The following is a 60,948-nucleotide window of genomic DNA, read 5'->3' as shown; positions in this document are numbered from 1 at the left end:
AACCTTCCTCAATTTGTCTGATTAAAGATGTGGAATCAGGTCAAAGAACCAAAGGGGGAATAAGCAAACTTACGGTTTACTGTCTGAAGTGAATGAAATGATGAGAAATGTCCCTCGCCCACTGAAATTAAACTATTGCCCCAATAGTGGCGATAGTTTCAGTCTCTTGATAATAATTATTGGCCTTTGGGGTCAACATCTGCCCTCAATTACAAGTGGACCCCACTGATTTTAAGGAGCAGAGTTACACTTGGTTTCTCCTTTATGTACTCGTTACATAGGAAATCTTGGTGTTATGAAAAGGATTTATTCATTCCACTAAACAGATTAACCACATACCCTTAGAAATAAACTCTTTTAAATATAAGTATACAAAAAAATCTGTCATCAAATATTTGTTTCCTCTACATAGTTTTTTCTCTGCTAGCAATGACATTAAATGACAGTGCAGATTTGGAAGAGATTAATTAAAAATAGAGTTGCTTTGCTTTCCATTTAATAAATGAAGTTGTGAAAAAACAAAACTGCTGAATGCATATTCCTGACCTGAATTTCAAACGCATATTTTACTATATAATCAAGGTATTTAAAGGCTCCAGGCATTTACCATTATTTTATTCTGTACCTGAAGCCCATTCATCTGCTTTTTTTGCACATGGAATAGAAATTTAAAACACAATTTTAGTGACAATAGTAGCCAAGTTGATAGAGGAAGGCACAGGTGCTTATGAGGCAAGGACAGGCACTATGTGAAGAAAGAATCCAGAGCACAGTCTAAGAGAAAAGAGGGTCATAGTCTACAGCTATAAAGCCAGAGACTGTGCTAGGGGTTGGGTAAAACCCTGTTCTTTCCCAACAGCACTCTCTAGCATGGTGGCTACCTTGCTAACTCATCATGACCCAATCTGCAGGGAAAAGAAGCCAGGCCAGGTGGGCCACGGTGAGGAGGCCAGGTTTGAATGAAGACAAGAAAAGACAAGTCAGGCCAAAGCAATCTCTGTTCCTACCCCCACCTCCACCCACTACTACTATTTCAGGGGTTTTGCTGGTCCCTGCTTTTATAGTCCTTTATCTTCTCTGTCCCTATCCTAGGAATGATCATTCAAATAGTTAAAGCAAGCAATAGGGAGGAAGAAAAAAATGAAGGACTGTATTGGATTTTTTTATACAGATAGAATTTATAAGCACAAAATTAAGGTACTTATTTCAATTTGTCATCTACTTTTTCTGGCTTGTTGATTTTATATTCTCTACATAGGATAAGTACTCAGCAATAACCAATGCTTCATCTTCTAGAGTTGAGTCAAGATAATCTTCTTCGTGTTCTGGAATATCACCCAAGATTTCATTGACTGCCTCTGTTTCCATATCTTCATCTGTTGAGGCACTAGACGTACCTAAAATATTAAAAGGAGACAAAAGGAAGGAAAAAAATAATGTCTTCTGCTAGTCGTATATTCTACCAAGTAATCAATTATTATGCAAAACCAACCAGCCTCCCCACCTACGGTTTCTATTTCTTTTTCTGCAAATACCAAAGTCATGTTCCATTCTGTCATCTTCCTTTCTCAATAAGAACATTTCCCCCTAATTAGTTGCTAAGCCACAATCTTACCAGCAGAATCTGAAGGAGATTTTGTTGATGAAGTTGAAGAAGAATCTTCAGATGGTATTTGTAAGTCAGAGGGAAGAGTTCCTCCATTATGAGCAAGTGTCTGAGCAGCCAGTTGAACATTTCCTCTAAATACTCTGAGAGCTGTCTTGGCTGTCTCAGCTTCAAAGCCCATATATACCAACTAAAGCAAAAAAAAGGAAAATTCCAGATGTTGATGCCAATATTTCAGGTAGTGCAACTTCTATTTGGTAGTGCTCTAGCATTTGCATCATCCAATGAGACAATTAATTCCTCGGCTTTTTTTTTAAAAGGTAACTTATTGACCTTTTTGTGCTTATACCAGTAATTTCCTGATTTATCCCTAAACCCCCTCACTGAACACTCTGCAGAGATTTTAAAAAGATCACATCATGCACATCACTTTTTCCCCAAATCACTGTTCTGAATTCTAAGAGTCTGACTCCAAGCAACTCAAGTAATGAGTATATTTGACTCAAGCATCTTCATTTCCTTCAGAAATAAGGGAGTAGTTTCATCAGTATCTTTGGTTTTGATTTATTCATAGAACACCTTAAGCCCTCTGTAGAAAAGGTATATACAAATATAGCAACCCTTGTATTTAAATAAGTATTTCAAATATACTGGCTGCTTGGTTTAGTTTTGTTTTTTTTTCCTGCCAGGAATACACCCTCCACAGTTTCCTTGGCTGCTCCCAAGACAAGGAGTCAGAACAGCTGAATCACTCTCTTGGTCTTAGCCTCCAACTCTGCAACTCCAAAGATGCTTGTGATGCTCTGAGAGACAAAAAGGCATTAGCACTCACCTTATCAACATTTTCTTGAGAAACATGCTCCTGGTTGTTGCTAGTCTCAGGATCTGCATCATTTAGCCACCACATCTGAGGATTACTCAGAAGAATCTAAAAACACAAGAACAAGTGCTACTAATCCATAATGATATACACGTGTCATTCCCCTCCACAGGCTCTAAAGCAGAAATCAAAATCTAGAACAAGCCACCTTTATACTAAGCCATTGGCAATTTAGGCTTATTCACTCTAATCTATTTTTTCATGAACTTTATCCACATCTTCTTTTAAAATGTCAAGCACTGAGACTGACTACATTTCACTATTCTCTGCAATAAATGAAGAGTTCCTAACAGATCCCAATAGCTTATAGAGTTCTGGTTTGGGGAAACAAATTTCTGATGTAGAAAGTTCACACACACACACACACACACACACACACACACACACACGAACCTTTAAAAATATCATTTGTCTTATAAATGTACAGCTTACTAATGTTAGGAGATTCCTAACTTATTTATACCTGACCAGAAGCAAGGAACATAAAGAGCCAAATCAGTGATTCTCTGACAAGTAAAGCAGAATTAAGGAAAGTGAGTTTATTGATTGAGTATAAGACTAAAGAAGAGAGAGAAATAGGTATTTTAGAAAGAGATTTAGGCTTTTTTTTTTTGTAAAGTCTATTTGCTTCCAAACACTAAAAGAAACACCAAATGAGAGACAAAGTTCATAGAAAATTGTAAAACCTCCAGAGATTTTTCATTTGAGTTAGTAGAACCCAGGCCTGCATCTGCCAGGGGTGATGGGCATCTGTCAGTACAGCACATAACATTTTAAGAATGAGGCCTATGACAGCCACATGGAATGGGATGGAGAGATCTTTCCATTTACCTTAAGTGCTTCATCCAGGTTTCCTCTAGCCTGATGGAGAGCTTCTTTTGCAGCATGAGCTGAGTAGCCCATTCCTTTCAGAGAATTTATGTTATCCAGTCGTCTTTTTCTCTTTTCTTTTTCTTCTTTCTTTATTTGGGCAATTTCCTTTAGGAGATAAGTCAAGCAGAATTAAGTTACACTGATTGATAAGTGCTCAGTAATGCATATGTCTAGTATGCTGGCACTGAGCTCGACTGCATTCCTATATCTGAGTCCTCTCTGATTACTGTTCTTGGCACATATCTGCAAGAAAAAAAATATGACTTTCCTATATATCCTTTTCCTTACTAAATATTCTAGAAATTATCATGAGTACCTTTACATGAATATACATTACAAAAAATTTTAAACCTCCTTTGTGTAGGAGGGAGGGGAGAAGGAAGAAGTAAGAGAAGGGAATATAAAATACAGCCAGTTAGAGAGAATGGATGTTTCAAAAACATGTCACAAAAAGCCAACAGTGTAAATTCAAATAGCTGAAATTATCCTTATCTTTTTCTATCACAAGAGCAGACTGAATAACTGGGATCTGAGGAGATTTCCTATGAAGTTTTCTAAATCCATGCTCCATAATATAAATCCACAATTTAGGTAACCTCTAAGATACTTGACAATATAAAATAAGTCAAAAAAGCAGAGGAATATAAAGCCCTCTTTACCTAATCTCAATCCAGCCATGTTACCTGAAATATAGATGAAGTAATAGAATTAGTCTGTATTACTCCAGAGCAGAACCAGGACTGGTTACTAGGATAAATACAATTGTGAATATGTAACTTCCAAAATCAAGTGAATCAATTCTAAAATGTATATTTATCATATCCTACTCCAACAATACACTGTACTTGATATTATAAAAGTACAATAATTTTTCCCTATTCTAAAGTCAGAAACCTTATAGTCAAATGGGATAAACACTCTTCTTTAACACTAATAGGCAGTACACCATTGGTTTGGTTGGCTTGATCTTAAGTCTCACTAGCTATTCAAGGAACAGAGCATAGATCTTTTTTTTTTTAAAAACTCTTACCTTCCATCTTGGAATCAATACTGTGTATTGGTTCTAAGGCAGAAAAGCAGTAAGAGCTAGGCAATGGGGGACTTGCCCAGGATCACACAGCTAGCAAGTATCTGAGATCAGATTCAAACCCAGGACCTTCCATCTCTGGGCCTGGCTCACAATCCACTGAGTCACCTAGCTGCCCCCAGTGCACTGATCTTTGACAAACATATGAGTGGAGAGTGTTAAAGTACCTCTCTTCGGTTGGTAATATGGGTGGCAGCATGATCCACATTCCCATCACAAGCCCTTAGGCCAAGCCGGGCTTCCTGAGCAGTAAATCCCAATTGTAACAAACTGTGAACTTTGCCAGGATCTATAGACAGTTCTTCATAGAGTTGCTGCGCCTATCAACAGGGAAAAAAAACAACAAAGAAATCAGATGAGTATAAGAATGTTGATGCTTAACACAAATTTAAATCCTAAAAGAAATGACCAAAGAGCCAAAATCAACTGCACTATGTACACAAAGGAACTGGAAATAGGACTAGTCAGTGGTACATTCTGAACACCTACTATATACAGAGTTATATTACAACAGAAATTTAAGATGTTCTTCCCCTTAGAAGATTATGACAGAAGAAAAAGATATTTGTGTCTTTCATATATATGTAACTTTGAAGTAACAAATACAGTCATAAATGATCAGTTTCTAACATCTTCCCAGCCTGCACTTATAGACAACCTCATTGACAAATCTTTTCTTCTCTCAACTTCCAAATTTATAGCAAATGATTTAGCTTCCAACTTCAAGAACACTTCCAGGGGTGGGGCCAAGATGGCAGAGTTGAAGCAGGGAAAGCTTGAACAATGACTATGAGAATCTTCTTCAATCAACTTTAAAATAACCCCTCAAAACAAATACTAGAGTTAAAGAACCAGTTTCACCAAGAACAATGAAGCCACTTGATGAGTTTCTTCACCTCTCAACCTACAATTTCTTAAACCTTTTCAGCATCATCTCCCAATATCCCAACCATTTCTCAAATCACAGAAGAGGAGAAATCCTCACAGAAAAAGGCGAATCCTTTTATTTGAACCCCTGCTCCCAATTCCTTCCCATTTCCACTAGACTAGCTCTAATTGTCATTCTTTCACTCATACATCTTCAATATCTTCTTTACTTAAATGATAATTTCCACTGGTGTACAAACATGCTTAAGTTACTGTAATCCTTAAAAAAAAAAAAGCCTTCTCTTGAAGTCCATTTATTTGCCATCCCATCTCTCTGTTCCTCCTCAATGCTAGCCTTCTAGAAAATAACTCAAATTTACATACTACCTGAAGATTGGCAAAACACTTTCCTTATAACAAGTAGGTAGAGTGCTATTATTTCCCACTTTATAAATAAGAAAATGGAAGTTCTAAGAGACCAAGTGATTTTTTTGGTGTTCATACAACCAGGGTGATTGAGGCAGTATCTGAACTTAGGTCTTCTGACTAAGTCCAGCACTTTTTCACCTATACCTCAAGTGCCTAAACTTGCCTGCACCTTATGTCTATATTTCCTCACTACCCACTTTTTCCTCAACCTCTTGTAATCAGGCTTGCCTCCTACCTGCTTAACTCTACTGACAACAAGACTGCTGATAAAGCTTCTTCTTTACAGATATTTCCACCTCCACTATCTATTCAACATACTACTGCCAGAAAAATCGTGTAGATCTGGCCATGTCACTCCCCTGCTCAAAAATCTTTAATGATTCCTCCCAAGTTTGCCTTTGTCTACAATCAAGGCTCTCCCAACACAGTACAACTCTCTCTTTTCAGTCTTATCTCATGATTATCTACATGCAATCTGCCTTAGTCAGCCCCTTTCCCTACCCCCCAAATCCCCACACCTTGTTCACCATCTTACTCCCTCTATGCTTTTGTTCAAACTCTTTCCTCTTCCTGAAATTCCTTCCCTTCCAATATTCTAAATCCAGTTTCACTTTTTCTAGGAAGTTTTCCAACATCCCCCAGACCTTTCCCTTCAGACCTAAATAAAATTTTGTTTTGTAACTCTGTAATGCACTTAGCACTTTACCATTATGTCTATCTACACAATTGTCTTTTTACCCTACTAGTCTTTAAGCTACCTTAACATGTTCTATCATTTAATGGCAAAACAAATAGTTGCTGAGAAACTAAAATGTGTTTCTCATCTTACCTTATTGAGATATTCAGAAGCCTCCTCCCCATTACCACTATGATAGTTTCTTATTCCTTGAAGCAAATAAAGTCTTAAAAATAGTACCTTCTCTCTCCCATAATTTCCCTAAGGAAGGAGGGGAAAAATCAAAAATTAAAACAATTTCTACCTTATTTCTACTACTAGATATGTAACACTTCTATAACAGCAAGAAACAACATCTTAATTTTAAAATAGTAAACTCTGCTATCTAGTATTATATTCATCAGATCCTAATAGGATAGAAAGAACATAGGACTGGCAATCAAAAGACAAAAGGTTCCTACTCCAGGTCTGCCATTTGGTTAGCTATGTTATCTTGGAGAAATCACAATCTTCTGGTATCTCAATTTCTTCGTAAGATGTAATACAAAGGAGGCCAGAGAAACTGTAGCTGAACAAATTAGTTTTGCATTAAAGAGACAGTTAAAAAAGTTTAGAAGTCAAATGAACTTTTTAGCTTGTAAAGGAGAAAAGGAAGGTAGAGTGGAGAAAAGAAGCTATACATTATTGGTGGGGCACTGTGGCTCAACTAGAAGATGAACACTAGAGTTACAGAAGACAGCTGAAAAGTCTGGAAGAATCTTCTAGAAAAAAGCTAAAAAAGCTTTAACATTCAAATTGAGTACTTCCTAGGCTACAAACCTGCCTCAAAAGCAGAGTCCTTTGGCTCCAACTCCCACCTACCTCTCCTCTTCTATCCTTGTACTTGGAGAACAAAAGATACATAAGGCAAAGATTTGGAAGCACACAAAGACATTATATGAATCTCTATTTGTGTAATATTCTAGGGTTGTGAACTTCAAGTTATCTAAGTAAAAGAGTCATAACAATGAATAGGACGTTTATAGTTTTTCACATATGATGCTAAGAAACTAGTTTCCCTAAAATAGTAGGTATCATGATGAAGCCACCTGAAATCATGGCAACAAAGTACCTAAGATTTGTCAAACCCTGAATTCATGAACTCTTAAGGTCTCTAATGGTAAAGGCAAGACTAGAACCCAATTCTAATTTCTAGGTCATGGGGATATACTAACTTCAAAGTATTATTGGAACTTTTTTAAAGTATTCGAGAAAGAGAAAATTATGTTTAAAATACTTTCCGTGTTGTTATTGTATTGCATTTTACTAATTCTTTGAAAATGATCATGTGCACATTGCAGATATAGCCATTATCACTTTTGTTTTTAGTTGTTCAGTCGTATCTGACCCCATCACCTATTCATGGAGTTTTCTTGGCAAGGTTACTGGAGTGATTTGCCATTTCCTTCTCCAGTAGATCATTACCATCACTCAACACAATTATTTTTATTTTATTTATTAATATTAATTGTTTTAAATATCAATAACTATGTTGAATGGGTAAGTTTAATGCATTTCATTTTTTGAAACAAGTTTTAGTCTTGGTTTAAGAATAGACTGACAGGAAAATGAAGAATTCCATTAAATTCCAATGAAGAAATGTTGATCTTCAGAGTAGTAAAGTAAGCAGGATCACCTTTCAATCTCATTTTCCCTAAATGATTCCTAGTAGTAAATTCATCTAAAATAAACTCTTTCTAATCAAATGACTGCACTAGATCCTGTGGGGTTGCTTTTTACTAGCAGTGTCAATATCAGCACTGTACTATCCTTGAAATTTCTCTTCAAAGCCTTAAATGCAGTGATAAGTCATTAAGTGCACTATAATACGATAGATAATTGAGATAATTGCTAAGTTGAGGAGAGGAGAGAAGGGAAAAAACAACAAACCTGCACCTACTTAAAATTTAGAATTCATCTAAAATGGTCAGCATATATCTATGCTCTAATCCTCAGACTTCTGTTCTTCATCTTCATTTGCAGTACAAATAGATAGTAACAGCATCTAACTCCCAGGATTGTGGTAAGAATCAAATGAGAGATTTCTAAAGTGCTTATAGCACATGCATAGTCCATCAGAAGCACTTAATAAATGCTTGTTTCTCTTTCTAAGGATTTAAAACTGGCAGGGACTTTAGAAATCATTTAGCCAATTCTTCATTCCATCTCCTCACCCCCAACAGAGAAATGAGACACACAAGTTAAATGTCTTGCTCTAGATACCACAGGCGGTAAATAGCAGAGCTGGAATACAAACCCAGATGTTCTGATCCAGAGCCAGTGTTCTTTCCACTACACTACGGAGTCTCTCAAGCTGCTAAGGTGCCAAGGCTCCATTTTGTAGGATCACTGCTATTTTTACAAGACAAAAAGATTTCCAGAGATATGACTGCAGTCTCTGGATATCTGAAAGACTGCCATGTAGAAAAGGAATGCAGTGTTATACAGCTTCAGAGGAAAAAACTAAGACTAACAGGTATTCAGTACACAGCACCAGATTTGTATTAACAAGTTAAAGATACCTAAAAATGTGACAGGGTGCCTTCTTAGGTACCAAGTTCTTTTGCAGAAGCCATTTAAGAAAAAGCAGCTAGTGAGTCAATTCGTTGGAAACACCATAAAAAGGATTCATGTACTGGGCAAGTTTGGCCTAGATGACCACTAAGATTACTTTCAACTTTGAAATTCTATAACTTAAGTAAAGCCAGCAAGATATAATGGAAAGAGTAAAGAGACCTGCGTTTGATTTCCTGTTCAGATGCTTACTAGCTATGTGTCTACAGGCAAATCACTTAACTTAACTTTAAAAAGGGGAGCCTAGTTCCTGGTCAGTAACTGAGTTCCATAGGTCTAATAGTTCTCCACAGGAAATAAGGATTAAACCCCCAAACCTCTACATGTGCAATATATTGTTAAACTTTAACAAATTATTTTCTACTGTAGTCTGCTGATCTGTAAAATAGGGATAATTAATAATCCTTCCACTACCTACCTCACAGTTATGAGGAAAGCACTTTATAAAAGTGTAAAATGCTATATAAATGTGAGCTATTATATAAATGTGAGTAATTAAAATAATATTAAGTGAAGAAGTAGTAAAACTGGTAACAGAAACCAAATATTGTCTCTTTACAAGTCTGCAGGAAAATAGGGGAAAGAACCAAAACTTAGGAATTAATGAATGGGATTTCAAAATCCTAAATACTCTCCTAGAAACTAAATGAACTTGGCTTAGGGAAAGTTAAGCAATAATTTACATGGTTAGTTTAAGACAATAAGACCTAGTCAAGAGTTCTTGAGGCATAGGTGACTGTATAAGATATAAAGAAGTCACATGTTTCTTTTGATTAGTAGTGTTTGCAAAAGCTGTCCCAGAGTCACATCACTGTGAATAACACTGGCCTGAGTTCTACATAGACAAAAATAATGAAACCCGAAGACCTCACACATGCAAGGTATTTTAAAGCCTTTAAAAATCATTTTCAGGGGGCAGCTGGGTGGCTTTGAGAGCCAGGCCTACAGATGGGAGGTCCTAGGTTTAAATCTGGCCTCAGAGACTTCCCAGCTCTGTGACCCTGGGCAAGTCACTTAACCCCCATTGCCTAGCCCTTACCACTCTTCTCTTCTGTCTTGGAACCAATACCCAGTATTGCTTACAAGACGGAAGGTAAGGGTTAAAAAAATCATTTTCAAATGTAGTCTGAGATTTGCAAGACTGAAAATTACTATGAAGCACTTTAGAGCTGGCATAGATGTGGTCTGAATTACACATACATTCAACCTTGTACTCAAACAAATTCTGGGTCCAAATTCTATACCCAGACCCAACAAAATGAAAAACAATCCCAAACAAAACATAGTTCAAATCAACATACTTTTATATGGACTAGTCTTTGGTGGTTTTCCCCATAGCAGTTTTTAAAGCATTTTTGGGCCATATTTAGCTTTCTTTCTGCATCATCAAGGCATTCCAGTTGTCCCAGACGGAAGTAACACCACACTATATCCAGCTGAAGCACTGCATAATTATCTACTGTATCCAACAGTTCTCTGCAACATTCACTGTAAAAGAGAAAGCAAATCTGACTAATCATATACTTTTATTATGTCAAATTTTACTGACCTTCCCCCCCCCCCCCAAATTAAAGCAGAAAGCAACTGCAAAAGAGCAAGTTATAGATCTTAATTGTGTTTGTGAAGACTGAATGTTTTATAGTGAAGCTCTCAGCTATCATAGGGTGAATTCTGTTCTCCTAATCCAAAGCATCCAGATCTACTGGGGATGTGCAGACAGAGGGAAGAAAGAGCTGGGCTGGTAAAGGGTTGTCAATAGTCTCTTAAATAAAAGTTTCTGGTCATGCTTCCTTCTTGCACCTTGTCTACCTCACTGGGCTCCACAATGACTCCTTTGGGATCGTTAAAGACTTTCTACTATTGCACTATTATAAAGACAGAAGTTAGGGACTATGGATTAGAAGTATAGATGAGTAAATCGGGAGATGTAAGGTCAAGGATAATTAGAAGCTTAAGATATAGAAATGACCTTATAAAAAATGTATAGTCCAATCCCTTCATCCTATAGATCAGGATACTTAAATATAATTAAGAGATGATACAGGTAGTAGAAATAGACCTGGAATTAGAACTAGAAATCTGGGCTCTTTCCACTAAACCATGTTTGCCTTTATTAATTCTAGTTCTGACAGAAAATATTATGATCTAAAAATTACTTTGTTTCCAATTTAACAAAAGAATCATAATTCATGAATATCTCAAAGGACTAAGCTACATCAAGTGACAATTAATTTTTTTAAATTCATAAGACAAAAAATAGATAGGAAGAAAATTTGTATTTCAAAGTAAAATTATAATATTTGTACATCAACTAATACATCTGGTCCATATAATATTAAGAGATTACCAAATGAAAATTTATAATGTAAAGCTAAGTGATATAGATATATATCAACAAGCATTATGTGTGAAGCACTGTGCTAGGCACTGAAGATGCAGATACAAAAGTAGAATCATTCCTGCACTCTAACAACTAACATTTTTGCTTAACTTAGTAAAACCATATGCAATGAAACTACCACAGCCTAATATAAATTTAATCAATTTGTCTTTAGTACTGGTTTTTCTTGCCTCCTTTGGAATGATCTTAAGCTTATCAAGCACCTATTTTTGCGTCTGATCAGGAATTACTTTGAACTGACTTTTAAGTGCTATTCTCTTTGATACTTGCAAAGAAACTCATTCAGGATAATAATCTGGAAATAAAATAATACTTCAAAATGTTTACCCCAAGGCTACAAATAAGACCTAACTTTAAAGGGAAACATTTGAAGGAGGTTTCTCAATCTGCCCAGGGGGCCTTTTTGGTGCTCTTGGATCCTGGCAGAGTTCTTCTCTCTGGGTAGATTTCAAGTCCCTGCCTTTTATTCTTTCTATGGATTATCCAGCCCCCAATTCTCAAGAAGTTGCCTGAATTGTTTTAAGTTGTGTCTCCACTCCACAATTTATACCACACTCAAGGCTAGAGCAATAATTATTAACTATAGGAGCATTATTTTAGAGCTGGAAGGGACCTTAGAAACCAGCTCCTTCATTTTGCTTGAGAAGGAAACTGAGACCTGAAGATGAGCAACATTCTACAGTTCTACAGGTTGAGTAAGCAGTGGGGTCAGGATTTGAACAAATCTCCTCAGACTCCAAATCCAATGATTTTTCCACCATAACACATTACTTACTTTTTGATTATTGGAGACTTTCTGCATTCTAAGCTGCTGAAGCAGTGGCCATAGTTATATAGATTCTGTAGTTCTAGGCTTAGAACATAAGCTCCAGGAGGCAGAGACTCTCTTTTTGAATTGTGTTCCCAGTGCTTAGCACAGTGTCTGGCACACATTAAGTATTTAATAAATGTCTTCTGTATCTAGTTAGCTAGACTCTTGACTCCAAACAAAAACTGACTGTGTTGTGGGATTACCAGTCAGTTAATCAAACAATTAATCACTATGGGTCAGTTAAAGGTGGGCAATGGAACCTCTGCAGATAATTCTGTTGACCCTCGATTATGGTGCAATGGAAAAAGCACTGACACTACTTTCAAATGACCTGGCTCAAATCCCAGCTCTGACAGTTCCTACCTATGTGACCTTGGGTAGGTAATTTTTCCTCTCTGGTACTCAATTTCTTCATTTGTGTAATGAAGAGGTTGGACTAGATAGCCTCAAAACTGCTAACCACATCCTTTAATCTTGATTATCCAAAACTCTCAATCAGTTCTCTGTGAAGATCCTTTACATTAAAAAAAAATATTTCTCAATGTCAGACATCCTATGTTCAAGAACAAGCTCTAAGACTCATTCTAAGGCCAGAGAGAAGATTTTAAACTTAATTGTTTTGGATCAACCACTTGTTTTTCCTTCCTCTCTATCTGAATAAAAGGAAATCGTCAGAGCAGATAAATGACTATATGAATCATTTGTATCCTTCCACATAACACCAATCCTGATTCTTCAGCATCAGGGAATAATGTTTAATAGTCAGCTATGGGACTGGGGCATTAGGATATTTGTGTTGTGGCTCTGCTTCCAAAATTGCCAGTCATTTAACCCATTAGTGCCTTAGTTTCCTCAACCATAAAATGGGAATAATAACATCTTGGCCTCTTACAGAGGTTTAAAGACAAAAAGGGCATAGATCCTAGGACTCAGAGCTAGGAGGAAACTTAGAAATCATAAGTAAGAGTTCTGAACAGTTTAGAAGCTCTCTATACACAAAGTGAAATCCAAAAGTAAAATAAGACTTCCCTAGAGGTTATAGAAAGAATGGAAGACCCTTTGTTGGGCATGTACAAAACAGATATAATTGAAGGAGAAAAAAATCACTAATATCTGGCAGAGGGGAGGAAAATCATAAAAGGCATCATGTAGAAAGTGGTGCTTGAGCTAAGACTTGATTTTTTTCCTAAGAGGCAGAAGGGGACAAGGAATGCATTTCAGGCATAGAGGAACAGCCAGTGCAAAGGCACAAAGATGTAAGATGATGTGATGTGTCCTGTATAAGGAATAGTAAGGGAAATAATGTATAATTATTTAATATATTAAATCACATAGTTTATTGGCAGGTTATAAAGAGCTTTGAATGCCATAGTTTATATCTGATCCTAGTTGATAGCAAAGAGACCTTGGAATTTTTAAGTAGGGGATAAATTCAAACCTACACTGTAGGAAAATAAAAATGGCAGCTGTGTGAAGGCTGGATTAGAGTTTGGAGAGAACTGAGGCAGAGAAACCAATTAAGAGGCTCTTGAAAGTGAGGCAATGAGGGCCCAGACTAATGCAGTAGCTGCAGGAATGGAGAGAAGGGAATAGATAAGAGATATTGTGAAGGTAGAAACAGCCATATTTAGCAGCTGACTGGACATTCAAGATGAGAGTAAAAGGGTTTACAAACCTGAGTGGAAAGAAGTAAGTACCCTTGACAGTAATAGGTATGTACATCGATTACAGTACTAAAAATTATTTGATCCAGACCTATGACTTCATTTTAGGAACTACTGGTTATCTTTCACTGATAAAAATGAATAACTCATCTGTAATTTAATTCTCAAATGTTCTCACAGCTAATATAAATCAAAGGGAGAACTTGAGTTGAAGGTGAGTCCTCGAACTATTTTGCCCTGTTGCCCTCCTCTCTCACACACCCACTAGCTCTCATGGATAGATAGTATCTGTCCTGATCTTCAATTACAGAATAAAAAGCTTTGTTCTCTATCAAATAAATTTTAAGCAACAGGTACACTAGATATTTTAGGAAGTAAATAAGCTATTTGAGGTCTATTTTAGAAGGCAAGGAGAAGAAAGAGGAGCCATTACTCAGGTGGTAAGAATACTTGATGAGGAGCTATCTACATAAGACCAATCCTGGGTGAAATCATTAGGTACTTTTTTCTACCATTGTAAAACCAAGGCTTTCAAATCTATAAATTATTGATTACTATATCGTGATTTAAAGCCACTCACACTCAGAGCATTCATTAAATATAATGAGGCTTTAGGTTCTCTTTTTTCCCCTCTATACTATTACACTTGTCTCATGAGCTCCCATGAATTCACCTCTGTGCAAATAACTCTAAAAATCTACTTACTGAGCTCTAAATTCTCTCTTAACCTCTGGTTTCACATCTCCAACTGTCTTTCAGATATCCTGAACTGAATGTCCTCACAGACAGTTTAAACTCAATTTGTACAGTCTTTCTCCTCAAACCCTCCCATCTACCTAATTTTCCTGGTAATCTTTCTATTTACCCAGATTTGAGACTTTGGTATCATCCTTGACTCCTTCACTGTCAAAATGATCTTTGTAGAGCATGGGTCTGATCGTATCACCTCATTCAATAAACTCCAGTAACAACCTATCAACATCACAATTAAATATGAAATATGGTTGGCTTGGAAAGCCTATATAACTTGGCTTCTTCTTACTTTTCCACTCTTGCCACTTCTTCCCTTATATTCTGTGATCCAGTGACAATGACTTCTTTGTTACTCTCACAAAATAATCCATTTTCCTACTCCACCTCAATCTTAATACTTGGAATTCTCTCTCCCCTCACTTTTGATTTTGCCTCTGGCTGCATTCCTTTGAATTTTTCACCTTGTCTACAGGAACATTGTCAACACCTCGTGAGATCAAATCAGTTTGGGCACAAACCTCTCAATACCCTTTTCTCTCTGAGGGTGGGCAGGAGCAATGAGCTCCCAAACCTCCATTTAGGAAGGGGCAGAGGACAGTCATCTCTCTGTATTTCCCACTGACTGCACTCCTCTGACTTCTCCACTATACCCCACCAGAACTTTATATCACATTCCCCCCCTACTTTTCAGGTTCCCTCTGTGTTATCTTCTCCCATTAAATTATAAGTTTCTTGAGGTCAGGAACTATCTTTCTTTTTCATATTCATATCCCCAAAGTTTAGCAGCACCTAGCACATAGCATGTACTTGATAAGTGTTTATTGACTGAATCATATCTTCTCTCCTAGCTTTTCTCAGGTCCCAACTAACATCCTGCCATCTATAAAAAGGTTTTCCCAATCCTCCTTAATGCTAGAGCCTTCCCTCTAGAATTCTCTCAAATTTATTCTGTCTATATATTGTTTGTACATAGTTATTCACCATGTTGTCTCTCCCATCAGACTATGTTTTATTAACTTTCTTTATAACCCTAATGCTTTGTGCTTACTAGAGTGCCTTATACATAGGAGGCATTTTTTATTATTTTTATTATTAAAATTTGTTTTTTTATTAAAATTATTAAAAATTCTTGTTAATTTGAGTTAATGTATTTAAGTAAGAATTAAATTAGCTTTATAAGTTTTATATCAAGTAGATTCCTATACAAAAACAACAGGAACTTGTGTTCCATAGCTATGACCTTTAGTTACATTTGACTGTTCCTTGAAATCAAAGTAAGCTAATATTTCTCTGGCAGCAGCCAATGCACACCAGAAAATATATCTGTAGGCTACTGTGGTACCCCAACCAGAACTGACAAAATTTCATAAAAGCTGTGAACTTTACTGGGAATTAATCATTCAAAGGGCCATTTTAACAGATGCTTTACCCTGCTGCTTATTATTAACACAGTTGTAAAAAATAGACTCGAATACAGGACTACAATTTCCACGAGCCTTTGCTCCACTTCCCCAGAATGCCTTGTAATCTCACCTGGGCCGAGATCGAGAAGATATTTAAGCTGATTCAAAGGCTTGGGAGGGCTCCTGGCCTCTCACCGGCCTGCTGCCTGCCTGTTTCTGTGCCCCAGACCCTCGAGCACAACCCCAGTTGGCTCATCACCCAGATCCTTGGAGCAGATCGCTCAGGACTCATTGAGACCAGCTGGTAACAGTATTGGCCACGTGGGTGGAGGGGAGAGAGGAGAGGGAAAGGAGAACTGGTAATTTTCCCTTAGGCTAAGCCTCCATGTGGCTGGGGGTATTGGCCACAGGGGTATCAGAGAGGGGAAAGAGAGAAAAGACTAGAGATCAGAAACAGACTTTTCAAACAGAAACCTAAAAAGCAATGGGCTGTTTAAAAGGATTTTTGACTCTTCTGGCAATTTCATTGATTTTACCTGCCTGTCTGGGAGCAGACTCAGCCCAAAGATTCTACTTTGAATTTGAAAATGGGTGGCCCAGCGAACTGGAAGCCAGGCCCAGAGACGGGAGGTCTCTAGTTAAAATCTGGCCTCCGATGCTTCCCAGCTATGGGGCCCAGGACGGATCCCTTGAACCCCATAGCCTAGCCTTTACTACTCTACCTTCCGACAATAGACATTTAAATGGATAATTAAAAACAAACAAACAAACAAACAAAAAACCCAAGGAACTTTGAAGAGTCTAAAGGCTATATTCTAAGGCATTTCAGACTCCAATGGTTTATAAAAAAATCTCTGTATTCTATTGCATTTTTTGTTTAAGGTTTAACTTTGTGATTTTAAGTTCATATATTACTGGATTGAATATTATTCTGCTTGAACTGAAGGTTGATTGAATTTATTTTGAATGTACTGAGTTTTGAAATTCTGTTGTTTTTCCCCTATAACTGTTGAACAAATATTGTTGTGAATAAACCCATATATGAAAAAATAGCTTTTTTTTATTTTGCTGAGGATAGATGGACTTCAGAACTGGTTATAATTGTATTAACAACCTTTGGAAAATTTAATGTGCTAAATACCTCAAATGATTTGATTTTAAGGGTTTTTTAAATATGATTTTTGGAAATTTTTTTAACAATCTGGTTATTTTTGCCTGCCCCTACCATGAGGTAAGGCCCATTACAGTAGCTGAAGTGAAATGTATTTTATAACCCCCAACCTTCCCACATGTGAATGGAAGTTGGGCAGTTAATCTCAGGGCATTTGTATCCCTATAAGCCTCCAAGAAAAAGGAGCACCCCTTTATTTATGCTCTTCAGCTCACTATTTTACTTCTACCAGAATGATATATAGATTTCTTGATTATGTTCTAAACCCAAGATGAGTTTTACTTTGTTTTAAAAAATATGTTTAAATACCAAGGTTGAAGGATTGCTATGTTTGTAAAAATTGTGACAAATGTCCATCAATTCATAGGTTTTAAAAATGTCATACAGCAACTTATGTGAAATATGAAAGTGTGTTTGTTTGCTATTGTAATTAATTGGGCTATTGAGAATTTGGGGGATTTTGATATCTACATATTTGTACTACTGTATTTTTAAAAATGAAAAATTGTTAACCTTGTTCAATTCATTTGCCTTCTACTCACAGTGATCATGGCCAGATACAAAGAGGAAATGGATCTCATTTTTTGGTGAGAAAGCCTTGTATTTTATATTTTCTTAACTGACACAGAGTGTCAATGGTTATAAGCTATATTTTTGAATTTTTAAAAGCTCTTTTATTAATATATATTTCTTGCATGTGCAATATACTTTTTCAGTTTTTTAATTATTTTATCTCTCCTTTTTATATTTGAAGCACATGTCACCAGTATTAAGATTTTCTTTAACCTTTTGATTTTTAAGTTTAAGATACATTTGCTAATACATGCCCTAAAAGGCTTGTGACTATAAAAATGATGCCACTAATTATTTAAATAAATTATGGGACTTTGCTTAATGATTCTGTCTGATTCCAGGACAAGAGATACACACAAGAGCTATTTCATAGGGCTAAAGAAATGCCAATCTAGGATGGATTGATGCACTTCTAGGCCAATACAAAGGCCTTGAACCTAGTGTGAAGACTCGAGGTTACTATGTTTAACATGTGTTAAGACATAGGCTTTCCTTGTATCCACACTCACCCTGAAGATACTCACAGACCAGTATCCCCGAAACCTTGGCTCCTACTTGGCTTCTATAATCTGGTCCCTTTCTTTTCTGCCTCTCATAGTGTGGTACCTTTCTGTAGTCCTGGCAATGACTGAGTAAATGCATCATTACTTAGATCATTTTTATTGGGCCCTGATTGAAGGACCTGTTATAGATTTATTTTTCTTCTACTTGAAATTTTTACACATAAGACTTTGATAGTCTATATTTTCATCCAGAAATTTTTCTTTCCTTTTGATTTTTCTGATGTCTTTTTAATATCTCTTGCCAATTGATTCATATACCTCATACCTCAGCCATGCATCCCTAAGTGATCCCCCTTTTTTTTATATCACCCTCTTAATGGGGGGAATGTAAAAAAAATATCATTATTTAAATTGCAAAGTTTAAATTCCTTTTGAGAAGAATTTTAGGTAAAGAAGATGCTACTTCCCTGAATTCAGAAACTGAACTGTTGGAGAAGCCATCATGAAGAAGCCTCCAGACCACAAAATGCACAAAAATGAACTTTGGGTGTGGTTAATGAACATTTATTTGCATGCATACTTTCATGCCAAAGGGGACTGCCCCCTAACTGGCTTTCTGTCAATGCGTCCAGTAATTATTGGTTTTATTCTTTTCTTTCTCTTATCCTCAAATTATTGTAATCTTTAAATTGATTTTGTTTTCATGATCCTTTGGAAAAAAATTAATTTTTTTGCAGATGATCAAAGGGGGGGAATGTAAAAAATAGACTCGAATACAGGACTACAATCCCCACGAGCCTTTGCTCCACTTCCCCAGAATGCCTTGTAATCCCACCTAGGCCGAGATCGAGAAGATATTTAAGCTGATTCAAAGGCTTGGGAGGGTTCTTGGCTCTTTTTGGACTTCCGTTTTGGAGCAGGCGGTCTCTTGCGTGATGTGAGGTTATTTTGTCTAGGCCTCTGGCCTAGGCACATGTTTCTTACTTGTATATTCTTTAATCTTTAACCTTTAATAAACCTCTAAAAAATATAATATTCCTTGCTGAGAGAAACTAATTTCTACCTGCCTCAGTCTCCCCATATTCCTAAATTCTAATCATTACAGTCCAGTGAAATCCAATACATGACAGAAAGAGTTTAAATCTAACTAAGCCACTGAATAATCTGAGTCTGAAAATCTAGAGTCAAATGACTCTCTATCTTGACCCATGTCCAAATCCTACTTTTGACCCAAATGACCTTAGATAAGTCCTTAAAACTCTCTAAGGTCTGTTCCAGCTCTAAACCTATAATCCTATGATTTCTATACCCTATGTCTCTTTCTCTACCACTACCCCACTCTATCTCCAATTCTTTTCTCTCTTTTCCCTCCTATTCTAATTTCCCTCTCATTCCCTGCTTCTCTTCTCCTGACCATGACAGAATCGAAGTATACATTTCATAATATGCTCTACTTAACAAATCATTTCATGTCCCCTGCTTAGTGTTAGCTTTTGGTATAAAAACTATTCTTCTCCTTAAGTATGGTACTTGAGCCACATTTTATATGAGGCAATAGGCATTTATAGAAAATATTACAGTCTATAATAAATTTTAATTGTAGATTCCAATGACTAAAAGCCTTTTAAAATTTTAATGTAGGGGGGCAGCTGGGTAGCTCGGTGGATTGAGAACCAGCCCTAGAGATGGGACGTCCTAGGTTCAAATCTGGCCTCAGACACTTCCCAGCTGTGTGACCTGGGCAAGTCACTTGACCCCCATTGCCTAGCCCTTACCACTCTTCTGCCTTGGAGCCAATACACAGTATTGACTCCAAGACAGAAGGTAAGGGTTTAAAAAAAATTTTTTTTTTTTTTAAATGTAGGGGCAACACAGTAGATAGAGCATTAGGCTTTGAGTTGGGAGGGCCTGGGTTCAAATCTGGTCTTAGACACTTTCTATCTGTATAACCTTGGTCAAGTCACTTAATCCTAACTGCCTAACTGCTCTTCTGTTTTAGAATTGATAGAAGATAATAGGTTTTTTTAAAAAAAAGCAGCTATTTCCTATTTCTGGACAAACACTTATGCCATAATAGCAAAAATAACATATATTATCCTTTAAAATCACAAAATTAATTAATTAATTTTCATTTTAAAAATATGTATAACCCAGTGAAATTGCTTATCAATTTTGGGAGAGGGGAGGGAAGAGAGAAGGGAGACAACAAGAATCATATAACCATGGAAAAAAATAAAATTGAAATCACAAAAAAGATTTTAAAACTTGCAAAGATGTCAACTACTACCAATAGGTTGAATGGAAATCCCCAGCCAACAACCTAGTTCAGTTCCAGAGTGTCCAGAGTCACATAAGGTCTTAACTGGAGCCACAAGGGAATTTTTCTGAGTTAGCTCCAGATCTAAGATACAAATAGTCTCATTCTGAAGGGCCTCTGGGCTTCTGATCTGCTCAAAGGAATCTTGTATAGATGATGATCTTATTTGACATTGGTCTTCTGAGATATTCTTTTCCTAGTATGTATTCTTTCTCCTATATGATAAGGACAAAATGGAAAGGTACTAACAGATATCCTAGAAGTTGCTACCAGGGTAAGTAGATGTTTTGAAAACCCAGATACAACTTAATGAAATAGGCCAGATTCTTTACCAGCGTGTGTCCAAAAACTTTTAAAATTCTAGATAATGAAGAGGTGCCCATCATTAATTCTCACTCATTTTCCTGAAGCTAGATATCCAACTAGAGATGTCTATTTGTTTTCTGTAAGTCTGTTCTTAAACAATGGGATCAAGTTTGTTTCAGTGCTTGAATTCTAGTCAACAAGCAAAGATTAAAGATGTTTTATGTTTAATTTTTTTCTAAAAAAAAACAAAACACATCTTTGGGATGGGGTATACTACGGTATATTCAACGGATCCTTGTTACCACACTATCCTCTTGATCTAAGAGGTGAAACTCTGCTACAGCTGAAAGTTTATTATTAAGAAGAATTTCTGTAGAAAGTTAAGTCATGTTAAAGGAAGCAATATTTACTTAAAGGCTTCATTTCACTACTATGTAGGTTTGAAATAGGGCATTAAAAAAAAAAGTATTGTTAATTTCTCTCAAAATGATTGATGAATTAAGGTGTCTAAAAATTATTACCAGAAATATTTGTCAGCATCCAGCAGACAGGGCAATGCTATTCCATATTCTTTTCTTTTCAGAAATGCTCGACCCTTTTCATGATATCCCATAGCTAACATAAGGGCCTAGAGGGAAAAACAGATTGGAAAAGGCTATTATTATAATTATTGCATATATAATTATAATTATTATAACTCAAGGCAATGGAAAATTTCCATTTACATGTCTAAAAATGGTCAAATGTATCCTCAATATTAAGCAAGGCAGATCATAACTCAATTTAAAAGCCAAGTAAAGTTAAAAGGAAGAGAAAACTCATTTCTACAGAATTTTTAATATTGAAAGATCTCATGAAATGAAGCCCCTAACTTGTCATTATATGAAAAAACAGCTATCTCAATTTAATAAGGCTCATCATGGCAGCAACAAATATTCATAGTAAGTATTTTTATAATTTTACTTTATGAATTAGCAGAAGCTTTATACTCACCTTTTCATTTCAGGATGATGGTATGTATAGACCAAGTTTAAATGTTACATGGGTATACACAACTACAAAAAACCTTCAAGGAATACTATAAAATCTTTGGGGAATTAATACATATTTCAGTTTCTGTTCTTAATCCCAAAACTTTACTTCTGGATTTTTTATTTATATCTTCATTGATATTTCCAATACCACTAAAAAAAGTTCTTGAAAAATAATATCTAAAATAGCAAATTTTATTGCATCTGAAACCATTTTAGACTATAAGCTTGTGAACTTTGCCACGTGGGTAAATCACTGAAGTCTTCAATTACTAAATTCCTCACAAATATAGACAATATTAGAGGAAAATACCTACATTTTGAGTTCCTTTATTTAAAATAATAGAATTAGTTTCCCCTAGGAATAGCTCCATATTACAATTATTACATGCCCTCTTTGCAGGACCATGAAAAGATGGCTATTATTTGATCCTATTTATTAAACTGAGACTAAGTAGTAGGAAAAACTTCACATTTTTACTTACACAAAATCTGAGAATGAACTATGAAATTCCTAGTACTTACTTTTTTTTCTGCTGTGGGTATTTTGATTGATCTGCCTGTCTGATTAGCTATTTCTAAGTATGGAGTTGTTTCAGGATCCACAGTCTCAGCTGCAACAAAACAAAAATAAACCTCCTAGTTCTCAGTCAACAATGGTGAGACAGAACAATAGATAAACCAAATTGTCAAGCATAAAGGGTTTGCCAATCAAATTTGCCAATAGCCAAAACTGCCAATCAAAAGGGAGATAACAAGCATGCTAAGCCAATGAAACATGCTTGTGTTCTTCTGTGAACCTAATAAAAGGACTGTTTTCTTTTTATAAATGAAGGTACACACCTCTCTGCGCCAGTATCTCTAGGCCTCTCTTTGTTCTCTGCATCCTCTTTTCTTTCTTGTCAGCTTCATTTTGCTCTAGTTCTTCTTCCTGAAGATTTCTCCGGGCATCTTCTTCAGACTGTTTGAGTTCAAGCACCATCGCTTTCACATTGTGTGTAACCCCTTGCTCTTCCAGGGTTTTCCCTACAGAAGTGGAGTTACAGATGAGGAGAAACATTCAATCCATTGGCTCAGAGACCAGCTGCAGGACCTCTTCTCTGAGTCTTAGCTTCTTTACCTATAAAGTGGAGCTAATAATATCTACATTAAATATTTTACATGATTTCTAAGGAATGTACTTCATTAACTTTAAAGCACCACAGAAATGTGAATGAATAAAAAAGTATTTCAGTGGTGCACCAGATAGATCTGGGCCTAGAGTCAAGAAGGCCTGAATACAAATCTGCCTCAGACACTGTGTGACCCTGGGCAAGACACATAACTGTCATCTGCCTCAGTTTTCTTATCTTTAAAATAGAGATAATATTAGCATCTATCTCCCAAAGCTTATCATGAAAGTAAAATGTTAAAGTACTTTGCAAACCTAAAAGCATTAAAAAATGCTAATTGATGTTATTATTAAGCATTTACTATATGTCAAATGAGGAAAGTGAGGCAAACAAGGATAAGGGATTTCCCTGAGTCATGTATCAAGGAAGATCTGAGGCCAGATTTGAACTTTTAGTCTTCCCGACCCCAGGCCCAGTACTCTTATCCACTGTACCGTCTAGCTGCCCCTCAGTTGATCTGGAGAATGAAATAGCAAATTACTCTAGTAGCACTACCAAGAAGATTCTAAATGGGGTCATGGAGAGTCAGATATGACTGAAAAATAACTTAACAACAAAATGTGTCAAATAGCAAGTATTAAAAAAAAAAGCAAAGGCAGTCCCTGCCCTAGGGGATTTACACACTACCAGAAAAACAAAATATACATATACATATATATATGTATATATGAGACATGGTCAGGGAAAGATACTTTGTTTTAGAAAGTTACAAGGATGATGAGTGGAGCCAAAGTGGAGTGCGAATCACAGTCTTTCCAGTAGAGATCACAGAGCAGATTTGACTATTGTTCCAAGACTGGAAAATGGAAGAGAGGGAAGAAGGAAAACCTAAAGAGGAGAAAGCCAGGAAGTGACGTGCAATGTAGCACTCTGAATGACACTATGAATGACCTCTGAACGGCACTATGAATGAAATCAGATTTTATCTAAGGAAAATGGGTAGGAACTCATGAGTTTCTGAACAATGTCTGAACTTTGACATGATCAAAGTGAAATTTTAAGATTATTCTGACAATTGTGTGCAAGTTATACTTGAAAGGAGAAATGTTAGTTTTTTAATAATCCAGATAGGATAAAAATCTGAACTAGATTTCTTTATGTGAGAATGAAAATGTAAGGAAGTGATACTATGAAGAAAGAATCAATGGTAGTTGGTGACTAATGATCTATGGAGGGTTAGGATAAGAGATAATTGTGAAATTGGCCCAAGGGGAGTCATATGCCATCCAAAGCAATAAGGAAGCAATGGTTTGAGTCTATCAGGCAGCTGAAAGCAAGCAGGTCAGGGCTGGAGATGAGAATCTGGGAGCCATATAAAGAAGTAATGGTTGAAATTATAAGAATAAATGAAAGCACTAATGGAGAGAAAAAACAGAGAAGTGCAAATGATCAGGAACTAACTAAGGGAATATTAGGAGGCTGGTAAAAGGCATAAATGAGGAAAAGAACCAAGATAACATAAGATCATAATATAAGAAATAAAGGGAGAAAAAAATAAGAGTTTCAAAAAGATGGAAATAAACAGTACCAAATGTTGATAAAAATAAATAAATGCTTTGAGGGAAGGGCTGGGCTGTATTTGTGTGCTTATATACTCCAGCACTTAGAACAGCACATCGTTGACAGTAGTACACTGTTGACAGTATTAACTGGAAATTGAGAACTAAAAAAATTAGGGGTAGACAGTCCCCACTGAGCTTTACAAGTTCAAGTTCAGGAGAGTGAAAAGGTGCAAGGCAGAATGCAGTGAGAATTCTAACTGCCATTCTTCTTCTTAATATAAAAAGATGGTTGAAATGATTTTCATAGGGACAAAAAAGACTGAATGTAGACATTGACTCTCAGCTCAGTGATCTAGGCCATGTAATTAGTGAAGAGGAAAAATTCAAAGAGCTAAATTTCTATACAGTTTAGTGGTATGAATTAATTTTTTACTTAATACATACCTAATTGAAGCTGCTTCTTATTTATAACTATTTTGATGTAGTTTTCTTGAAATCCAAAGGATTCAGCTATTCTACAAAATAAAATGGATAAAAGACATTAGAAAATACAGATTTTTATATTATATTAACTATAAAATGGATTTTAATTTTTTACAAATGGAAATAAAGGCTACCAGAGTAGGGAAAGTTTCAAATTTTCTGAATCAGGAAGATTCTATATTATATAAAATACTGGACTTTCAACATAAGGACAATAATGGTAATCAAGACCTTCAAGATGATAGGTTTGGGAAGTCACTTACACTCCCTAAAGTGAGAAAGCAAGAAAGCTAAGGTCATTTTGTATAAACTGCTTTGTATAGTTATGTGGTTCAAACTAAAGTATACTATATAGAAAAACATAATGAAACTATAAAGTGCTATGTACCCATGAATGTTATTTTCATTAGTAAGACTAAAAACCAAAAACCATCAGGAAAAATAACTAGCAAACACATTTATCAGAATTTAAGTTTTCAGTTCTCCTATAAAAAGTAACTTTGTTTAATAAACCTTTACTATATACTTTAATAAATCAAAATATAAAAATCATATATAGTTGCAAACACATTTCAATTTAATATTTCATTATAAGCAATACAAAAATATAGATAAAGGATAATTCAGGAATTTCATCTTTCTTGAAATGGCTGGTTTGCAGAAATATTAAACATATATGAATAGTTTCCTTTTCAGCGGGAACTAAAAAGTGAGTAAAATATAGAAAACATAACTTGCCATTATTTATGTTAAATTTTTCTTTAAAGACATTTTTCCAATAAAAACCTCATGCTACTTAAAACACAATTCAATTTAAAAAACAATTTACAATAACTTTTCAGGGTCATTTCTGTATAAAAGGTAAACCCAAGACAGTGTCTGCTTTTCACCATTTTGCTTTCATAAATTCACTGTCACAAACACAAATTCAACTGGTATGAGTGTCACCTAGTGTTAAAATATGGTAACTACAGATATTTGTTATCCCAAGTCAAGATTTTGAATCATGTTTACCAGATTTCTAAAATAATTCTCATCACCTAATGAGCATTATACCTTTATTGGCAGGAGGTGGAGGTCACATAACTACCATGGAAGCTGATACCACTTGCTCCTTCTTTTAGAAATATCAAGAAAGCATCTTAAAATTATCTTAGTCTGAAGCTTTTGGATTAATATGAATCTTTCTTTAACTGTCAATTGTGAATCAATGTTCTCTCCCCTCTTCCAGACCCAATCTACAAAGAAAGATTAATTCTTCCTGAGTTAGTTATAGTTATGAGTAGACCACGATGTACTTGACTTATCAACCTTGGAAGCAATTTTTCTCCCTTTCTTTCTCTTTCTCCCCTCTTCTTCCTTTCCCTATCCTTTCCCAACTGTCCCCTCTCCCCTTGATGCTTAAATGAAAATCTAAAGTAACAAAAATTATTCCTAGTAGACTTTGGTCTAAAATCCAGAATAAAAGATTTAAATAGGAAGAGGTTAGCTGAACAGAAGAGAAAGTTAATCCTACCTTTTCTAGTTTTCATGGAGGAGCAAAGCTAGAACAGAGCTAACTCAATGCAATCTTCTCCTGCTCTCTCCTGGATCCTAACCCTAAATATAGGCTACTAAGCAGGAACAGATGTTGGCCTAGTGTCAAGAAAACTTGAGTTCAAGTTCTACTTATGACCCTAGGCAAATCCCTTAAGTTCTCAGTGTCCCAGGCAGCAATCTAAAACTACAAATGGTAGAGCACCTGCTGATTTATTTGAATGGTACAAATTCTTGACCTGAAATTTACTATATTTACGTAATCACACATATAGTTAAAAAAAGAAAAACCTGGGGGGAGGGAGGGAGGGAAAGAAAGAAGGGGGAGAGGGAGAGAGAGAGGGAGAGCACTCAAATCTCAAAAATATAAATAAAATAATCTATTAATTAAATCTCAACATTCCCATAAGTTAGTATCCTGGATTTAGAACGTGAAGAGACAAAGATGAGCAACATAAGTCTCAAAGAAGTTAAATGACTTGCTGACAGTCACACAAGTTCTACCAAAGCAGAGGTAGGACTGGAATTCAAAGTTCTTCCCACTGAAAAGACACCACTTTTTTCACATTTACAAATAGAAAGTCTGAATTGGTCAGCAGTTTAAATATCTGCCTTGAATTATATAGCAAACAGTATATAATCCAATCCAGTCTAATGGAACCAGAGTATAAGAGTGTATGGATGTGTGTATGTGTATATATGTATACATGTATATGTAAAAAAGCATATAAATATATAAAGACTCAATAAGAAAAGTAGAAATAAGACTTTTTGAACTTACTGTGATCTCAGTTCTTTGCCAGTGATGTGTAGTTTGGTTTCCAACAAGCTTTTCTTATCCTAAGATAGAATTTTTTAAAATTACAATTATGAGTTCCCATGTACTTAATTTTACATTTTTCTGATCTACTATTCCTTTCTGTCAAGAAGGCCTTATATAGACTGTTGTGGCACATGTAACAACGGATATGGACAAAAATAACAGTTGTACAGGCTTAAGAAAGTTACAACTCTTGCAAGGCCAAAGCTAGAGCCTGTAAGATTTCAAGCTGACAGCTAATCAAAAAGTGCAACAATATTACCAAAATTACTACATATTGAACTGATGCTTTAGTTATCTCCCCTGGACAAGACAGATGATTTAGGGAAGCTCATCAATAAGATAACCAAGAGGAAGGAGATGAAAAAAATATTTAAAAATATTAAAATCCACTTTTATACCACCTGTCTAAGACCAGAATAATAAAATGTCTTTGGCAACTATTAGAAACTGAACAATGAAAGCACATCCCCACCATGGATTTTCACTTTTTCATCACTAAAAAATCCCAAAACTATATACTTATGAACTGAAGTAGTCCACAAGGTCAAAATAAACACCTTGGTTTCCCTACTGACTTTTTTAAGGTATAGAAGGAACTCTGAGAACTACGGGTTTGGTTATACATGAACAAAATCATGTTATAAATGGTGGAAATACCTGTAAATTACTTGTATCTAGACATCTGGCCTGTGAAGCATGTGGGCTTGCTTAGCATCTCCTCTTTGGAGTTTCTATGTATTAGGAAGCTATGGTTGAGAATGGAGAGGTTCCTATTCTCTATTTCACTGTCTTTGGACTAGAAAATTTGGGGGTGGGAGGACGACTTGCAGTATAGCAAGATGAGAGTTTTTCCAATCAGGTACTGGAATGAAGGGGTAGCTTTCCTATATCTGTCACAATGAAGAGAGGGCACATCTAATCCTATACCCTCAGAACTCTCTTTTGGAGAGAAAGTGAGTCTCACCCTCCTCAGAGGGCCATTCCCTAAGTAGCAAGGGTCCTAAAATCTCTGGAAGGAAGTACCTATCCTTTCTACCACTGCTTTTTCTATATACACAGGATCATATTTACCAGTGATCTATTTCAATTCCCTCATTTTACAGATGAGAAAACTGGGAACTAGAGTGGCTAGGTACTCAAGGTTGGTAAATTGTCAGAGCCAGAATCTGAACACAGGTCTTCTGACTCCAAGTACATAATACAATTGTCCCTTTCTTGGATTCCCTTCTTTAGTCTCAGTCCTGTCTGTTGTTTCTATTCTTCTGTAGCTATACATTTGCAACAGTGATATTTTCTACAATTTTTCATCATAAAAGTATTTAAGCTATATATTGTGGGCTGAGTTTTTTTGTAAGCTAACCTGAGAACTTCACCAACACTTTTTTCATTTTATTTATTTTTTCTTTATTTTATTCCAGTAATAAACTTATATATAAGTTTTCCAAGATTACATTATTCATGTTGTCTCTCTCCCATTTTCCCTCCCCCCTCCCAGAACTGACAAACAATTCCACTTTAACCAACACTTATAAGTGTTTCTATAAGAAAACATATTTCAAGTTCCAAACAACTGACTTAGAAACACTTGGCATACAATCTGTTTGTAAATCAGGGATTTCTTGTATAGGAAAATGATGACTAAAAATCACATTAGGGCTCCCATTTATCTTTTTATCTCTGAGATATCATGGCTAATTCTATTATATTTGACTTTTAGGAAGAAGGGAAACTTGTTTCATTATTGGGTTAGGATGTCACTGCATTACATTAAAATTTATATTATACATGCTTTTATATTATTACTCAAGTTTAAGTGACTACTAAAATGAAGTCCTCTTGAGATTTCTTTAAAAATGGTTGCTTTCTCAAAATCTGAAAATTTTTAATGGCTCTAACTACTACAACTTCAAAATCACAATTTTCTTAATCTTTGGTCAATAATGAGTATTGATACTAATAAAGATAATTACTTACTTTTCTTAGTCGTGGAGGCAAGAACACCTCAATTGTAGCAACACCTGTGGTTTTAAAATTTTCATTTCCTGTTCCACGTTCAATTGCTTTACACCGTATTTCTTCAATAATTTTTTCTATCTCATTTTCACAGCATTCTAGCTTGTCTGAATATTTCTTTGCAAGTTCCTATCAAAAATATACAAGACATAGCTCAATGCAAAGCTACTAGATTTTAAACAAATAATGCAACAGAAAAAAATTTCTTGACAAACCAAGAAGCTAAATGTTAACAGAAACAAAGCATGCAGAATTTTGTGAAATAATCAACTCTGTTGAGTAGCAGTCACTCCTACTCTAATGTAAGATCCCATCCGGGAGCCACATTTTGAGAGATATAGAGAATTTAAAGAGGATTCAGAACAAAACAAACTGAAGAGCTATGTCCTACAAGGAAAAGCCAAAACAACTGGGATTATTCAGAAAAGAAAGCTAAGAAGTGACTTAACTGTCTTCAGTAATATGAAGGATTATTTTAAGGAAGATGGTGACCAAGTTTACTCCATCTCCACTAAGGAGAAAATAAGAGAAAATGGATTTAAATTACAGTGAAGCAGGAACAATTCAGATAAATGTAAGAAACAACTTTTTAATCATGAGTTCTAAGATAAAGGAATGAATGGTAAAATAATTACCCACAGAGAGCTTTAGAACTGTTGAAAGAAAAATGACCTTCTATTTTAGAACATTTCTGTGAAGTCAGTTTAGAAGAAAGAAGGTAGACTAGAAATTTTCGAAGTTCCTTCCAGTTCTATAATCCTGTTTGTCAGAGCTTTTCTAAAGCAAAATTAATCTTAAATTAATAAAATATTCCTTCTAAAGTTCATATTTGTGATAGATGCTAATTCTTGCTATATTAGAAGCTTCAAGGATATTTATATATGCAAAAGTAAATCTCAAATCCTAGAGTCCTCAATGGGGAGCTACTCAAAGTAATTTTATTCCACAGAATCACTCTTAAGTGTTCAAACATATAGATCTGAGAAAGATACTCAGGTGGTTAAAAAACTGTCTTCAATTCTAGTATAACTAATTCAGAAGTCATTTAACTAGAAATCTGAACTATTTGAAAAACACACAATAAAAAAGGCCTCATAGCAAAAAGAGATTTCAAGTATTTTAATCATAAGAAAATCTCTCAAGCCATCACTCGTAAACCTACTAACTCTTTTTAAACACAATTCTAATATGAGTTATTATCTAGATTCCCACATAGATTTAGAAGTCACAAATCTGATGGGAGAGTAGGATTTCTAAGTGAAGAGATAATAACAAGAAATCCCAGCTGACAGTGAGGAAAATCAGCCTATTGCCTGATATACCTGAATGGCCCCAGAGTCTTCACTGTTTTAAAGTATAGTACAAAATTTGTATTCACAATAATGACTTTTGGTCATCAAATGATGTTTAAATTATGCTGTATAGATTTTCTTTTACCCTTACCTTCTTCTTGGAGTCAATACTATGTATTGGCTCCAATGCAGAAGAGTGGTAAGGGCTAGGCAATGGGGGCTAAGTGACTTGCCCAGGGTCACACAGCTGGGAAGTGTCTGAGGCCAGATTTGAACTTACCATCTCTAGGCCTGGCTCTCAATTCACTGAGCCATCCAGCTGCCCCCTATGCTGTATAGATTTTAACAAGAAATGTGTAGTATATTTTGCAAAGATGTCATTAAAGGAATTTAAAGTTTAGTTTCTCTAAAGAACAAGGTAAGTTTATCTGTATGGTACAACTAATTCCAGGAAGATTCTAAATAAATTAAATATTACGATTATTAGTATAATTTCATGGATCTTTTATCTCATTCATATAAGTACGCCCCCAGTGCATAGGATAACCCACCTTTTCATCCAGTCCCATTAACTACATTTTCCTTCTTGATGACACTGTAGGAATATCAGTGGAGCACTCAAGACAATCCATTAGTTACTCCTTACTCTTGATTCATAACCAGTCAACCCCCTTTTTAAAATTTTCTTATAGATAAGGGAAATGTGCTTAAATAATGCAGATCCCAACCCATCTATGCTTTCTTATCCTTTCTGAGTCTCATCCACCCATATCCTCCCATAAATCGTCCATTAAAAAAACTACCCCATATATTAAGAGGCCATTAAGTGGCGACAGAGAACCAGGCCTGAAGTCAGGAAGAATCATCTTCATCCAAGTACAAATCTAGCCTCAGATACTAGCTGTATGACCTTGGGTAAGCCACTTAACCCTATTTGTCTCATTTTCCCCTTCTGTAAAATGACCCAGAGAAGGAACTGGCACTCCAGTATCTTTGCCAGGAAACCTCAAGCAGGGTAATAAAGAATAAGACATAACTGAATAAGAGTCTTATATTCTATATGTATCAGGTAAGAAAAGTATGTAGGTTAGTGTACAAAAAAAATTAATATTCATTTTTAAAATGATAAAATAAAAAGGAATCAAAGGTAGCCACTAAGAAAATATCAGTGAATAATTAATCTGTAAATAATTGGTACTCTACTACTGAGCTATGATATCAATTTCTTATTATCTATGTTTCTTTCAATATTATTTCCTTAACTAAGAAAAAAACTTAATTTAAATAACTTTTTAATACTTTTTTATATTTAATTTTTATATTATATGATAATTTATTATCATAGAAAATACATGAGAAATCAAAGATTTCATTGTCATTATAGATGGAATCTTACTGAAAAGATTCAAAAAGACAAGGATGCACTGTGAAGAAATGTTGGTATTAAGTTGTTACCTGTTTCAGGGCAACTAGATGGCAAATCTGGATACTTCCTAGCTATGTGACCCTGGGTATGTCACTTATCCAATTACCTAGGCCTTGCCACTTTTCTGCCTTGGAACTAATACTTAGTATCTATTCTAAGACAGGATGTAAATAAAGGTTGTTGGGGGGTTTTAAGATGCTACTTGTTTATCAGCAAAAGTCTAAGAGAGATTCTGTGTTTTATGTGGTTATGATTCTGACACTTGAGGTATCTTCAATAATAACTTCACCAAATAACAGACATAAATTATTGGCGAGTTTTGAAGTTTTGTAAGAAATGTTAATACCTTCAATACCAAACCAGCTTCTTTGTTCTCAGTTGTATATGGAGGTTTCCAAAGTTGAATTTTGTCTTCCCTTAAGAAGTGGGTTAGTTTTGCTTGCAGATATTTCTTTTGTGCCATCCTTTAAAAGAAAAAAAATTTTGTTTTTAATTTTAAAGTATAAATAGAACTTACAATGTGTCAATATTGTCTTTTTGGCCTAGAATAATCAGTCATCAACTAACAGGTAATATGAATTAGTGAGATGTTTTCATTTCAACTTCTTTCCTGTATAAACTTTTTTATTTAGGCTGCCAAAAAGTGCTAAGATTAGTGGATCTGAATTTTGTCTCCTTTTGATTCCCTTTCTCACCCTATAAATTCTTTTGTTTCCTATCTTTTTAACCCATTGTCAGAAAAAGGAAGAGATAAATTGTTTTAGAAAACCAAAACATTTTAGATTTTTCTTAAAGCAGACCTGAATTTTTAAAAATCACAAAAAAATTAATTTGTATATAAAATGCTAATATCCTATAAAACTCATTCCCTAATTATTGGTTGTTATTCTATTATGTCAGTATGCCTATTACCTGAGATACTTCACAGTCAAGAAATTTGTTTTTGATTAATCCTTGTATCAAAGACACAGAAGTCTGAGTACAAAGGCACTATCAAAGTACCATGCACTACTAAGAAGAGGTAATCTTGGTGCTTGGGTCAAAGGGTTTCTTTACCTCTGTAGTTAACTGCTAACTGCCATGATCATTCCTGAGCCTCTTGACTTGTGTGATTTTTCTCCATGTTGTTCCATAAGTTCTTCAAAGACCCCCTCCCAACACTATAAAGAAGTTTCATTCTATTCCTATCATAGGGAAACCAATGTACCATTCACTCTTTTTTTTCTCATTTTCCCAACATGATCAAAAAAGGAGCCAAGGCAGATATACAATGTGTAGAGAAAATGTAAGGATGTATGAACAAGGTACACAGGACTGGTACCAAAAGCATTCAAAAAGTAAAGATTAAGTAAAGATTCACCTGGGGTAAGGAAACTTTTTTCTTATCTAAAATTAGATGTAAAATGCATATTAGTTAAGGTAAAGGAAGTTCGAAGAATGAAAAAGCAATTGTTTATTAAGCTCTGACTATAGACAAGGAACCATTCTACAGTGTGTATACAAAAACAAAAGCAATGCAGTTTAAGAGCTTACTTTCTAATAAGATAACAACACTTATAGAGGAATAGTGACCAGGGAAGAGGGTTTTTGTTCCACAAATAACAAGTATGAAGAATGGAAAAGATGTGGGAAAAGGAGAAAAGTGTAAATAATGCCTAAAATTAAGAGAAAGGAAAGAATTAGTGTGTGAGGAAGGGGAGAAAGTTAAAACAGTGTACAGGGGAGGGGGAACATATCTGAAAGACCCATTCAGTGAGTTCTAAATTGTTAAAAAGTCACTCTTCAAACTTGAAATAGCTTTATTTGGGACATTATCACCTTTTTCAACTCTCTTAAAATACTCCTCACAATTCTTAAACTATTCCTTATTAATAAATCAGCTTTTTGAGACTAAGTAGGTATTTCTTGGGAAGGCATCAGTTTAGAGCAAATTTTTGCCTATCCAAATTTATTTTTTAAACCCTTACCTTCTGTCTTGGAGTCAATACTGTGTATTGGCTCCAAGGCAGAAGAGTGGTAAGGGCTAGGCAATGGGGGTCAAGTGACTTGCCCAGGGTCACACAGCTGGGAAGTGTCTGAGGCCAGATTTGAACCTAGGACCTCCCGTCTCTAAGCCTGGTTCTCAATCCACTGAGCTACCCAGCTGCCCCCTTATCCAAATTTTTTTAACTACTAAAAGACCTTAATTTTCAAAACACTTTAAAATTATCCTTCCTGCTCCATGCTCCCACTGTTCACTGTTCTCTTTGCCCCCCATAAGTTTCCACCTTATCCACCTAGGTAGCAGAAAGAGAATTTAGACTTTTTATTAGTCTGGGTTAAAAGATGCTGCTCTAAATGGAAATAGCCATAGTTAGTGGGAGAAGGAAGAATATTCCCTGGGCTAGCAGCAGGAACTGCTACAATATTACCCAGCAGGTATGAAATCAAACTAACTCTGGCCAGAAGTTTGCTAATCTCTGGTACAGATGAACCATTATCAATTAGAAACTTAAAGATACATTTTCTATACATTTTCACTGAATAGCTAGCTAGATTCTCTGATACTAAATTCATGCATTCTTGTTTTTTCTAATACTATGAAAGCCTTCATTTGCCCTTATTAGGCAATCCAACTACAATACCATCTCTTTCCTCTCCTTCATTTACTAAAAGATAGGTAAAAAAATAACTGTCTACACCTGATGTCTCCACTTCCCCATTACCCACATCTTGCTTTGTATCTGGTTTCCAACCTTACCACTCTACTGAAACTGCTCTAAGATCAAGTGGCTTCCTCTTCAGATTCAATGACATTTCATTCAGTTATCAACCTCTGACCCTTGCATCTTATTTCTCTACCATTGGTTTCCTGGTTGCCACTCCTTCAGGTTGTTCTTTTCCCTCTTCCTAGGACTTTCTAGTATATTCTACAAGTTTCAGAATTTGGCTCTCTTCTCTACTTCAGTGACACAATTCATGGCTTCAAATACTACTTGTATGAAAATTAATTCAAAAAACCTATCACTAATCCCAACCTCTATTCTGATATTTGGATCTAGTTCTCCCTGGCTGCCTAACGGGCATCTCCACCTGAGTATCCTAGCAACACCTCAGATTCAATGTCCAAAACTCAACTTATCTTTTTCGCTAAACTTGTTCCTCCTGACTATTATTTCTGACCGTGGCATCATAATTTGAGTCTCTCATTTTGGTAATCTCTCTGCTTTCTTAGATTCTTTCCCCCTCCCTTATTTCTCATATCCATTCAATCCATTTACCAAATACTGTTGATTCTAACCACTTGATCAGGTCATTATTACTACATGCCTAGACCATATCCTTATAGGTCATTCTAATCTTTACTCTTTCCACCTTTTAACATATCCTTTATGTTGCTGATAGAACAATCTTTTTTTACACATAGATCTGGTCATACCATGCATTGTTTCAAAATTCTTTAATAGTTCCCTATTAATTATCAAGAAAAGGTCATATTTCTTTGCTTAGTAGTCAAAGCTCTCCATAGCCTGGTACCATCTCACCTTTTTCTCATATTACCCTGACTCTATGTACTAACACAATCAACAAATAAGATAATTATCTGTTTCCTACCAACACTTAAATTCTTATGCTTCCACTCGGGCTACCTGGAACGTACTCCCTTCTTCTACAGGTTGAATTCCCATCCATCCTTTAAAGCCCAAGTCAAACGCCTCCTCTTCCTTGTAAACAACATTTCCCATCTCTGACAGCACTTTATCTTGTAACTCTTTAATGCATTTATTATGTAACACTGGGTACTCTGTTCAAGTGACAAAGGTAAGAAATGAATATTTCTCTAGCCTAAAAACAAACAAACAAGCAAACTCTTTCCTGAGTCTTCAGCTTAAAAGAGTATAGAAAGCCACTTTTCTAAGATAAAAGTGTTAAGGTGATAACCAAACTTAACTCTAAAACGAATTAGGATCCTGGTGTCCCCCAAGAGAACTGGAGACTCACCTAAGGGCAGTGTCTTCTTTTGTTTCAAGCTTAAGATACTGTTTACAAAGTAAAAACTTTTTGATCCTAAACACCAAGGCCAAAGAATGGCAGCTAAGTATGCAACCACAGGGAGGGGGACAGGGAGGCCTCAGATACTTACTAGCTGTGTGACCCTGGGCTTCACTTCACCCTGTTTTCCTCAGTTTCCTCATCTGTAAAATGAGCTGGAGAAGGAAAAGGCAAACCACTCCAGTATCTTTACCACAAAAACCCTAAAAGGGGGGGGGGGGGGGCACCACGTAAAGTTGGACACCTCTGAAATGACTGAACAACAATAGGGAAGAAACTGTGATTACTGTTTTTTGACCAACGAAAACCATATAGGTAGCATTGCAAGTTTTTGGGACGGAGTCCTCAGATTCCCTCGGGTAATGTGGGGTTCCTAGGGACTGAACAGCTGTGATCTATAGATCTGACATGAAAACTAACAAGGCTGCACCCTACAGTACCAAACTGAAAGTGAAATTTCTTTAAAGTGCCATTTCATAGCAAGGGATAAAGAATACTCAAGTTTTATTTTCACTTTTGCAATAAGTTGACAAAGTTAAAACCTTCCCAAATCTTCTTAACTATATACCTAGAAAGCTCATACTGTTACTCTTCGAATGAAATGTAACAAAATCTTGGAGAGGAATCGTTAGATGACAATCTAATTCCACGAAGCCAGGACTTTTGAAAGTAATGTTCACCTACTCCTAGACTGAACAACGCCCGAGATCCAACAGAATCTACTTGTTGATTAGAGATAAACCCTAAATGACCCTGTACTTCTGATTAGAAGTCTTTGGTTTTCATTACGTTTTCATTTTGTTGTGGTTTCAATTATAAAGTTCAACCAGAGACTTAACTAAGTACCCAATTTGTCTGTGGGGAGGCCACCCAGCCTGCCCAATTGGGGTTTCACAAAGAGCCAGAGCCCTTCCAGTGCCTCGGCCACTCCCATCCCGGTGCCACCTACCCAACTTCGTCCTTACCCGGGGCGGATCTGCCTTTCCTGGGTGAACAGAGTAAGGGGTTTCCGGAAGAGCTCGCTCCCCGCAGTGACCACCCCCTCCTGAGTGCCCGGAGGTTTGGAAGGAGGGGTAGAAAGGGAGACGTGTCTGCTTCTGCAGACAAGGACGAGGATAGATGGATGGATGGATGATGGATGGAAGGAAAGAAGGAAGGATGGACCTTCTCGCAGCCTTGGCCCCCTGCGCAGGAGAGGAAAGGAGGCGGGCCCGGCCTGCCCCGCCCTGTTCCCGATGGGCCTGACAGCTCCCCTGGGAATCACTTCGTCCGCCCGGAGCCGGCTCCCCTCATACCAGAGCTCCAGAAGGGGCTCCGCAATCCCGGGAGGCTCTCAGGGGGCGGAGAGGGGCGTGCCCACGGGGCGCAGCCGGAGCCGACACCCCGGGAGGCTGTGCTGACAGGAGGCTGAGAGGCAGGCTGGCCTGCGACTGCCCCTCGGCCCCCTGACTCAGCCCAGCCCAGCCCAGCCCGGGCCGGGCCGAAGCCTCACTCACCTGAGCGGCGCTACGGTCAGAGCTCGCCAGCGCTCCGGAAAGTCCCCGGATGGAGCGGGTCGCTGTTTGTTTTCGTTCCGGGTGAAACCGGCTCCTCCTCCTTCTCCCCCCACCCCCCCATCCCTCCTCCCGGCGCTGAGCCTCGTGCTGGTGCCCGGTGGGGAAAGGGCGGGGGCAAAAAAGAGGGGGAGGAGCCCAGACCGGCTCGGGCCACTGGGCTGGAGGAGTGTGTCACGTGACTAGTGCCCTCCCTTTGCCACCCCCACCTCACCCCTTTCCGGGCCAACTGACGCTCCTCGGACCCGGAGTGAGGCAGTGTCCTAGTAAAAGCCCAAAGGTTCTCCACCCCCCCCACCCCCCACCCCCCGCTCCCCTCTCCCCTCTCCCTTGTTCCAGGAGCGACCACCTATTGTCACGGGGCCCCCGGTGACTTTAGAGCCTCAGTTTCCTCATCTGTAAAATGAACCCCAGAGGCCATGATTTTGGCTTAGGTTTAAGTGTCGCAGCTTAAGATCTCACCAACAAGAAGCCTGTCGTGGGTCTATTATCTCCCCTTTCCCCTATAAAGGAAAGGGCGTATGTCTCTTTCGTACGTGGCGTTTTGCGTGGTGTTTTCTCCATTGGAATGTAGAGACTCCTTGAGGGCAGGGGCTGGATTTGCTTTTTTGAGCCCACCAGGGACCACTAGGCCTGTGCTCAAAAGTTCTGAGTTCAACTGCAAAGCAACTTCATGCACTAGTTGTGTGACCCAGGGCAAGTCACTGAATCTGTTTGCCTCAGATTCCTGCTCTGTAAAATGGGAATAACAGTTTCATTGTTATGAAAATCAAGTGAGATAAGTATTTTTTTAAAGCACCTTACAGTAGATGCTACATTAATTCTTTTACTCTTCCTCTCCTTCCACATTGACTTGAATAGGGTTTGTTTTTGTTTTTCCCATATGAAGTGGGAAATACAAAGGAATGTCCTATCCAGGAGACTCTTCTCCTAACTGGGGACCCTGAAATAATGAGCCACCAGCAATTATAAAGACTGTCTCCTGGCTAAAAACTGAAAGCAAAGACAACTGGTTTTATGGTTAGGAAAGTGGAAGTAAGGAAATACTGAGCTAGGATCTGCTTTTACTTCTTTAATTCAACAAAAATTAAGATGTATTTGATATTTCTGTGGGCAATGGGAATACCAAAGCTCTTTAGAATTTGACTCCCTCAAGGCTCAGCTAAGAGCCATCTACAGGAGAAGCCTTTCCTGATTTCTGTCACCACCACCACCAAATAACTTTGTATTTCTTTTATATATATTCTGTATCTTTACTAATATAATATATATGTATGTATATAGCCTGTATTTTTACTGACCTATTAACGTTGTAAAAACACACCACCCTCGCTAGTAGAATAAAGACTTCTTATAGGAAGTGGCCCTTGAGCTGAGCTATGAAGGAATTTGGAGAGACAGAAGTGAGAAGATAAATCATTCCAGACTTGGGATGAACACCAAGTAGACCAATTTAGCTGGAGTAGTGAGTAAAAGGGTGGAATGTGAAATGAATAGGATAAAATGGTGTGGAGCCAGATGACTGACCCCACATCATTAAAACCTTGATTATACCTTCTGTGATCCACCTAACTATTCTCTGACAGCTCCAGGCTCATGAGATTTCTCTCCCTAACATTCTGCCTAAGAAAAGAATTTCCCTTTCTAAGTGCTGTGACTTCATCTACAACACCACCCAATGAACCATAAGTTTACTAAACTGTTGCCACATCCTCCAGCCTTTACGGGAGTTGGAATCAAACCAAATCCCTCTGGTCATAACCTTCAAGACCCTCTATCACCTTTCCCTTACTGTTCTGATGCTTCCTCCTGTGACTTCTACTATTCCAAGACAAATTGATCGGGACTCTAATTTCTTCATATGCTCCTTGTCCCCCAGCTGAAAGTGATTTTTCTGCTCTAACTTCTTATGACCCTTTTTTTGATCTCTCCTTTTTCATTTGACTTATCTGTATTTAAGGATCACAGAATTTGAACTGGAAGAGACCTCAAAGATCATTTTGCAGAGAGAATAAGTAACAACCAAAATCACACAGATTTTTATTTTTTCCACTTTAAAAATTATATACTTAGTAAATACCACCATCAACAAAAACTTTTAAATAAACAAATGCATTAAAAATTGTACTAACCCATAAACTCCACATTATTTACAATTTTTTAAAAATATATATAAATTATATGTGTGCTGATATAAACATCTGCTTTTGAGTTCCCTTTGTATTTGTTTTATTTTGGTATTTTTTTCTCTTGATTTTGTGTAATCATATTATGTATTATTCTTGTTCTCTTTTCATCTCTTTATATATTTCCCTTACTTATATTTCCAATATTTTTCATTTCTAATAATATATTACATCTAATATACAATCTATTCAACCATTTCTCCCAATCATTGCATTTGTGTTATTACCAGTTATGTTGTCATTACAAACAAAGCTTCCATGAATATTTGCACATATACACAGCTTTTTAAACTCTCAAGGATGCCCTTAAGGCCTAATCCCAGTAATGGAATCCCTAGGCGAATGCGTTTGAACAGCTTTATGACTATATATTTCCTTCTTGTTTTCTAAAAAACAATTAGCAACTGCTCCATGTTCCCATCAACATTTAATTTGATCAATTTAACTTGTCTAGTTCTCAGTTCGAATATATTTCCAGAGTCATATTTAACTAGATTATTCCTCAGGCAGCAGATACAATCTATTGCCAGGATCATACTCTTTCCAAAACCAAGTTTTTCTATTTTGGTCATACCCAGTGGAACTTTTGTTCTCACTTAGCTGTCTATTTTGTACAAACAATGATAAATTGTAAATAAATCAACATGAGGAAGTTAGTAGTGTTAAGGGAAATAAAAATTTTCTGGTAGGAGATGGGATTTTAGATGAGACTTGAAGGAAGTTAGAAAATCCAGGAAATATAGATGAGGAAGGACAATATTCTAAGCATGGGGATAGCTATTGAAAATACCCACAGTCTGGAGATAGGTGAACAAAGAGCATCAAAGAGGCCAGTATCATTGGACTGCAGAGTATATATGAGGAAGTAAGATGTAAAAAAGAGTGGAAAGGTAGGAATGGACCAGGTTGTGAAGGGTTTCATTTGATCCTAGAGTTTAGGGGCCCACTAAAGTTTACTGAAAAGGGAGGGGGAGTTGACAATCAAATCTGTGCTTTAGGAAGGTTATTCAACAGCCCTGTGGAAGATGACCTGAAAGGAGAAAGACTTAAGGCAAGAAAACCAACCAGCAGGTTGTTCAATAGTCCAGATGTGAGATGATAAGGGCCTGCCTCAGGATGGGGCCAAAGAAGAGAAGGGGGTATATATGAGGGAAGTTAATAAGTTAAACTCTACAGGCTTTGGCAACACATCAGATGGGAGAGGTGGTGTGAAAGAGAATGAAGAACTGAGGATGACACCTAGATTGTGAACCTGGGTACTTGGAGGTACGATCACCTTTGCAACATCTCTTGAATATACTCCCTTCTCTCCTTTCATACTGCCACTCTCCTGGAGCAGACCATCATGCCTTCCCTGGGCTAGCAATGGCCTGTTGGTGGACCTGCCTGCCACAAGACTTTCCCTACTGTAATCTGTGCTACATTTAACTGACAAAGTGCTTTTCTTCCAGTGTAGGTCCAACCCTGTCATCCCCCTACAGAAATCCTGGGACTATTCAATCAATGGCCAGGCCCCATCTGCAATATAATGCTCCACATGTAAGGAGTAAAAAAGTCCCCTCTGTAGCCTGATTGTGCCCACTAGTGGTGTATATATAATGTCTACCTTGTACGTAGCCCCAATATGTGGATTACATGGGACCTCCATGTCCATCTGCTACATGCATAGAATGCTTCTTACTCTGTGCTTGAATGTCATCTCTGTGACATTGTATGGAATTCTAATTGGTGTACCAGCTACTGCATTGCTGCAGGTGATAGCTAAGTGTCTGGGGTAATGTACGTGTTACCTTACTAGAAGAAAATTAATGGCTATTTAATGTATATTTGCAGATTATACTTGTACACTTGATGTTGTGAATGAAAAATCTCCTACCCCCTTATATGAGGATTAGATTTTAATGTTAGCAGTAGTCTTGAGATAATCATAATTGTAATTCTTTTTTTTTAAATATATGATCTTGAACGTGTGATCCAGTATACATCACTAGGCCTGACCCAGGGTTCAAAGCCTGAGACCACCCAAAACTACCCTATAATAATTAAAATTATGAGGCTACTAGTAGCTTTATAACTTTATTAAATCAAAGTAGTAGTAGTAAAGAGAGGGAAAGGTAGGGGAGAGGTAGAGAGATACTTAGTTTACTAATCTATTGGCCGCCATGATGAATTAAAGCTAACCTCTGACAAGAGTCCCTCAGCTCTCCTCGATCCAGCCAGAAGACCCCAAAGACTACCTGGTCACCCCTTATAAGCTCTTTTCTCCACCCACTTTCTCTCACAGGTCACATCTCAGGAACCAACCATAGCTCCTTAATTTGCCTGGGCCACCCAGGGGGGCAGTGCCTATGGAATCAGATTCCTGTCTTGTTGAGAGGTTATCTATACCTGAATTTACTCAGTGGTCTTTGACCTCCAGGTCACAGAGAGAGGATGTTAAAAAAAAAAAGGCAACATAATGTAGAGAGAAATTTGCTTCCAAAAACCCACTCTCTTCTTTGCTCAATAGTCCAGGCTCTACCTCTACCCCCTTTTCCATCATGTGTCTTCTAGTCATCATCAAGTGATTTCTTCTACCAATGAGAAGTATGTTCTGATCTATTTTTAACATGGCATTTTTAACTAGGTATATAAGTTGTGATATTCTTTGGGGTATATAGGGAGGTCTCTCACAGGGCTCAGGGTCTTTTGGTCTTGACCAGAAGTCTGGCTTTATTGGGAGACCGGCCTTCTCCAAATAAACCTATTTCTCTATAGCTTAGAGACTTTTGCATTCTTGCAGTTAGAAATTACACAACAATGTTATATGCAGGAACTACTAATATTTGCCAGAAGGAGATTATAAGGGGTACAAATATCTTTGCCAAAACTAGCAATAAATCAGCACAGGGATTGCCAGCTCTAACCCCTTCCCCTCAGGTTTTATTAACTACCTCTTTGAGTCTTACCAAAACTTCAAGGCCACTTGATTGATCCAGATACTGTCTGCCAGAGACATAAGGAGAAATTAAATTCATTTGCTGTTAACTCACCTAATAGGAAGATTTGAGGACTTTAGGAAGAGGGGAACAAGAAGAAGATAGGGAGTATAATGGAAGAAATCTTTTTAGCTGCCTTGGTGAGTTGCCTTGAATCTCATTTAAAAACTTTTATGATTGTTTAACTTTTCACATAATTATAGCAAGTTTCCTTCTCTGGCCTGAAAATTTAAATTCTTTGTAGCCCCTTCCCACCCACCACCTTGAAACAATGCCTAACATAGTGCCTTGTTCATCAGGGCTTAATACATACTTATTGATTTGATGCCAGGCACTCAGGACTTCTGGGGCTCAAGAAAAGAGTGGGTAGGATGGCAGTAATTCTAAGAATTTTAAAATAGAAAATCATGAAAACTCTTGCACTGGAAACACAGCCGCAATTCCCTGAATCAGCTTTCTATAATTATAGTACCTAATCACAGGCCAGGCATGGCAATACTCTTCTACATACAAAGATTGTTCAGACTTGATGGGAGTGTAAATGAGTGCTCATTGCAAAAGGGAATTTCCAGTATTCAAAACCCCCTAATTAAGGAAAGGCAAAATTCTAGCTTAGGTCTTGGTTATTTGCCCAGAAAAACAGAGATCACAAGAAAATTAAAACCTTAACTGTTTTTACTTGATTAATATATCCCTAAATATAATACTAATTGCTGCTGAGCAGAAGAGAGGGGGGAAACATTAAGCCTCTTTTCTGATTATTCTACTGACTGCCACCTTTTTCTCTAGTTTCTCCATCCCTTGTCAATGTCCAATTTAAAATTTTCTTTAAAAAAATTTTTTTTCTTTACAAGTTTATATTAGCTGGTTTTCTCATGTTTAGTACCTCAGGGAATTCCACTTTAACTTGAAGTATGCGGTTCAATTTGCATTTTCTACCCCCTCGGTATTCCATCCCTCTAGCCCAGCCAGACTGGTTTAGTTACTGTCAGGAATTGGCTTTGTCCTTGCTTGCCATTCGCTTCTGTCTGGAATCCTGCCCTACTTGCATACTTCCTCTCTGAGTGTAGCATGCTACCATTCCGAGGGATCCACCATATCTCCTTCCACTTCATTCCCAGAGTGTTTATTGTCCATTTGGAACTTAGTCTATGAGAAGTATATTATCTTATTGTACATACGCTCCAATTCGCCAAGAAGATTAAGAGTTAACGTCTTTTACTTCTTTTTATTTCTTGTAAGCAGGAGAGGCAGATCTGGTTCAAGGGTCAGGGAATCTTGATGTAAAAGTAAACTTAGTGAAGCCCAGACCTACATACCTCCCCTGATGAAGCAGCCCCAGAAAGTGACTGACTAGGGAAACCTGAGACCCCTCATGGCATCTGCACAACAGAGCCAGCTGTCAAAACCCCCGGACAGTAGATCTGCAAAGGGGAACCAGCTGTAGTCACACAGCTGCAACAGGTGGTGAATCAGCTGATGCTCCTCATCATCTCATGAATGGGTGGGAGCCAAGAAGCTTAATGACCAGCAAAAAGCAGCGCTGATCTGGACTGCCCAGAAGGTAACTATTATATTAAATAGAGCACACTCCGAAGTAGTGAAGAATGCAGAATTATAGGGACTGGGAAGCTTCCTCCTGGAGCATTAGGAGAGTGTCCCCTATTGTACCACATGTGTTTAAATCACTATGGTTTCTTTAGAGTTTACTCAATTGGTTTCGAATCTAGGGAAATGGGTTGTATTTGTGTATCCCAAAAACAGAAATCTTACAGAAAGATACCTGAAATTTCATGTCTATTTGTGAGCAATAGGAGGAACCTAAGTCAGACACACACTGATTCCCCAAGCTCTAAGAGAGGTATTCTCAACCTGAAAATGGATTTCTGAGAACTTGAATAGGAAAAAAAAAAATTACATCTGAGGGAAGCCAGGTGACTCAGTGACTAGAGAGCTAGGGCTGGAGATGGGAGGTCTTGGGTTCAAAATTGGCTTCAGACACGTAGTATCTGTGTGACACTGGGCAAATCACATGGCTTCCATTGCCTAGTCCTTATCAGTCTTCTGCCTTGGAGCCAATACATAATATTGATTCTAAGATGGGAGGTAAGGTTTTTTTTTTTTTTAATTATATCTTTATTTCAGTTTTACTAGTTTCCTTTGTTATCCCGTGTATTTTATCTTATGCATTTTAAAACTTTATTCCGAAAAGAGATACATAAACTTCACCAAACTGCCATAGAATTTCACCTTATAATAAAGTTAAGACTTTGCTCTTGGGCTATTTAAATCTCTTTCCCAGCATTTTTCTTCTTTTCTCTTTATTCTTCTCCATCTTCCCACCTTCTTTTTCCAACTGTGTGGCAAATAGAGAGGAGTCTAGAACCTAGTACAAAGTGCAATCAATCTCTTCCCTATCCCCCCCCTCACATTCTCTTTTAAAAATATTTTACTTTCCCCCAATTACTTATAAAAACAATTTTTAATATTTATTTTTTTTAATTTTTGAGTTCCAAATCTCTTCCTCCCTCCTCCCTGAGATTATAAGCAATATGATATAGATTTTACATGTTCAATCACAGAAAATATTTTTCTATATCAATCATTTTGTTGAAGAGATCTCAAAAAATGGAGGTGAAATATCATACAATTCAGTCTGGATTCAGAATCCCTCAATTGTTTCCCAGAGGGTAGATGGCATTTTTCATCATGAGATTCTAAGATTGTCTTAGATCATTGTATTGTTGAGAATAACTACATCATTCACAATTGTTCATCAAAAAAAAAAATCACTGTGATTTTTCACTTCACTTTGCCTCAGTTCATGTAAGTCTTTCTGAAATCATCCTGCCCATCATTTCTTGCAGCACAATAGTATTCCATCACAATCATACCATTCCTTGTTTAACCATTCGCCAACTGAAATAGACATATTCTCATTTCAAGTTGCCCTATAACTATTGGGGTTGAAATTCTAGCCTTAACTTAACACTGAATCTTCTTAGACTCACCCAAAGCATGGTACCTCACTCTCATGGACATCAGTTGTACGAACACTTCTCAGCCCTTTCTTAAACATGGCTGGGAGCTGTCAGATGCAAAAGCCTCCATGGATCTGCTACCTCCCTTACACCTATTTCTTTCCTTTTTCCCATTGTGCTTAGACTCTTCCATGAAACATGCCTTCAGATTTGATCTTAGGTCTGAGAGAGTGTCTCCAAAATATTCCTTCTGTATGAGGTTAATACTTCTATATAACAACCTGTCAACATGGAAATATAGAGATCCCCAGTTTATTTAGTTTGAGTATAGAAACCCTAGGTTTTGACCTTGTCACAGGAGAGGTTTCCCCTTGAGGGAAGGTCCCACTTCACCAGACAGTGAACTTCCTGGTAGTTTGGGTGGGAACAGCTAATCCCATCCAATATTAAACATCCCTTTTGTCCCAATGGTTTCTCCCCCTAGGCTAAGGTCCATGACCAAGGTGACCCAGCCCTAGGCTAAGTCTTTCCCTTTTGTGTCCATTGTAGGGCCCCAGCCCCTCACTATTATTCCTGTCTGGAACTCCTCATTTTCCTTTCTTACCATTGTAAAGTCAATCAACTGTCCCTCTAATCCTAAAGCCCCCAGGTCACCTAGAGTGGTATATAAATTCCCCAAGTTCTTTTGTTATCCGGAGTCCATCCGGAGTCCATCTGGAGTCCATCCATTGTACCTTGGCTACTGGAAGGGGTGGTGGGGAGGGGAGGGAAAGAATATGATTCTTGTAACCAAGGAATAATGTTCTAAATTGACTAATTAAATAAAATTTTCAAAAAAAAAAAAAAGAAATTATCTTCCTCTCACCTTTTCTTCCCTCTTCTCCCCCATTAAAAAAGCACACACACACACAAATGAAACCCTATTATAAATACATATAACTAACTCCTGCATTAGCCATTTCCAAAAGGAAAAAAAAATCAGTCCATATTTAGAGGTGTATCAGGAGATAAGCAGCACATTTCATCCTGAGTTGTCCATAATTATGGTTAGTCATTGCATTGATCGGAATCCTTAAATCTTTCAAAGCTCTTGGTCTTCACAAGTTGTTGTTTGCATTATTCTTCTGGTTCTGTTCACTTCATCACAAACCATTTACTATTTTTATTTCTTTATTATTTATATCATATATTCTTTACTACTAAGGATGTTATTTAATCCTTAACTTTCAAGAAAATGGAGCAAAAGTTAAAAACAAAACAAAACTGGAATGTTATTCCTTTGAACCTTTGGGAAATAGAGGGTTAGGTTCCCTTGATCACAAAATCTGTAACCTTTCCCTAGAGAATGTTGAAAATACACTTCTCTGCATACAGTTCTTTATAATAAAACATGAATTCTGACAAAACACACTTTTCCTAACACTTAAAATGCAGGGGAGCGGAGAGTCAACTCTGGACAGAATGGGAAGAGTACAGAGCCTGTGATGTCAGAAGAACCCCAAGATAAAAATAAGGAAAAGGGCAATTTACCATCTCTAATGTCCCTTTGAACTGTTCCCAAACCTGCCTTGGGGTGGGTGAGTCAGCTATCCCCATTGAGTTCAGAACTTTCCCCCAGGGGTGCTCTTCTGGGCCTCACTCAGGTGTGGCTCACAGCAGAGCTACAGGGTGGCCAGCTTTGCCAGAGGCAGTAGCATGGTGGGAGGTGGTACAATCTGTCCATGCCCAGAGGGCAGGGATGACCACCATCTCTTTTACCCACAAACTTTTCAGTTCCCTCATCCGGGCACTTAAAAGGTTACCTTCACACTTTCTGGAGTGGCTTCACCAACACATTTATAAATAATTTGCTCCTTTTTGCAGACATAAGCTTCTCGTTTTTTCCTCTTCTGAACATGGCAGGGAATATTGGTGAGGTTATTAATAAAATCATTTGATAGCTTAAGTCCTGAAAGTTAAATGCAGAAACATTGAGGATTGACTGTTCTACCTCTTGGGCATCTAGCATCAAGGCAGAATGTGACTAGAGTAGAAAGGAGTTATAACAAGAACATGGGGGACATGGAAGACAGAGGCAAAAGGGAATAAATTCTGACTCGGGAGACCAGGGAAAGCTTCATGGAGGGGATGCTATGTGATCTTGGTCTTGAAAGATGGATGGGATTTCAGAAACATGCATGGCAAAGGAGGAAACTGTTTAAGCACAGGGGAGGGTGTACAAGAAAGTAAAACTGGCCAGTTTGAATGAAATGTAAAATTAATAGAGGAGCATAGATTAGGAAGTTTTATTGAATCCAAAATCTAGAAGACCTTGAATGCCAAGTTAATACATCTGAACTTTATTCTGTAGGCAGCTAAGTAGTACAGTGGATAGAGTGTTGGACCTAGAGGCAGGAAGATAAGAATTCAGGTCCAACTTCAGAAATTTTCTAACTGTGTCACCCTGGGCAAGTCAAATAAATTCAGTTTCGTCATCTATAAAATGGAAATAATAATATCACCTACCTCCCAGGGTTGTTGTAAGGATCAAATTAAATCATAATTGTAGAGCATATAGCACAGCACCTGGCGTACAGCAAGCCCTATATAAAATGTTAGCTATTAGTTATTATTATGACTTAAGGCCCTTTTGAAATCTAATATTATAGACTCCATAACCTCATCTCTTCAGTTGCCCAAGCTTTTTTTTCTGATCAGAACTTCAGGGACAGCTCTCAGCTCTTCTCCCAAGCTCATTGCCCAGATCCTCTGCTGCATTCATATCCCTTAGACAAGATGGTGAAGGTCGGTGTCAACGGATTTGGCCGTATTGGACACCTGGTGGCCAGGACAGCATTCAACTGCAGTGGAGTAGAAGTTGTGGCCATCAATGACCCCTTCGTTGACCTCAACTACATGGTTTACATGTTTCAATATGATTCCACCCATGGCAAATTCAAGGGCACTGTAAAGGCAGAGAATGGAAAGCTGGTGATCAATGGAAAAGTCTTTGCCATCTTCCAGGAGCGAGATCCCACCAACATTAAATGGGGAGATGCTAGAACCGAGTACATTGTGGAGTCCACTGGTGTCTTTACCACCATGGAAAAAGCTGGGGTTCACTTGAAGGGTGGAACCAAGCGAGTCATTATCTCTGCCCCTTTTGCTGATGCCCCAATGTTTGTGATGGAGGTGAACCATGAGAAATATGATAATCCCATCAAGATCATCAATAATGTCTCCTGCCCTACCAACTGCTTGGCCCCCTTGGCCAAGGTCATTCATGACAACTTTGGCATTGTGGAAGGACTCATGACCACAGTCCATGCCATTACTGCTACCCAGAAGACAGTAGATGACTCCTCTGGCAAGCTGTGGCATGATGGGTGTGGGGCTGCCCAAAATATCATCCCTGCTTCCACTGGTGCTGCCAAGGCTGTGGGTAAGGTCATACCTGAGCCGAACAGGAAGTTCATAGACATAACCTTCCATGTTCCTACTCCCAATGTGTCCGTGGTGGATCTGACTTGCCGCATGGAGAAAGCTGTCAAATATGATGATATTAAGAAGGTGGTGAAGCAAGCTGCAGAGAGATCCTTGAAGGGCATCTTGGGCTACACAGAGGACCAGGTTGTATCCTGTGACTTTAACAGTGGCACTCACTCTTCTACCTTCGATGCTGGTGCTGGCATTGCCCTCAACAACCATTTTGTCAAGCTCATTTCTTGGTATGACAATGTATATGGTTACAGTCACCGTGTAGTAGACCTCATGATGTACATTACATGACCTCCAAGGAGTAAAGTAGAAAGCTGTGGACCTTCATCCCCAGCCAAAAAAGAGAGTAGTTCCACCACTGGGGAGCCCACATCCATAATAACCTATGCCCCTATGCTGGGGATCCCATGCCCTGTTCACATCCCTGCTCCGAAGCACCCCTATAGTGTGGAGGAGGAGCATAGAGTTCTACCTTGTGTACCATCAATAAAGTCATCACATTCAGTGCAAAAAAGGAAAAAAAGAACTTCAGGGACAATTGTAATCACATATCTTGTAACATAACTGAAAATGCATTTCTGTATTTTCCAAGCACGATTGGCTTTTTTAATGTGTTCATCTTTTCAAGTTAGCTTTAAAAAACTGTCAAACTAAAATAAAGTTTCTAAAACTGGATTGAATAGTAGAATTTGAGGGAGTAAGAATTCTTGTTCCCCTTTTCCCCTCTCAGAATTATATACTCTGTGATAATACATGGATAACCCAATGGAATTGCTTGTCAGCTCTGGGAGGGGGGAAGGAAGAGGGGAGAGAGACAGCATGAATCATGTAACCATGGAAAAATATTTTGAAAATAAAATTGTATTTTAAAAAAGAATTATATACTCTGGTGTTTATGAGAAAGAGAGACCCAAGTGAATCTTAAGTAAATCTGGGCTTTGTGGCTGTGGGGTGATGCACCTATGAATGAAAAAATGAATTCACATCAATGAGTACCTGTATCTGGGACTAGCACCTGCTCAGCACTGAGAAAGATGTTTCCTGCAAGACACAAGTGGTCCTAGCCTCTCACTGATTCTGTTTATCTAGGCTGCAATGATTTGGTCCACACTGCTGCCAGTGGTGGGAAAGAAGTAGATTTAGAATCCCAAACTCTGGCATTTACTGTAAAGTACCCCAATTCCCCAGCTACAAGTCAATGGACTGGTCTAAAGCTTGGAATAAATTGTTAACTAGTGATAGAAAGCTTGGGACCTGTAAAGCTGAGAAGGATCTGGAGAGAACTACAGTAGACTGTTGCAAAGAAGGAAGTGACATAATCTATTAGCTAGATGGAGGTAAAAGAGGCATAGTTATCAACAGCAGATAACAGGATTCTGAGAGGAAACCTGAGTAAACTATATTACTCTAGAACAATATTCTGAGGACTGTCTTTTTTTTTTTAAGTCTTCTGTCTTAGAACTGATAGTAGGTATCATTTCTAAGGCAGAAGAGTGGTAAAGCCAGGCAGTAGGGGTTAAGTGACTTGCCCAGGGTCACACAGCTAGGAAATGCCTCAATGTTGATTTGAACCCAGGATCTTTTAGCTCCAGACCTGGATCTCTATCCACTGAGATACCTAGCTAAGCCTCTGACGTCTTTTCAAGACCATTTTCCTATGAATCTGCTGGCATTCATTCAACATTCCCCAGTTCAGACCACAATCTCTCACTTCTCTGTGTCCTTCCCCTTTCTCTAGATTGTTTCTTCACAAGGCAACAAGAAACATGCAGGGTAGAATACAGGCAGTCCGCTTTTTACCAATTCTATTCAACAAACGAGTTGAATGTCTAAAGCGCCATACTAGTCACTGGGGGTACAAAGATAAAAATGGCAGTCCATTCCCTAAAAGAGTTTACATTCTCACAATAGGGATAAGCCAGCAAAGGCGAAACATCCATCCCAGGAGATTTAGGAAAATGAGGGGAAAGAGAGAAAGCCCTTTGGGTGGGATACAGATCAGGAAAGGTTTTCCTTAGATCATGACATAGAAGCTGTGCCTTGAATAAGAATAAAGATTTTGAGAGAAAGACGGGAGATGAAACGTAGACTCTGGGAAGCAGATAGTAGCCCAGTTTGAAGAGAACACCCAGTGCATTAGGGGACAAACAATGTGAAATACCTGAGAAGGCAAGTGAGAGTATTGGCGAAGGGTTTTAAATGGCAGACCAAGGAATTTGTGTTTTATTCCAGAGTCAAAGGGAGCCGATGAAGATTTTTTGATTGGAGAATGATATAGTCAGATGCACCTCTAGGAAGATTCTTTTGACGGTGTGCAGGATAGGTTGGGGAAGCAGAAAATATGGAAGCAGGAAAGTCAATTAAACTATTTTGATAGACCAGAAAGGCATGTGATGAGACCCTGAACTAGGGTGATAATAATGTGACTGGAGAGAAAAGAACTGTAGAGGTTGAAATGATAGCGCTGCACAACTTGGCTTTACTGAACCACTTTTCTGGTAAGATGCAGAAAAGAATTATAATGCAATGTTCCCTATTTCTATCATGGGCACTATTGCACTTTGAGTCACCCTGGCAACCTTAGATTCATTCCTTTTTTTTTTAAACCCTTACTAACTTTCTCTCTTAGATTCAAAACTAAGTATGGGTCCCAAGGCTTCAGAAGACTTAAAAAGGCTGGGCAACTGAGTGGCTTGTTCAGGGTCACATAACTAGGAAGTAAATAGGGTCAAATTTGAACCCAGGTCCTCCTGTCTCCAGGCCTGGCTCTCTATCCACTGAGCCACCTAGCTGTCCCTTTGGATTCATGTTTGATTCTTCTTCCTTCTCCTTCATCCATCATAGCCCATCAGTTGCCATTTCTTTTAGATTCCAACCATGACAATAAGCGGGACCTATTCTTGGTGAAAACTGAGGTGAACTCCAGGAGGTAGAGAGCAAGCAGCAATTAAGGAACAGCAAACCCATGTATGCCTCTGCCACATTGTTGGAGCTACGCCCAGGTCAGTACTCGAAGTCACTGAGACAGGTCAGGACTGTGGGGAAGGTTATTTTCAGAGATTCCTTGGATTCTTTAAGATCGGGGATATTAATCTTTTTGTGCCCATCAACTTATAAATTAAACTGTTTTATGTTTTGAGCCTCACAAGCCATTTTATAAAGGGAATTGATGTCTAGCCTTGGGAGAATGCCAGATAGTAACAGTCTCCGAGCCCATGTTGGTGGGGACAATGAGCCAGAAAAATAAAATGTCCCTGAAGGAGAGAATAATTGAATAACACTTCTCTTTTCCATTGTTTTTGCCTAACATTGAGCAATTGTGCTTGTTTGTAGCTTTGAATAAACTGAGGAGAGGAATAGTGAAAGGGACAAATGTTAGATTGGCCTTTACTATTTTAAAATGGTTTTTCAATAGAAGTAAAAAAAAAAACTATTATCACAACCACCATCAAACATTTAAACATCTGCTACTTTCAATTTCACTTTAAGGTCAATAAAATGACTGAAACTTTCCCCTTATTGCTACAGGGAGATGCATTGGAGAATTTTTAAAGTGCACTTGTACAAACCTTTATTAAGCACCTGTGGCGAAGGGAACATTATGCTAGAAGGATAAAGAAAGAAGAAAAAAAGATTTTCTTAGTGGCTAGAATGTATCACCCAAACCGAGGGGCTCAGCTGCTGACAGAGTATGCCTAATAAAGGCACTAATGAGGGGTAGATGGGTAGAGAGCAATGCTCTGGCCTTCTGCTTACCTTTTGTTCTGGCTCAGATTAATTTGTATGCTAAGCCAGAGAGGAGCTTGGGAATATCTATCCCTAAGTGGTGGAGTTATCTGGAAGAAAGAAGCCCACGCTCGCTGCTAAAAACATAGAAGTCAAAAGACTTCATCTTACCGTGGTGGCTCTCTATCTACCTGATTTTTATTTTATTTCTTGTTTGGGGGGAGTTTAGCTTCCCTGACTTATCAGCTTATTAAGAAGTGCTAACCATTATCTCCCTGATGCATTTCCAGACAAATTTGTCACTGAAAGTTAGACATTCACAACATCCTCTCCAGTTTAGCATACAAATGAATTTGAGCCCAAGAGAAAATAAACTAAGGAGGGCAAATCATTTTTCTCTTCCCATATTCTTGCTTTTATTATGGATACCTACCAGAAGCAAAACTTGTAGCTTTGGGGCTCTATTTCTGGTGCTACTATAGCTCCAGAAAAGCCTTGCTATTTCTCCAGAGACATATGACGTATTCGAGGTGGACAGGGACTGTGGCTTTGGCTTTGGCAGGGGACAAACCTTAGATCTCTGTCGTCTTCAATGGACTGCTGGAGGTGGGACTCTCAGAAATTCCCTTCTCCCCATGAGCTCCCAGCTCAAATCATCTATCAGCCCATGTTATGTGCTGCCAATGGATCCCTCAGTATCTCCAAGTGGAGGAAACGTGCCCAGTAGAAGGCTTCTTCTAGCTATTTACTCTTCTCTGCTTTCTGCTTCCTTTTTACCTTACCTTTTTTTTTTTATCTTTGCAGCTACAGGTCCCAGTGTCCTGTATCCTTTGAGTCAGTCCTAATTGAGTTTAATAATGGCCAGGAGTGCCTAGATAAGACTCAGTCTAGGATGGGATCCCCTCCCAGATGGGATCACAGGAACCACCTCTGTCTTCTTCCCTTTAGTACAGGACCTGTAAGAACTCAAGAGGTCTGGAGTCCTTTGACTGTAAACAGCATCTCCCACCAGCAAAGCAACAGCAGTACCCACCAGATGAACAATCGTAGCAGCCATGGGAGCAGGATAGTGGCTAGCAAGGAGAGAACTGATATCAGAGAGAAAGCCCACAAGAAAGAAGACTGGTCTTTAATCAGACAGTGCTCATTGAAGATACAAAGTTAAAATGACAAATTACCCGTCTTGTAAAAACTGTTTAGGTCTCAGCAAGGTTTGAATTTATTAGTCTTATAAGGAGTCATGCTAGTGGTGATAATGTAATCATTTGTAATACACACTAGAATTCTTCTACGCTTAGATTGCTAAGGATAAAATTGTATAAGCATCCTCTTTCTATGTGGGAATAGAAGTATTCCATACATGGTTTATATTTTTACATTGAGTCATTTTATTCCCCCACCCCTTCTTTGGAAAAACCTTAGACTAGAGCCAAAGGCAACAGATGAGGGTGATGAGCCAATGAAATCAAGAATTAGGGAGATGAATTCCCCTCAGTAAAAGCCATGTTCCCTCAAAACTGAAACTGGGCAAACCACAACGGCAGATAAAGGATAAAGATTGGCATAGTCTCGTGGTCTCAGCTCAATGGTACCCAGTTAGCCACCATGTTAGACTTAGCCATTTAAATTCAAAGGCAGTTAAAATCAAGGTGACATGCTCTAAGCCCTTTATAGCCCCAATCTTTGCAGAGTGAGCAAGAAGTCCTAATATCAAGTATGGCGGAAGGGGTCCCTCAGAACTCTTTGCCCATGAATGAGTCCCATCTTCCTCTAACTTATTAGCTCTTATGCACATGTGGTACCCTCAAGGCTCCTGGTTCAGAGAAACAATGATGATCAGAAACCCTACTAGGCTTTCTCTCCCTGAATCATCACTACTTTGATCCCACACTCAGGGGAAAGCGATACTAATTCAAAGAAATAAGAGCACTAGGTGGGCACAGGTTACATGTAAAATAAGAGAATTGGACAAAGGTCCCTTCTAGCACTAACTCCTAATCTTTTGTAACAGAGGGGATGGAGCTGAGTTTGGTCCTTGGCCAATTTGGTGGGCACCAGGCTCAGTTAGCAATAAATGATAGATCTCAGTTTATAGTTATCCTTCTCAGGGTTTGACGTTAAGCAGAAGTTCAGAAGTGAAAGCTTTAAGCTAAAATAATAATAATAATACAGCTCTAAGGTATTAGTCATTGGGAGGCTCAAGGGAAGTTCTTGTAGGCCAGCAGGCCCTTCCCTGAAATCACATGAATTCCTATGGCCAACCAGGGTTCTAGAAACTGAGGGAAGCAGTAGCAAAGAGATACAATAGATCAGGGAAAGTTGGCCATAAGGAAAAGGGTCAAATGTTCACAGGCTCAGCTCACTGCAGAAGCTTACACCCTGGAGATAAGGATAAATGTGAAAGTCAAGGCTGGCCAGACAAAGTCAACTATGAGTCATTTTCTAAAATTCCCCTCAAGTCCAGCTCATAACTGCTCCTCAGGAAATCCCAGAAATTTCTGCCACACCCAATCATTCACAGGAAAATTAATTAAAGGAATTGATTTTTTGTTATTTAAATAATAGCCTCAAATGTAAAAACTGAGCTTATCACTTACACTTAGTCATGTAGAGTATTACCATGCTTTTACAGTTGCCCCATAATGTGTCAGGAGAACTACAAATATAACTGGACCACAAAAACCACCTGTTACTAGGAAGAATGAATAAAATGTAATCTCACATCCTAGATATAAAAGAATTTGGGGAAGTGGAGGTTTGGGGGGTTTGTTCTTCGGTTCTTTGCATTCTGGGGAAGGTGAAGGGGGAAAGGGAGGGAGAAGAGAAGGGAACAAGAGAGAGAAAGGAATCACATAGGCTCATTAGGTTCATAGTCATACTGTAAAACCCTGGGAAGCCCCTACCTTGAGGCCCCCAGAAAGCCACTTCAGATCGGAAGCATTTTGTGGATCAGCATCCATACTTAACCAGAGCTTATGAAGTTCCATGTCTCTGTTTCTTTTACCAACTAAAACAACTAGAGATCGATTAAAGCAAAGGCATTTACTAGATTCACACTTCTACACACACACACACACACACACACACACACACCACACACACACACACACACACACACACAGGCATGCCACCAGCTGGGGAGGGTACGCCTATAGGGAGCTTGGGTGAAGGGCAATCACATAGGGAGCTTGGGTAGCCAGGGTACTTGTATGCAAGGACACATTTCCAGGGAACTTGTATGACCAGGGAACACTCACAACTCTGATGTTAGCAAAGTGCTTGGCACATAGGAGGCACTTAATTAAAGTTTAGTGGTTTGGATTGGACTGCCCTATTGCCAATTACCTTACTCCTTTCGGCACTGGAGCTGCTCTCTTCTGCCATCTACTGGTCATCAGCTATAGAGCAGCTCTTTTGCTGAACAGTTATTCCCCTTCAGTTTTTGTTTTTTGAAAATTTAATTTAGTCCATTTAGAACATTATTCCTTGGTTACAAGAATTGTATTCTTTCCCTCCCTCCCCTAACCTCACCCTTCCCATAGCCCATGCTCAATTCCACTGGGTATTACACGTGTCCTTGATCAGAACCCATTTCCATATTGTTGGTATTTGCACTGGGATGTTCATTTAGAGTCTACATCCCCAATCATATCCCCCTCGATCCATGCAATCAAGCAGTTGTTTTTTATTTGGTGTTTTTACTCTCACAGTGTTTCCTCTGAATGTGGGTAGTGTTCTTTCTCTTAGATTCCTCCAAGTTGTTTGGATCATTGCATTGCCACTAATGGAGAAGTCCATTACCTTCGATTGTACCACAGTGTATCAATCTGTGTACAATGTTCTCCTGGTTCTGCTCCTCTCACTCTGCCTCACTTCCTGGAGGTTGTTCCAGTTCACATGGAATCCCTCCAGTTCATTTTTCCTTTTTGCACAATAGTATTCCATCACCAACAGATACCACAATTTGTTCAGCCATTCCCCGACTGAAGGGCATCCCCTCATTTTCCAGTTTTTTGCCGCCACAAAGAGCACAGCTATGAATATTCTTGTACAAGTCTTTTTCCTTATTATCTCTTTGGGGTACAAACCCAGCAGTGCTATGGCTGGATCAAAGGGTAGACAATCTTTTAGCGCCCTTTGGGCATAGTTCCAAATTGCCCTCCAGAATGGCTGGATCAATTCACAACTCCACCAGCAAGGCATTAATGTCCCCACTTTGCCACATCCCCTCCAGCATTCATTACTTTCCATTGCTGTCATATTAGCCAATCTGCTAGGTGTGAGGTGATACCTCAGAGTTGTTTTGATTTGCATCTCTCTGATTATAAGAGATTTAGAACACTTTTTCATGTGCTTATTAATAGTTTTGATTTCTTTAACTGAAAATTGCCTGTTCATGTCCCTTGCCCATTTATCAATTAGAGAATGGCTTGATTTTTTGTACAATTGATTTATCTCTTTATAAATTTGAGTAATTAGACCTTTGTCAGAGGTTTTTGTTCTGAAGATTGTTTCCCAATTTGTTACTTCCCTTCTAATTTTGGTTGCATTGGTTTTGTTTGTACAAAACCTTTTTAATTTGATGTAATCAAAATGATTTATTTTACATTTTGTGATTTTTTTCCAACTCTTGCTTGGTTTTAAAATCTTTCCTTTCCCAAAGATCTGACATGTATACTATTCTGCATTCACCTAATTTATTTATAGTTTCCTTCTTTATATTCAGGTCATTCACCCATTCTGAGTTTATCTTGGTGTAGGTGTGAGGTGTTGATCCAAACCTAATATCTCCCATACTGTCTTCCAATTTTCCCAGCAGTTTTTAACAAATACTGGATTTTGGTCCCCAAATCTGGGATCTTTGGACTTATCATAGACTGTCTTGCTGAGGTCACTTACCCCAAGTCTATTCCACTGATCCTCCTTTCTCTCTCTTAGCCAGTACCATATTGTTTTGATAACCACTGCTTTATAGTATAGTGTGAGGTCTGGGACCACAAGGCCACCTTCTTTCACATTTTTTCCCATTATTTCCCTGGATATGCTTGATCTTTTGTTCTTCCAAATGAACTTTGTTATGTTTTTTCTTATTCAGTAAAAAAAGTTTTTTGGTAGTTCAATGGGTATGGCACTAAATAGATATATAAGTTTGTGTAGGATGGTCATTTTTATTATGTTAGCTCGTCCCACCCATGAACAATCAATGTTTTTCCAATTGTTTAGATCTAGTTTTAATTGTGTGGAGAGTGTTCTGTAGCTGTGTTCATATAGTTCCTGTGTTTGTCTCAGCAGATAGATTCCTAAGTATTTTATATTGTCTAGGGTGGTTTTAAATGGAATTTCTCTTTCTAATTCTTGCTGCTGAGATGTGTTGGAAATATATAGATATGCTGATGACTTATGTGGGTTTATTTTGTATCCTGCAACTTTGCTAAAGTTGTTGATTATTTCGACTAGCTTTTTGGTTGATTCTCTAGGATTCTTTAAGTAGACCATCATCACATCATCTGCAAAGAGTGATAGCGTTCTCCCTCAGTTTTTAAAAGTTTATTGTCTCAGGCTGTTTTATCTCTTTTGAGATCAAGACCCAAGAGCTACTTAGAAAAGCACTTGGGCATTTGTTTCTGCCCTTTCTTCTCTGATGTTTTTTTTGGGGGGTCTTTTCAGTCTAAGACATTTTGTAAATTTGATCTGAAACTGATTTTATTTCCATTTGAAACTCTTACCATGGAAATTCTTTCCTCAAAAGCAGACTAACAGCTATTCTACAATTTATAATCTTAAAGATTTGCCTGGAGGACAACTAGATAGCACAGCAAATAGTGTCAGGCTTGTAATCAGGAGGATGTGGGTTCAAATGTGGCCTCAGATACTTCCTACCTGTATGACCCTGTGCAATCACTTAACTCCAATTGCCTGTCCCTTACCATTCTTCTACCTTAGAATAGATACTTAGAATCCATTCTAATTTAGAAGGTAATAGTTAAAAAAAATTTCCCTGGAGCACTCAGAGGTTAAGCGACTTGTCCTCTGGTCAGCATGTGTCAGAGACAGTTCTAAGTTCTAAGCCTAACTCTAAGACTCTAATCCTCCATTTTCTGCACCATGCCACCTTTTTAAAAATTTGAAGCATGAGGAAAAAGACTTGTACAAAAATATTCAAAGTCGTGCTCTTTGTGGTGGCAAAAAATTGGAAAACGAGGGGATGCCCTTTAATTGGAGAATGACTGAACAAATTGTGGTATCTGTTGGTGATGGAATACTATTGTGCTCAAAGGAATGATGAACTGGAGGAATTTCATGTGAACTGGAACGACCTCCAGGAATTGATGCAGAATGAAAGGAGCAGAACCAGGAGAACAATGTACACAGAGACTGATACACTGTGGTACAATAGAATGTAATTGACTTCTCTACTAGCAGCAATGCAATGATCCAAAACATTTCTGAGGGATTTATGAGAAAGAACACTCATTAAGAGTGTTCTTAACTATCCACATTAAGAGAAAGCACTGTGGGAGTAGAAACACATAAGAAAACATTTCCTTGATCACATGGTACGATGGGGATAAGATTGGAGATGTAGACTCTAAAAGATCATTCAATTGCAAATATTAATAATATGGAAATAGGTCTTGATCAGTGACACATGTAAAACCCAATGGAATTGCTCCTTGGCTACAGGAGTGGGAAGGGAGGAGGGGAAGGAAAGAATATAAATCATTTAATCATGGAAAAATATTCTAAATTAATTAAATAAATAAATTTTAATAAATCTGAGGCATGGTCAGAAAATTTCTCTTAATCTATAGAAGACAAAAGCAAGGCCAGGTGAGAGAAAATTAATATGAGGACATGGCAAAATACTATCAAAATAGTGCTAAGAATGTTAAAAAGCTCAGAATAAATTTAGGTTAATGAGGAAAGCTAAGGATAAAAAAGAAGAGGAATTTTTTTCTCCTTTGAGTAGCAAAGAAAAAAAAAGATGATTTAGGAAGAGATAGGAATTTTGAAGTGAATAGGAAAATAATAACTGACAATAGAACAGAAAGTTGTTCATTCCAGCTTGTTTCTGTATGTTCTACAAAGATGAAATAACCTTTACATCAAAAATGACAGAACAAAAACATCTAATGGAAATCTGATGCCCAGGATAAGCAGAGATAGTTAAGTATGTATCTAGCTGACCATGATGAATCCAGGCTGTTTGGCTCAGAAGAATTACATCCTCTGGATCTAAAAGAACTGGTAGATGAGAACTGGCCAGTTGCAAACTACTGTCAGATATATTTAAAAGATTGTGGGAAATGGAAGTGGTACCACAATGTTAGTGAAGGACAAATGTCCAGTTTAAAAAAAAAAAAGGAAGAGACATGATAGTCTGATGAGTGTGACTTCAATTCCTGGGAAAATTCTAGAACCAATCATTAAAGAGATGGTTGGTAAAAATCTAGAAAGGGAAGCAATAATTACACAGGACCTGCATGGCTTTGTTGAGAATAGGTCATGCCAAAGTAACCTAATTTCTGTTTTTTTGACAGGATTACTAACAGAGTAGGCAATAGGATTGCTACGGATATAATTTATCTAGATAATAGGAAAGTTTTTGATAGAGTTTCTTAAACTGTTCTTGTGGAAAAGATATGGATTAGGGAAGAGAAAGGAATACATACTTATATAGTACTTACTAGGTGTTGGGTTTTTTTTTTTTTACATATATTTTATTTGATCCTCACAACAACTCTATGAGGTAGGTGATGTTATTATCCTTTTTTACCATTCAGGAAACCAAGTCAAACAGAGG

General features: G+C 37.7%; 1 protein-coding gene and 1 pseudogene across 5 annotated transcripts; one reads left to right on the top strand and one right to left on the bottom strand.

The window, feature by feature from the left end:
* Window positions 1-291: 291 nt before the first annotated feature.
* On the bottom strand, window positions 292-38,369 carry NUB1 (negative regulator of ubiquitin like proteins 1). 5 transcript variants are annotated; one of them, XM_056799928.1, is made up of 16 exons: window positions 37,209-37,848; window positions 36,335-36,398; window positions 32,558-32,675; window positions 29,455-29,622; window positions 27,439-27,497; window positions 25,083-25,153; window positions 22,808-22,990; window positions 22,490-22,578; window positions 21,455-21,561; window positions 10,333-10,519; window positions 6,572-6,679; window positions 4,614-4,766; window positions 3,318-3,464; window positions 2,439-2,534; window positions 1,616-1,796; window positions 292-1,397 (listed from the first exon to the last, which is right to left on the bottom strand). In XM_056799928.1, exons 3-16 carry the CDS (start codon window positions 32,672-32,674, stop codon window positions 1,219-1,221), a joined length of 1,845 nt encoding a protein of 614 aa, XP_056655906.1. In that variant the 5' UTR covers window position 32,675; window positions 36,335-36,398; window positions 37,209-37,848; the 3' UTR covers window positions 292-1,218. The 5 variants fall into 5 exon arrangements, with proteins under 5 accessions (XP_056655906.1, XP_056655907.1, XP_003342125.1 ...); XM_056799929.1 differs by lacking the exons at window positions 36,335-36,398; window positions 37,209-37,848 and adding an exon at window positions 38,259-38,369; XM_003342077.4 differs by lacking the exon at window positions 36,335-36,398 and having other exon boundaries at window positions 37,740-37,902.
* A 10,332-nt stretch (window positions 38,370-48,701) lies between these two features.
* Window positions 48,702-49,864, top strand: LOC100018520 (glyceraldehyde-3-phosphate dehydrogenase-like; annotated as a pseudogene).
* Window positions 49,865-60,948: the final 11,084 nt, after the last annotated feature.

The sequence above is a fragment of the Monodelphis domestica genome, chromosome 5, assembly GCF_027887165.1.
Source record: "Monodelphis domestica isolate mMonDom1 chromosome 5, mMonDom1.pri, whole genome shotgun sequence".
In the NCBI taxonomy this organism is placed as follows: domain Eukaryota; kingdom Metazoa; phylum Chordata; class Mammalia; order Didelphimorphia; family Didelphidae; genus Monodelphis; species Monodelphis domestica.
This window is presented reverse-complemented; position numbering and strand designations above follow the sequence as displayed.

Coding starts and splice junctions, on each gene's coding strand:
- NUB1 (XM_056799929.1), bottom strand. CDS start 32,674: ATGGCACAAAAGAAATATCTGCAAGCAAAACTAACCCACTTCTTAAGG. Junction 22,991..25,082: donor TAAGAAGCAGCTTCAATTAG/GTATGTATTAAG, acceptor CCACTTCTGTAG/GGAAAACCCTGGAAGAGCAA. Junction 4,767..6,571: donor CTTCTGAATATCTCAATAAG/GTAAGATGAGAA, acceptor CCCTGTTGATAG/GCGCAGCAACTCTATGAAGA.